The sequence below is a fragment of the Sminthopsis crassicaudata genome, chromosome 2 (genome assembly GCF_048593235.1).
Source record: "Sminthopsis crassicaudata isolate SCR6 chromosome 2, ASM4859323v1, whole genome shotgun sequence".
NCBI classification, from domain to species: domain Eukaryota; kingdom Metazoa; phylum Chordata; class Mammalia; order Dasyuromorphia; family Dasyuridae; genus Sminthopsis; species Sminthopsis crassicaudata.
This window is the reverse complement of record NC_133618.1, coordinates 79,356,475-79,417,422: the sequence shown is the minus strand read 5'-3', so window position 1 is coordinate 79,417,422 and position 60,948 is coordinate 79,356,475. Positions and strand designations below refer to the sequence as shown.

At 36.1% G+C, this 60,948-nt stretch overlaps 2 protein-coding genes across 10 annotated transcripts; one reads left to right on the top strand and one right to left on the bottom strand.

Moving 5' to 3' along the window:
* Positions 1-449: 449 nt before the first annotated feature.
* On the bottom strand, positions 450-43,030 carry GEMIN6 (gem nuclear organelle associated protein 6). 6 transcript variants are annotated; one of them, XM_074286634.1, is made up of 4 exons: positions 42,607-42,744; positions 36,930-37,014; positions 4,616-4,751; positions 450-2,378 (listed from the first exon to the last, which is right to left on the bottom strand). In XM_074286634.1, exons 3-4 carry the CDS (start codon positions 4,741-4,743, stop codon positions 2,003-2,005), a joined length of 504 nt encoding a protein of 167 aa, XP_074142735.1. In that variant the 5' UTR covers positions 4,744-4,751; positions 36,930-37,014; positions 42,607-42,744; the 3' UTR covers positions 450-2,002. The 6 variants fall into 6 exon arrangements, 5 of the variants coding, with proteins under 5 accessions (XP_074142735.1, XP_074142736.1, XP_074142734.1 ...); XM_074286633.1 differs by lacking the exons at positions 450-2,378; positions 4,616-4,751 and adding exons at positions 15,357-17,235; positions 37,282-37,321 and having other exon boundaries at positions 42,607-42,698; XM_074286635.1 differs by lacking the exons at positions 36,930-37,014; positions 42,607-42,744 and adding an exon at positions 6,686-6,913.
* Positions 43,031-43,070: 40 nt separating this feature from the next.
* Positions 43,071-51,092, top strand: SRSF7 (serine and arginine rich splicing factor 7). 4 transcript variants are annotated; one of them, XM_074286637.1, is made up of 8 exons: positions 43,071-43,254; positions 44,328-44,508; positions 44,618-44,794; positions 45,681-45,755; positions 45,844-45,942; positions 47,513-47,563; positions 48,128-48,163; positions 49,063-51,092. In XM_074286637.1, the coding sequence occupies exons 1-8, from the start codon at positions 43,071-43,073 to the stop codon at positions 49,115-49,117; spliced, it is 858 nt and encodes a 285-aa protein (XP_074142738.1). In that variant the 3' UTR covers positions 49,118-51,092. The 4 variants fall into 4 exon arrangements, with proteins under 4 accessions (XP_074142738.1, XP_074142737.1, XP_074142740.1 ...); XM_074286636.1 differs by having other exon boundaries at positions 45,844-45,951; XM_074286639.1 differs by lacking the exon at positions 49,063-51,092 and adding an exon at positions 48,505-49,052.
* Positions 51,093-60,948: the final 9,856 nt, after the last annotated feature.

The following is a 60,948-nucleotide window of genomic DNA, read 5'->3' as shown; positions in this document are numbered from 1 at the left end:
CTCCCTCTTGCAGCATCTTGTTTCCTTCAAACTTGGCAGAATCACTATTGTTTATATCAACAGTTTCCATTTAGTGGTTTGAGAATTCCTTGAGACTTCCCAAGTCCAAGGTAGTACCTTAAGGAATAAATGGCCAATTATCTCAAATATATTCTCAGTTCAAAACATGCACATTTTTAATATAATATAAATTTTAAATCGGAGCTTTGGAAGACAAAAGTTATCATTATGATTAGTATAAACACAATGAATAATTCTAAAATATTGTGATCAGCATACTAAATTATCTTGGAAGTTCTCCTTAAAAAGTTTTTTTTGTATTTTCATAGCATAATCATGGCTAATACACAGTAATAAATGCTTATTCATTAACTACCTAAGGATTAGGATATTATGTATGTCCTGGAATGAAGGGGAAGGGAGAATGAAAGAAGGGTGTAACAAAGTTGTCAAAATTTTAAAACAAAATATATTTTAATTCACTTTCATTTTTTAAAATACATGGCATTTTAGAAAAGGAACAACAGAAAATGCAAAACCTTGTCAAAACTTTTAAGTTGAAAATCACTGGTCTAAAGGAGCCACAGAAAGAATCACTGAGAAGGGATGGATATAGTAATAAATAAAGACTTTCTTCTTGTATGCATCATAAAAACTTTGACTTACAAGGCATTCTGCAGGTCATTCAACACTCTCACTATGTAAGAATATTCAAAGACAACCATGATACTGAGAAATGATTATTTATGTGGGAGCCACTCACTTTTTGTAAATAAGAGAAAAATAGGGGAAAAGGAAGATTCCAGGATCTTTCTGAAAATGAACAGTCAAGTGAGAATAATCCTAAAGAAATTATCTTCAGCATTGATCTGACTTCCATTCTCCAGTCAAGCAGCTTTCCAAGTAAAGTCAGTTCATTCATCCTGGGACCCTCAAATTTTATTTGCAAACAGATTATTTAAATCACTTAACTACTCAGTAGATGCTAGGAAATGATGTCTTCAATTTATTAATCTATAAACATAAAAAGTTACCAACCCCTCCCCACCCGCCAGGCATTAGTGACCCCTACCAGAAATTTTCACATAGGCCCCCAAAAAGTCTGATAATAAAGAAGATAATTTCCAAAGACTTTTTTTATACTCAAGTTCTTACTCTTCTTTGACAGTAATTTCCACTGTTGTTATTAACCAATGACTCTGTAGAGTTTAAAGGCACTAACAATTCTAGAATTATAAGAGTCAACACAGATTCTTCTAATGGCCAATCCAAGATGAGAAGTCTCAGTCTAAGAATATTTTCAGATCTTGTAACTAATTTGACAATTATACTAAGAATATAGATAATGAATAAAGACCAAAAAAATACTAATAATATTCAATGTGAATAAAGTTAAAGCAATATGATAAAAAATAGGCAACATGACCGTTGATGAAGAGCCAACCCTAGAATTTGGAAGACTTAGATTTAAGTCCTGCCTTTGACACATATTAAGCCAGTCATTATAGCCCCTCAGTCTGCAGGAAACTCTCAAGACTTGACAATGCAGAGTTACCTCTCTACATCATGGAGAAGTTCCATATACTTATGAAATCACAGATCTAGATGTTTCCCTCTCCCCATCCCCCCTAAGTGAATCTATAGCTTTGCTTTGTAGTGACAACTTCCTCTATAGGCTCAGATCGCATTTCCCCCTAGTACTTACTATTTTTTGGCTAACAAAGGAGGAGTATGGATCCAAATCACAAAAGGGGATCTACAAATAGAAGTTTCCCTGAGACTATGAGCCTCTCCCTCCCGTGGTTCTCCTACATCCAAAACAGAAAGCTTACCCACTGGAAGTGAATCTCTGGCTTTCCTTGTAACACCAAACAGGTTTTCAAAAGCACAGAATGTACCCAGAGACCTCCAGAAGATTAAGAGCTTAGTATTTAGTAACCTTTACCAAGGAAAAAAAAAAGTCATCTTTCTTTCTGTGAGCTGAGCAACAGGTTTTGGTGTGTTACTGGGGAGCTGTAAGATGTCCCCGGATAAGATCCTGAACTCTGGACAAAATAATTTCATTTGAACTGCTACAGTCCTCAGGTCCATAGGGTGGCTCTATGGTCAGGACCCCAGCCACGCAGAGGGTACTCTGTGACTCCCCCTGTTCAGTGATAGGGATGTGATTCTTCTCTAGCCAGGACTTGAGGCTGGTCTTCCTTTTTTCCAGGTCCTCAGGGTTATAAGTCTTAGTCTCCTCTGGCATGAACATATGCACCAATTTCTCTTTCACTTCCTGGTTGTCTTCATTCAAAGTCTCAACAGTCTGCACAGCATGTCCCATGACGCCAGTCACAGCCACAGACCCATCTTCAAGAAAATTTACAAGGACGATACTTGGGGAAGAGAGAAAACACAGCAGGGGGAATGAACAAAGACTTACAGACCACCTCCATTGGGGAGGGTGCAAGTTAACAACCCAGAATTAACCATCTGTGACACGCCGCCTGTTACCAGAACAAGCTGAAATGTCATCTTCAAGATGACCCTAACAATCATCAACTGGGAAGGGCTTAGCTCTTCTCAGAAATAGGACAGATAATTGCACAGGGCTAATGATGAAAAATGCTATCCACATCCAGGGAAAAAATTAATAGAATCCGACTGCAGACTGAAGCATGCTAGTTTTCATTTTTTGGTGTGTCTTGGGGTATGTATGTCTACTTTTATAACATGACTAATATAGAAATAACATTTTTCATGACTTCCCATGTATAATCTCTATCAAATTGCTTAACATCTCAGGGAGAGAGGCAATTTGTAACTCAAAATTTTAAAAAATGAATGTTAAAAGTTGCATTTACATATAATTGGGGAAAATTTTTTTTTAAAGACAGAAATTCATTTAACAAGCATTTATATAAAATGCTCCTTTTATATGGCAAGACTCTAATCAGAAATTCACATAATATGAAATCAAGGGTTTAAAAGATATAAGACAGATAGTTAGGAATTATGGTAGGCTTCATTTAAATCAATGGATGACCCTCGACAATTCTCATTTTAAAATTGAGAGTTAAACATTTATAAAGCAGTTCTGCAGTTAAGAATATAAATGTATAAATTCAACACAATTAAGGGCATGGGATTTGCTTGTTCTATACATGCTTACATGTCATTTTAAACTGAATGGCGAGACATATGCTGGTCTCCCTATTCTGGTGGCCTAGTTCTAGCTATTTCTGTCACCCTGGCTCTCTCAAGTTGGGAGAATTATGCCTAATTAATAAAGATCACTTATCTGCTATGAGAAAAATGCTTCTAATTTATGAGAGCCATCAACAAGCTAGATAGTTTGCAATAATTACTAGTACCTTGGCTGTTTGCTGATTAATCTTTCCTTTACTCAGCCATTACATATTTCCTTGACATGGTCCCCCACCATGATGAAGCACTAGTCTGCCTACAGAAGCCACAGATTCCTGAGTGAAAATCCAATGAAAAAGAAACAGAGGAAGAAAACTTGAGAATTACTTCCTTCAGCTTGCTGCCTAATTTTTACAGAATTTTAAGGGACTTGAACTCAGGTCCTCCTGCCACCAGGGCTAATGCTCTACTCACTGCACCATCTACTGCCCCCTGCTGCCTCATTTTTTAAAGGAACTATATGCATTATATTAGCATGTCTCACTTCACACAACACTTCATTTTAAACTCCAGTGCCTTATGATATAATATTGTCTTACCGGTATTTCATTTCTGACCTCTTCCAAAAGCTTCATGAGGACAGAAAACCAGAGCTTATCCGGCACAAGGCTGGTTATAATGTAGGGGCTTAATGTTTGCTCAATGAAAGAACAGAGGAAGCCCGTAATTCCACTAACCCACCAAAGTAGGAATAGTAGATGTGCTTCCTCCTCTTAGGAGCCCCTAGTTCTATCTGTCCATTGATAAAAAGGGGAAGGAGGAGAGAAGGGGAAGGCCTTAGTGCAAAGGACATTACAGGACTATCTTGTTTATATAGCAGATGTGTTTCTTTTAAAACAATTAAAACAAAACCAATCACTGTTCAGAAAAATCAGATTCACCCAAATATTCATTAGATCTGATATCTGATCACTTAGCTCATTCCTAGCTTGACCACAAAATAGAGAATTCTGAGGCCAAAGCAACTCTAAGTAACAGAACGGGGGCATCTGCTTTGGTGGCAAATATAAGCACCAACTCTCTGTCTTCCACCTTCCAAGGAAGTAGGAGCAATATTACAGTGTTAAGAGAGCCTTCCTGCGGCTCACTGTGGACACGTGGGCATGGGCTGCAAGGGCTGCACAAGTCACTTAACTCTCACTGCATCAGGCAATAAGAGCAGGGGCTTCTCTGCACGGCAGTCACCTTAAGGGGAGCTCCTCATATCAAAGAAATCCCCGAGCCAGGAAATGAACGCTCCCGGGATTCACCCCACAGCCATTTACAGAAAGATAATCATCACTCCCAGGCACCTGATTTCTAAGCTTGAATTTTAATATACAACCCGTATTGATCGTCCTTGTCATGAGAAAAAGAAGAAATTGGAGTAAAGCTACAGAATTTGGCACCTGGATTTCAGAGAGAAAACAAACAGCATTATACTCACTTGGCAGAGACAGGGTCTGTTGTTAAAACCCATCCTTTATATTCATTCTTCTCACTTGCTGTCACCCTAACTTCTTTATATACGTAGTCTTGCCATTCTAATGGGCTTTTCTTCATCCATTCAGTCATGTTGTCAGCTAGAACAATTGAAAAAACAACTAGTTCAGATTTTAGAGATGAAAGCATTGCAAGCTGACTCTGCCTGTTGTGCCCTCTCAAGGCCCCAAGAACATCGGTGATTCACCTCAAGTTCTTTTTTTTTTTTTGCTGAGGCAGTTGGGATTAAATGACTTGCCCAGGGTCACGCAGTTAAGACGAGTTACATGTCTGAGGTCACATTTGACCTCAGGTCCTCTTGACTTCAGGGCTACTGCTCCATGTACTGCACCACCAAGTTGCCCTCACCTCAAGTTCTAAAGCAATTTAAGAACCAAGGGGTTGAACTCCTGGCAGAAATGGATTAAAATGTAATTGGGAAACGTTTAACCAAAATAATTAAAAATACAACATAGATAATATTAATTTGTGATTTAAGTCAATATAAAGCCTGCTGGAATATTTTTCTATTTGAGTTTTACACAACTAGATAAGAAAGCTCTACAGTATCGTTCTAGAAGACATCTAGCCTTTGCTCTGAAACTGTAAATAATAAAAATTACATAAATGAGGAAACTGGAGAACAATTATAAAAGAGCATCATGAGCCAGCAAAACCAGATCCAAGAGAAGTGGGTTCTAGCATCAGCTCTCACCATCAGACTACTTCCTATATGACCTAAAGGATACCTAGTTTCCTTCAAATCTCAGATCAACTTTGAACTCCTATAAATGGAATTTATTTCCTGATGTACTGAGATACTATTGCTCCCTTCCCCAAATTACCCTGCATTTACTTTGTATATATTTATAATTGTAACTCTTTTATTAAAGAGGTAAGCTCCAGAGAAAAAGGGAAAAAAACATTAAAATAAAAAGTGTACAACAGAGAACCAAAGAAAATCTACAAGGTAGCAAAGATGGACAGGAATACATCTTCTAATAGTACATGTTTTTGTGAAATGGAAATTTGTTAAATATTCTGAATCCTCCCCAATGGAGGGAACATACTATTTTTTTTTTATTTTTAAATTTTGTATTTAAGTTTCAAATAATTTTTTTTAAGAGTATAAGCTCCTACAGGGCTGGGACATTCCATATTTTTTGTATGTGTATCTTCTGTGCTAGCACATGGCAGACATTTAAAAATGCCTGGGAGCAAAATGAAGTTGGATAGGATAATTGCTAGCTGTCCAGCTCCAACATCTTAGATATCAAGAACGCTATCAGTAATACGCCCTCACAAGCCCAAAAGTCAGAAAGAGCCAACTTAGACTGAATGTAAAGAGCAGCTTTGGCTGCTTTGGCCAGAAACCCTAGGGATCTTCCCCTCCCAGGTTTATTTATATTTCTTTGGATTAGGTAAAAAAAGGAGATACTTTGCTTCAATTGCTACCAAGCCTTAATCACTGAATGGGTGCAGCCTCAGTCAAACTGAGACCCGTTGTATCTCTTAGCTTATAAAAGCCGACATCTCCCGCAGCATCCAGGGCAGTCTCCAGTCATCGCGATCTAAGACTCCGGAGGACAAAAGTGCGCCGTGTAACTTTGCACAGCCCTCCCTCACTTCAAACCAGCTCACGTGCACGCCACGGCGTCCCCTCCCAGACGTCGCGCTCGCTCCTCGGAGAAGTTAGCACCAACAGCAGGTCCCGTCAATAGCTGGCCCGCCAGGTGGTGCACCGACCAGGAAGAGGCACAATGCGGAGACACGCCCCCCCAGTTCAACCCAGATCTCAGGCCCTCCTCCCACGCCGGGAAATCCTGCAGGAGTCTTTTAACAGGCACGTGCCTCAGTTCCCTCCTCCATAAAGAGGGGCTACTACTAGCTTGGGGGAGTGAGGATAAATGCCGCGTCCCTAAAGTGCTTTCCATGGAATCGCGTGCTACCTGTCTTCCCCTTCCTCACACTCTCCCACCTCTCCTCATCCCCTCCCCCCCCGCCCCCCCGATCACAAAAGCCCACGAGCGTCCACCTGTGGAGGGAGTAAGCGGCCGCTCCGCCCCCGGCGGCCCTGTTGTGCGCTGGCCCCGAGGCCTTCCTGAAGCCCCCGGCCGGGTTCCACGAGCTCGCTCCCCTCAGGTAAAGGGCCTTCCCGAATCCGACGAAGGAGCGCGAGCCGCTCCAGTGCCGGGCCACGTCTAGCCCCCGCCACTCAGTCTCAAGGGCTCCAAACCGGCGACCTACATGCTTCACTCTCTCTCGTCACTTCCTTTACCCAGAAGCCTCTGTTTTGTAGTTCTACGCCTGATGTGATGCGAAGACCTGAAGGTTCTGAAGTGGGGGCATCTTGAGTGCGCCCTTCCAGGAACCCTTAGGTTTCTGTTGTTCCTCGTTTCAGGAGAGAGTGAAGTGATTTGTGCAGAGTCACACTAGTGATACCGTCTGAAGCCGAATTTGAACTCAGGAAGACTCATCTTCCTGCCTCCAAAGACGAGAGCTATCCCCTGCAGCCGTGTAGCAGGCTTGCTTAATTCTGCAGGTGTTTTCAGAGTCGTAGCCTTAGGGCTGAGAGGATCTTTTGGAGTCAAATAGTTAAAGCTATTTTTTAAACTATTTTATTTATCCCTCTTTTTGCTGCCCTCATTTTATGGATGAGGAAACAGGATCAGAGAGGGTAATGGGGAGCAGCGGCCAGTTTTGACAGGGCCCATTCCTCCTGGGACCCCTGTGCCCTCCTCACAAACCATCCTTACTGCTAGCTAAAGCCCGCGGGCTGGGCTCAGGAGCACCCTGCGGATGTTTTTTTTTTTTTTTTTTTTTCCCCCCAGGTCTGACAAAAGTGTTTCGGAGAATTAGGAATAGTCCCGCCCGGATGTAAAGATTGCGTAAGGGGGGGGGCAGCTAGGTGGCGCAGTGGATAGAGCACCAGCCCTGAATTCAGGAGGACCCAAGTTCAAATTTGATCTCAGACACCACCTCCTAGCTGTGTGACCCTGGGCAAGTCACTTAACCCCAGCCTGGGGGGGGGGGGGAAGATTGCGTAAAGTGAATAGGATTGAAACCTCTACTCTAGGCCAGCGGAGCTTTCTTTTTCAAGAAAGCAGTAACTTCCTCCTCCCGTCTAGCCTTCCGAACTATAATGTTATACAGGTTTATCCTGCCATTTACCTGCTCCAGCTGGCCTCTGATATAAGTGCAACTTCTTAAGTCCTTACCTAAATTATGCTAGGTTTTTAGTATGGAGAAAAGGTGGAAAGCACAATCATTTCATGACATCTTTTTTTTCCCCTGAGGCTGGGATTAAGTGACTTGCCCAAGTGACTTGCCACACAGCAGGAAGTGTTAAGTGTCTGAGACCACATTTGAACCTGGTCCTCCTGAATTCAAAGCTGGTGCTCTATCCACTGCGCCATCTAGCTGCCCCCATTTCATGACATTTTGATGGACTAACAGTAAAAATCCTCTCAACCACCTGGTGACCCAATATTAGAAAGTGGAGAACACCAGTGATCTCATCCACTCTTGCTACTTCTCCTGGCAGTCTCTGGATAAGAAAATCTTCAGCTTTGTCTAAAAGGAATGCTTTTACATTTGTAAAACTGATAGCTATTTCTACACTCCAGCAAAGAACAGGGAATGTTTTCTTTTTCAGCCTTAAAGCCTGCCCTTGCATTATAAATATTCTTTTTCCCTCTATTTTTTCTCCTCTTTACTTTTCTACCCTAAATTGCCTTAGAATGTTGCTCTAATAGACTGTGTACTCTTAACCTGGCTTTATCTATACCCCAGTAATATGAATTTTCTGTCTTCTAAACCAGATTCCTTAGCATGCTAATAGATCTTTTTGCTTTCATTTTCTTCCTTCTGTCTTTGACCCACAGTCATCTGGCAATCCTTCCTCCCTGTCTGGTTTACTTCTCCCAACAGGTGGAGAAAATCCTTAGGATTTGACAAGTGTCACCCATAATAGCAAAAGTTTCTATCGTTTCAGTTTGTTTTCTAAAGAAAAAAAAAAAGGACCTTGACTTTTACTAAAATAATTAATCTTGCAATTTGGTTCCAAAATATAGTATCTATAACCAAAGGGCAATCAAACTGTGCATACTCTTTGATCCAGCAGTATCTATACTGGTCTGTATCACAAAGAGATCACAAAAAAGGGAAAAGGATTTACATGTGCAAAAATATTTGTAACAGTACTTTTTGTGCTGGCAAAGAATTAGAAAATGTGTAGGTGCCCATCAATTAGGAAATGACTGAATAAATTATAGTGTATGAATGTAATGGAGTATTATTGTTCTATAAGAAAGGATAAGCAGGCTTGTCAGAGACAAGTGGATTACCAAGAACTCTGAAGACTCACTGATGAACCCAGGAAAATATTTTTATTCATGATCTGGTAAGAACAGATGCCTAAAAGAATAGGCACATCTTAAAATCCCCAAATCATACTTTTAAACTCTGTCCCCAAAACTCAAGTTTCTCTCCTGATTCTCCATTGACTGGATACTATAAGGTTGATATAGATTATCCAGACCTAATTTCCAGGCAGGAGTGTGAGTCTCCACCCTTGATTACATCTAATCATGTTTCTTCTTCTAATTTATGGCTTTCCTCTAAAAATTTTGTTTCCTTTGTTCCCTGTCAGATTAACCTTTAGGTTTTATTTCTTAGGGTTTCAGTTTCATTTCTCTAATTTGTTTCATTTTTCTGCATTTCTCTAAGTTTGGTTACCTCTGTGGAAACTGAATCTTCATCCAATTCTCACAGGCCGATTTCAGAAAAGGCCTGAAAAGACTTTTATGAACCGATGTGGAGTAAAGTGAGAAGAACAAGAAGAACATTGTACACAGTAATAGCAAGGTCTATGTGATGATCAACTGTGACAGTCTTAGCTTTTCTCAGCAATACATGAATCCAAAACAATTCCAATAGATTTGGAATGGAAATGCCATCTGCATCTAGAGGAAGAACTATGGAGAGTTATTGAGGATGAAAGCATATTATTTTTATCTTTTTGTTGTTATTGTTGTTTTTCTTTTCTTCTGTTTTTTCCCTTTTAACTTTTTCACAGCATGACTAACATGCAAATATGTTTAAAATGATTGTACATGCATAACCTATTTCTGAAAAGCTTGTTATCTTGGGGAGAGTGAGAAGGAGGGAGGGAAAAGAGGAAGAAAAAAAATCTGCAACTAAAATCTTACAAAAACGAATATTGAAAATTATCTTTACATATAATTGGAAAAAATACTTCTGAAATTAAAAAAAAAAGATTGTTATGATTCAAAAAGTGAATGAACAGAACAGGGGAGGAAATCCCACCATAAGGAGCTATGATTACAGAGACCTTCAAGACACAAACTTAAAAAAAGAAAATGAGTTCAAAACATCTACAAGTAAAGCCTCAAAGAAAAAACATTGTTTCAATACAAGTTCAAAAGTTAAACTAGGATTCTTGGGAAGAGACATATCAACACTCGTAAAAAGAACTAAAAGTGATTTTATAAATAAAATGAGAATGATAGTGAAAAAAATTGGAAAAAATGAGAGCTGGGGGAAATTGAAAAAAGCTATAGAAGGAAGAAATGAAAGAGAATTAACAGTTTAGCACAATACAAAAACTTAACCAAACAACACTGCTTGAAAATTAGAATGGACCAAACAAAAAATTAATGATTCCATGAGGCAATAAGAAATTTTAAATCAAAGCACTGTGAAAATATTAAACATCTCATAATTTGATCAAGAAAAAAAATTTTTAAATTACTGGACTTCTTAAAACTTTGACCAAGTAGAAAGCCTATCAAGAAATCATAAAAACTGACTAGATTTCATAGAGCCACAAGGCAAAAATGAAAGATTAATTTTTACCAGTCACTTCCTGAAACACCAAAATACATGCATTATCTAGTTCTTTGTGTCTATGTTCCCAACATCTAACACAAGTGCTTCCAAATATGAATACTTCCTAATTACTGCCCCAAATTACTTTCCTACCTAATGACATATATATATAAAAACCAGCAGTCAGACAATAACTTGACCACAGACTGCAGAAAGCACCCTAAGGCTTTTCTCTTCATTATAAACTTAGAAAAAGGAATAATTTCTCCTTTTGTGAAAAGATTCACATTCATTTTTTTTAATTTTGAGTTTCAATTCTCTCCAAATCCCTCCCTTGCACATTTACAAGCAATATGAGATACCATTTGTCATATAAAACATATTTTCATATTAGCAATGTTACCCCCCAAAACAAGAAAAATAAAGTGAAAAAATGTTTCAATCTTTACTTAGAGTTTATCAAGTCTTCCTCTGAAAGTGCATAGCATTTTCATCATAAATCCTTTGGAATTGTCTTGGATCACTGTTTTGATCAGAGTAGCTAAGTTTTTCACAGTTTATATATATAATTATAATTTTGCTGTTAATGTGCACAATGTTCTGATTCTGTTCATTTCACTCTACATCATATAAGTATTCCCAGCTTTTTTTTAATCCATCCCCTTCATCATTTCTTATAGGACAATAGTATTCCATCATAATCATATACCATAATTTGTCCAGCCAATCCCCAATGATGGAAATCTCAGAAAAGATAAATTAAACATATTAAACTTAAACATTAAATAGTAGGAAAGTACCAAGGCACTGGATTCCAAGCCAAAAAATCTGGATCTGAATCCTTACTTTACTACTTATATGAACTTGGATAAGTAATTTCTTTGTGGAACACAATTTGCTTATCTATAGAAAGAGCGTTGGGCTAGGCAGTATCTGAGATTTTCCTGCTCTAAATTCTAGGATCCTATGAAATCATTGCAAATTAGTTGTCATGGAAAGACTCATGAAAGAGATGATCATAAACATATTGGTTATATATAAGTAGAAGGGAGACAACATTAACAAAGGCATAAAATTGGTAATGAGGTTATGTTTGAAGCCAGTGAGGACTATCTAGTTAGAACATGGAGAAGCTGCTGGAAAGTGGTTAGAATTAAGGTTAGCTGGATGAGATTTTGATTTTGGAAAATTATGAAGGTCACAATTTAAATTTCTTCAGGTAAGAAATAGGATACCATTGGAAATTTGTAAGAAGAGGAGTGACATCATCAAATCAATACTACAATAAATAACTTCATTGCTGTTAGTAGGATTCCCCTTTCACAGGGAAGAAATTGTTTATCAATTGAGCTTTTGGCATAATAGAGGCATATGATGAAATTGTGGTAATTAGAAAAAAAGAAAAGACAAATTTGAGACTTGTCTGAAAGCTTTTTGACATTGCATATAAAAATATTCCATTGTTATGAATTATATTATTTTAGCTTCTAGAAATGGTCAAAAGTAGCAAATTGTAAAACATCAAAGTCAGTGCTATTGACTAAACTTCTTGGATGTATTGAATATAACTTAAAGTTGAAGAAAACCATCCTTTCTGAATTCTCCATGTTTTAGAAAAGTTACTAAAACTTAATAATACATTTACTATTCATTCAAAGTGTTCTATAAAGAGTAAACAAAGAATACAGGCAGAATCCTTTCCTACCCTAAAGAACAATGGTTAGAGAGATGAAAAGATAAGGAATCACTCAAAGCTGGTGCTGACAAAGTGACAATGATCTACTTTTTCAAGGCTGTTAAGAGGATATCTTTCCTGAGTAGAGAGAGGTACATAAGCAGTTATTCACTAACAATTTCTTGATAATTTACCAAGGAAAATGTTCTGAAAATGCAAGAGGGGATAAACTGAAGGTCTTTCTCTGGTTTATGTTGGAAAATCATGTTATTTCTCCATTGGTATTATCTTGACATATTGATGCAGCAAAACAACTTCCCCATGTCTCATGGAGGTGGGCTCATCAACTCTGTCAGAAGAAATGGTGGGTCTCAATCAGAGGAGGCAATCCAGAAGATTCAGGCCTAGCCAAGGAGCAGTTACATGTTGCAGAGGTAAAGACAAAGTCTTGATTCTATATTTACTACCAAAGCAAGCAAGTCACTTTTCTAGGCCTCCATTTCTTCATTGGTAAAATGAAGGAATAAGATTAGACGATTTCTATGATCTCCTACATCTCTACATCCCATAAATGTGGTTTCTCTACTATGATAGTCTTCAATTCAGTTTGGTTCAGTAGAGGTAGAGAAGGCAGAGATGCATCCATGTTTAGAATGAAACTAGCTAGTCCTAATTGGGATTTGCTATATATAATGGAAAGGTCTTCTTGTATGCTTAACTAGATCCTCTTTTCCTTTTCTCTATGCTCTATTCATTTTTTCCTTTCTCTTTACTTATTGTCCCTTCCTTAAAAAAAGGAATGGGAAACTTCAACTATTCTGGTGTTTTGTAGAAAAACTGCAATCATATAAATGTGTCCTACAGTGAAAAGGATATTTTTCTATATACGTATATCAGTATGTCAATAAGAAATATTTGTGGAAAAGACTTTTAGATATGTGCATAAGGAAAAAAATGTTTTCAAAAGAAAAACTAGCAAAAACTATAACTTAGAACATCTTTTTTTTTTTTTTGAAAAATCTTGCTAAAACATTCCTTGATTTTTTTTTTTTCAATCAGTCTATCAATATGCATTATTAAGCTTTTCTCTAGTACTTGAAGCCTTTGCTCTTATTTCCCATCTGGGAATTGTAGATAGCATCCAGTTAAGATGTTGATAAAGGCATTTTAGGAATTTTATATAATTGGAAAACTACTAGCTTTTTGGAAGAACTAGGATATTTTATAAACTTTTTTGATCATTTATATTTCTGAGGAGAGTTGATCAGAGGACTTTGATTAAACTCCCTTGAAGTTAAAAAGATATCAGCATGGTGCAGTGGACACCTGGAGTCACTCTGCTCTGGAGTCAAAGAACTTGGTTGAAATCTCACCTCTCCGTATGTAATCTTGGCCAAGAGTCACAACTTCCCTGTATTTGTTTCCCAATCTACTCAAACATGGGATCTGGACTAGATGGCTTACCAGCTCTATGTCTATTACCCTGTGATTCAGGGCTTTGTGTGCATTTCCCCATGGAAGGCATAGACATGACCATTAACACTTCAGTGAGAGGAAGGATACACAGGGCCTGTGCCCTAACTGAAAACTGATACATTTATAACTTACGGTGGAGGAAGAAAATTGTTTTAAGTTTCTTCTGGCTCGGACTGTTTAGATATAGATTAGATTGTATGGATATAGATATGGATTAGATAGATAGATTAGAACTATCCCACTTATAATGTCCTTTACAAGAGCCAACAGACCTACTTGGAAGGAACTGAGAGACCTGAGAGACCTGAGACCTGAGAGAATACTTTGATCTCTGGGGTGTGATGTTTGTGGACTGACAGAGCCACAAAATCAGGTGCAAGGAGTTCTTTAGTATCCTTAAGTTCTGGTCCATTCTCTTCTGAGAGACTGGCCAAGAGCAAGGATATTCTTTCTAAGATGTGTTATCAAGCAACTCCCCTTCTCTTTTTAATAGTCTGGATCCCAGAACTCTAAATATTTTTCAAAAAGACTGATATTCTGGAACTCTCTTTAATCCTCCAAAACATAGGAATTTAGGAACTTAAAAAGGTCAAGGTCTCCCTTTGCATCCAAAGCCATATCGTTGTCTTGATCTGTATCTGGCAACTGGACCCAGATGGCACTGGATTTTAATCCTCTAAAACATAGGAATTTGGGAACTATTGCTACTAACCACACAATTCTCCAAGGTTGACTTCTGGGAATGGAAAGACCTTAAGGGGCTGAGCCAATCCATATGCTTCCTACCTCAAGGAGTAAAGTCTGTCTTTTTTCTCCCTTTTTCTCTCTCATTCTCTTCTCTTCTCTTCTCTTCTCTCTCTCTCTCTCTCTCTCTCTCTCTCTCTCTCTCTCTCTCTCTCTCTCTCTCTCATCTCTCTCTCTCTCTCTCATCTCTCTCTCTCTCTCTCATCTCTCTCTCTCTCTCTCATCTCTCTCTCTCTCTCTCTCTCTCTCTCTCTCTCTCTCTCTCTCTCTCTCTCTCTCTCTCTCTCTCTCTCTCTCTCTCTCTCTCTCTCTCTCTCTCTCTCTCTCTCTCCCCCCCCCCCCAGAGGATCTTCCTATTTCCTTTTATAGACCCTATATAAAGGATGTATTCTCATTTACAATAGCTTGAACCAATCAAATTATTTCCCAATGCTGAGACAAATAATCAATGAGGAAGAAACTAAGATCCTATGAGCCTGGCACCAGGTTGTTGTTATTGTTCAGTGGTTTTAGTCATTTCCAACTCTTCATGACCCTGTGGACTATATTGTCCTTGGAATTTTCTTAGCAAAGTTTCTCGAATGGTTTGCCATTTCCTTCTCCATTGGATTAAGACATTCAGGCTTAGTGACTTGCCCAGCATCACACAGCTAGATGGTGTCTAAGGCCGATGTTGAATGCAGGTCTTCCTGACTCTGCATTAAGCCATCTAGTTGCCTTTTTGGCAGCTAAGACCCGGAGATTATCATTTAAACAATGACCTTATCCCTTTAACCTCCCCACATCAATCTTCTGTGTTTTATTATTTAAGAATGTAAATTACTCTATTTGCTAAATTAAATCTTTGAAGCATTTGATAGCTATTGAAAAGAGGTTACTGTGATGATGCTAGATACCTTAACATATTGTTCAGATACTTCTAGCAACTACTTTTTCTTGGATTCCTTCCACACAGAACTGATTTTTTTTTGTTAATGGCATCTTGTTTATTTTAGATATTACATTTACGTTAAATAAAATCACCACTTATTTTTAAATCATTTCTTTTTAGTCATTTGCTGAAGGGCTAAATGAACCCTAAAGTGTAATCTGCTCTCCATGGAAAAGTCTTTAAAGTTTTTAATATACTTTAGGGTTCTTATTGCTGTACTCTTATTTCCTTGTTGATACTGAAGTAATCCCAGCTCATAGTATGCATATGGTACCAAATAGGTATCAAACTTGATCATTTTTTCATTTGTAATAACACGGTTAAAGTATAGCTCAGCTCTCCAGTATTTGCCCAGATATTTCAGGCATAGACCTTTTAGTAAATATACCAAACACTTGTCATCTATTTGATAATCTTCGTTTTGTTCTTCCGGTAAAATTTTCTCTTCTTTTTCAATCAGTACTAGCCAGAGTGAAAGGAGGTCTTGTCTTTTTCTAATAATTCGGAAGCCACTCCAGATATACATAAGCTCCAGAACAGGTTGTGCTGTATGCCAGGAGGTAATACCACTATAGCGTTGGGATTTCAAAGAAGCAAAGTTTTCCACTGGGAGAGAATGCCCTAAAATTTTGATTTTTAGGCTGTCTACTTTTAAAAACAAAGATGTTATATCCTCACCTACTGAGTTCACAAATTCAGCAGGAAGCATGGTCAAAATGATAGCTTTGTTGAATGTGTAGGAAGCTTTGGACCATTTGCTATGTTGACAGAGTAGGTCTGCATAGTGGTAAGCAGAACGCCATTCCTGCTGGAAAATGTAGCACCACATAAGTTCCCAGTAGCAGAAGTGATGAAGCTGCTGCCATTCATTTTGTAAAAAAATGCATTGTTGAAGTTTTAACTCTGCGTAGTCAAAATTCCCTTTTAGCATGTTTAAACGTCCATAACAAAAAACAAGGAAAACACAGTTTGGAAACTTCCTGAGGTAACTTAAAAGGAGAGCTTCTAAATTATGCTTCTTTTCCTTTCCAGTTCCAAGAGTTACAGAGATGTAACTATAATATAGGAACAAGGTTAACAAACATAGTATGTTGTTAATACTGGAAGATAATGCACCTTCATAGAGTGAAGTGAGACCTAATTCCAAATTGCCAGGATAGCCAACAAAATTCAATAGTGAAAGAACCTTAGGTGGTACCAGTGCTGTTATCAAATTGAATATTCCAATTCCAAATTTTATTCCTCCAGCCAAATGTTTCTGGGTTTTGCTTTGGTAGTTTGGTAAATGTAAAAATAGCTCTTGACAATCTTTATATATTTGATAACTTAGCCCAAAATTAATTCCAGTTTTGAGAAAATTAAACATACTTTCTTCTTGTAAAAGTATCAAAGATGCTTTCAAGGATAAACTTTGAGCATAGCAGAGTTCTGCATGAAATTCTTCTTCCTTAACTATGCTTATTCCTTTTTTATAAATTAGACGAGATAGTGAACTAATCATTGAAGTTTTTTTTCTGAAATTTTCACAAGTTTTCAAAACTTCATTCATTGTGGTGTTTGCCATTTTTATATCTTGTGGATTTAAAGTCAGGAAGGCCCTAAGAACTACAATAATGCCATAGATAAGGGCATGGTACATGCTTTTATTATATAATGGGCGAAGTGAATCCAAAGCTTCTGAGAATTTATTACTTAGAAATAAATACAATCCTATCGTACTTTCTTCTATGGATGAAGGAAGGTCAATTGATGTTGGTATTGGAATTTCTTCAAAAGCATCTTCAAAATGGTCTTCCTCCTCACTTTCCATTACAATTCTAGGAAATGCCATATTTATTTTCCACTCTGGAGAAGATATAGAATGTATACGGAGTGCAATGATGTAGTTGAAAACAATGCTTCTTCTTTCCTGAGCAATGAGAAAGTGACCAATGTTCAGTACAGGGTTCAGATCAATATTGAAATCTTCAAGTTGTTGCTGTTGCAATAAAAATAGAATTTTTAAAAACAAGAACTCAGATAGTTGGGTAATGCAATTTGATTGGCATTTTTACAAGAAAAGAGGGAAAAAAAAGGAAGTCACACAGATAGATAGTAAAATGGAACTAGAAACCACCAGCTACAGGGAAGAAGAGGCAAAAGACATGACACTGAAGCAGAGAGAATTGGGTCGAGTTTTAGTTCAGATAAATTGCTTTTGTCAGACCTTATTGTTCATGTGGGCTATGGTTTTCATAGTATTGTCTTCTATAATCATTGCTTTTTGGAAGCAAATTAGCCATTCTGTACAGAAATGTGTTGTAATTGTACATTAAGCCTGAACCTTGCAAAAAGAACTCCCCTTTTCTCTTTCTACATAATAACTGTTCTCCACATCTTGTATCCATTTTAACCTTTAATACTCAGTTTAAAATCAGTTTATTGCAATGAAATTGTATGTAAAACAGATACTATATTGAAATGTACTGTTATTTAAGTTGTGATAAAGTAGTATCATATGAAAAAAAAGAAAGGTAACTGTTCTTCAGTTATTCAATTACTCTGTGTTAAACAAAGGCTCAACTTTTAAAGACCAGATCACAAAATTCCAGTAGGGAGTTGGGGATGGAGAATAATTTTTTAGACTGCCTTAAAATGATTTTTATGTTGAGGGAAATCAAGCTGAGTACAAATTTTAACCCACAGACCCAAGATTCTCCACATCTATCTCAGAAGAGGGCTCCTTTAGACATTTCTAGCAATTTCAAATGCAAGTTAGGAAGGATTGATGGGTTTTGTGATTGCTTCATCACTACCAGGTCCCATCTGATCTTAAGACAATGGCATACTGATATTCTTCGTAAAGAATTTAATGTACATATCATTTTAAATTTTTATAGTTACTATTTCATAATAGATGCAAGCTAATGTTTTTGGGGCCTTGGTATATGCAATATTATACAGCTCCTTCAATTTTTAAAAAAAGTTGTGAGCAGACACCTGCTTATAAGAGCATTAGACATAGCAGTTTAGTGTAAAAATTAAGTAAAACTTAAGATAAAGTTAATTTGACTAATGATATAGTCATGGATCCTACTAGACATATATGGCAAATAAATTGTGTAAATGATTATAAAAATAGTCACACTAAACAGTTCTGTGGCAATGGACCATCTTAGAGCTTCTTAATCCAAACTATACCAAAGACTAGTAAGATATCTAAATTTGCTACTGCCAACTGTTCTGTCCTTTGTAGATTCAGCACGCTAGTTTTACTCAATTGGCGGAATAGGATGAAGAGAGGAAGAATCAGTTGTTTAAGAATATAGCCAGTATTGAAACCTGTAACCTCAAACACATTTGACAAATATTTCTATGCCATTCACAGTAGAATGTTCTGGCATTAAATATCTGCTCATATATAACGTATTAGTAATAATTATTTCGTCTCTTTGTATGCTACATTCTAGGGTTGCCTAGCTTCTCTCCCTAGTTTTAGCTATGCCAGGGATTCCTTTTGGTAACTGGGGGATTCAGGATCTACTAAATGATGGACAGTGTAATCTCCAAGTATTTAGATCTGGGAAAGTATTGGCAATTTTTAATTCTTATTTTATGGAAAAAGACAGAAAGGGAAAGTGTAATGTATCCATGGAGGTTAAAACAAACTGATGAATGACTTAAATGACTGATCCACTGAAGTGTTAATGGGGAAATTTCTTCTGGAAGTTAAGATTAGGACTTTTAATTAAATCCTAAATGTGTATTAGCTTAATTAAGATGCCCCAGTTTCATTCAAAGGATTAGAACGGGGTGTAGGAAAAGAGTGAAAGGACATTTTGAAAACATGGGGCACTTCATGGGAGGACAGGGCTGGATTTGAGCAGGCAGAAAATAGGATTAGACAGCAAGTGCCTAGGGCATAAACAAAACCGGGAGACAGATGCAAGAGAAGTTTGAAAAAAGAAAGAAGAGTAGTTTTAGGATAAATAAGAGAAGAAAAAATACCAAGAAAATAAAGAGTGGTCAACAGAGTTACATGCTGTTGCAAAGACCATTGAATGATGACTAAGGGGTAAAAAATGGCTTTAGTGACTGGAAGGTTATGGATGTCTTTAAAGTAAGGATGATATATATTCAGAAGATAAGTGGAAACAAAAAGCAATTTACAAGGGCTTGAATGAGTGGTAAGAAATTAATTAATATTTGAATTAATTATAAGACTATTTTTAGAAGAATTATGTCAAACAAACATTTATTAAGTGCCAATTATACACACTATGGTAGATATTGGGGAAACAAAGAAGTAGGGGTAGGAAAACTTCCTGTTTATGACCATCAAACTGAAGCTACATTGTAAGATAGAGCAGAAAAGATGTTCTGAATATAAATTCCATAACAAAGCCAACAAGAAATGCCATGACTTCAGCTGTCCATACACCAAGAGGTCTAAAACATTTTTGTACTTTAACCCCGTGGGTTGTCTAATGAAACCTATAAAACCCTTCTCAATTTTTTTTTTTTTAATTCACATTTGAAGTTAATGTTGTTTCAATTAGAGTAGGGTTTCTTAAACTTTTCCACTTGGAAAAATTCAATTTTTCCTGGAAAAATTTTTATGTGACCTCAGTATATAGGTTTGTAAAATAGGTATTGTTACACCCAAACATTTACTGATAATAAATTATATTTTCACAATCCCTATATTCAGTTACCCACAATTTAAGGAGATTTTAGTTAATAGATAGTGAAAATCCAAGTTCACAGACCTCTTGAAATCTATCCGCAGACCCCTTGGGGTTAAAAATCCATTCATTATACACAAATGCAGAAAATATGGATGAAAATCAGAGGGATGTATAGAACCTATGACAAATAAAGAAATTTGAAATAGATATCAAGGGGATTAGGTCCATGTTTGGAATATGATTCCACACAGCATGATTTTTTAAAAAATAAGATAGGTAAAGATGTTATGTGAAGATGGGGATGTCACATTATTATATAAAATATATTTATATGAGGAAATTCAAGAATTTCTTCACGAAGCATGGTGGAAAGCATTTGGATAAAAACCAATAGAAGCAGAAATAGTAGTTGGATATAATCTAAGTATACCATAGATTGTCTGAAAAGAAAGAGGAAATAGAGAAGTTTGGTATACAGATCATACAAGCTAAGCAGGAAAAATGATTTAATACTGAAAGAATATTTCTTTTTTTAATTTTTTAATTTAATAATTTCTTTAATTTCTTTTTTTAGATTTTATTTTCAAAATACATGCAAAGATAGTTTTCAACATTCACTCTAGTAAAACCGTGTGTTCCAAATTTTTCTCCCTCCCCTCTCCCCAATCTCCTCCTCTAGACAGTAAATAATCCAATATATGTTAAATATGTGCAATTTTTCTACAAATATTTCCATATTATCATGCTGCATAAGAAAAATCATATAAAAAAATAAGGAAAAAAAAACCCAAACAAGAATAACAAAAAAGGTGAAAATAATATGTTGTGACTCTCATTCAGTCCCCAAATGACCCCAAAGTCATTTTTCTGGATGCAGATGGCTCTCTCCAAAAAGAAAATTTCAATTATTTTAGGCATCTGCCAAAGCTCTGCTTGCCCAAAAGCAAAGAAGCTAATAATTTATTGACTTGCTTTAATTGGCTTACCTTAAAAAGGTAAAGGAACCAATAAGGGGCTCTTTAGAGTTTTTATAAGGCTAGAAAAATCTGATTTCTTGATCTATCTTTGATTTGTCTTTAAAAACTGCCAGACTATAACCATCATCTCTCTTTCCCTGCTACATTCTAAAGGTGAAGATCATAGTTCACTTACCAAATGGGAGACATGAACTCAACCTGAGTAAGATATACCTTCCTTCTTTTATCTCAGCTCTGAAAAATGACTTGGGGTTTCTGTTCTGTCTTATTTGTGTTTCTCAGTTCTGGGTGCCATGGTGATCCTCCAAAACCTCTATATTCAAGATATGGCAATCTTGGAGCTAGGATTACATATAAACAGGATGATATAGCTAGCTATTCTGGCAGGAAAATCCAGTGAAGTCAAGTACCTGGGATTTGAGCATAAAAAGTTGGGGGGAGGGATTGGAATTGGAAATGGGGTTATTGTGCTATATAGAAACGGAGCTAAACTATAACCTTCATTCCCTACTCCTGCCCAGAGATTGGGGCAGAGGTAAGGAGAGGGAGGAATTATGCCATATGTGTTAGGGAATAAGTTTATCATTATAACTTTGAAATATTTCTTTCTAAAAGCTAATTCTATTGTTAGTGTAACTGGGGAGCAGAAGACCCATCCCTATAGTTGAAGGAATCCAGTTGGTAAAGACTAGAGCCATTTGCAGAAAGCCTCGATACTCCAATCTCTTTTAAGGTACTGGAGAACCTTAGGGTGAAATGTAACATTATCCCACCTTAAGGATGTAAGTGCCAGGGTGGTTAAGTATTACATATTATTTTTCTGGTCTGGCTTATTTTACTCTGGATCAGTCCACATTAGTCTTCTCAGTCTTCTCTGAGCTTTTAATATTTGTTATTTATCATTTAACATTTCAGCAATATTTATACTGAGTACCAGAGTATGTTCAGCCATTCCCCAACAGATGAGTATTTTGATTTCAGTTCTTTGCTGCCACAAAGAATGCTGTTATGAATATTTTGGTACTTCTTTTTGTCTTTAAATTCCTTGAGGTATTTGTCTTAGCAGTGGAATATCTAGACCAAAGAGCACAGCATTTTAATTTTTTTTTAAATCACAATTTCAAATTACAATTCACAGCTCCATTAATAGTTACTTTGACTTCTCTGAAGTCAAACTATTTGAAATCAACTATTTCTATTGGCTATTATTTTTGCCAATTTGTTGAGTATAAGGTAAAACTCAAGAGTTGTGATTTGCACTTTTCTTATTAATAATTTGGTGCAAACTTTTATATAGTTGTTTACAATTTTTCTTTTGAGAATTATTCATATACTTTTACCTTCTCTGTGATTCTTGTCTGTGTCCTCCCATGAATTTCTTTCAGGAGAACAATCATAATTCTGAAAGTCTCTAAATATTTTAATATTCTGAGGGCATTACATGCAACACAACTTTCCCACTATTGTTCCTCCTTCATCATGATGGAATCTCAGAATTAGAAGAGACTCTAATCACCTTTTATTCTAAACAATACCTAAACAAGAATCACCTCTACAATATAGTCAGTAATCTACCTGGTCACCTTCATTACCTAACTGGCTTATTTCCTTAACATACATTTCATGAATGTTATATTTTATGCCATTTCTTCTATGCAAGTCATAAAATATATGATGCATGCCACTTATATTCACCTGTCTATCTGCACTGGTCTTTGGAATTTGACTGGCAATTTGGAGATTGTGGTGTTACCTGATTTACAGGTATTTCCTATTACTGTAAAATATTAAAATATTCAGATGGATCTGACCTCTTTTCATTATAGATATGTTCACCAATGATGATCACAATTCATCCATATCTATATTATGTGCCATTCATAAACATGACTCTCACCATGTAAAAAGCCAATCTTCTTTAATGTTCATATATTTCTCTTATATATTTTGAATTCTACTTCATAATTCCTTGTTTGTACTATGTTATGGTCTAATAAAACTCACTATTAATTTTTCCAGTATTTCTTTTCCATTCAATTCATTGTAGTGGTCCACAAGCAGGTTAACATTAATTTTTTTTTTTTTTAAAGATGGGGTTTTATGAGAGAGCACAAATTGAAAGCAACTGAAAGCATAGTCTTCCAAGGATCCAGTTTGCTGTCCAATATTCTAGATCCAGTTCGTGGTTAATCTGTAAAGTCTATGAGAAATAGTTGTCTAATCATGTCAAAGTCTGTATGAAAAGTATTGTTCATCTATTTGGTTTTTCCTGTATAGATTTATTAAACCAATCTCTTTTAAGCCCTCTCATTGAGCATGTCCTATAGTATTCAGGGTTTGCTGCAATCAGCACAATGTCATCAGCAAATAGGAGCATTTGTAAGGAATTACTTCCATTTGGGTTCTAATTTTAACACCCTTCATTATAGTAGCAAACACTTTTGGTAAATTTACATCCTCCTGTTTTATGACATGTTTAACAGTCATAATCAGAAAAACATTAAATAATTACCTCTGAAACTTTTTATTCAATTCTCTGAAGTGTTTTTATAGGGATGCATAGCTATATAAGAATAGGTTCTATAACATAACCAATGCAGAATCATCTGACCACTTCTGATTGTAAAAAAAAAATCAACATTCATGGGCAGATACCAATTTGGACGAAAACTTTTAAGGTGCATTTTATTCAAGTGTCAATTTCTTTTTATAATCAGTGATAACTGCTGAATCTTGTATTTTCTGTAGCTTTTCTATTGGTTATGTTACTTTGAAGATATGGATTGCTACAAAAAATTTTTGCCAAAGTCTCTCTTCCTATCTCCTATTATCTAAGATTGTCTTGATAGGTGTGTAGAACATTCCCAGATTTCATTTTAAAAAAAGACTACAAATATATTAGCTGGTAGTTTTTGACATACTTTTGATTGCCAATTTTTGGTAATTTCTGATGTTTTCAATTGTGTCCAACTCCGAGTGATCCTGTTTGGGATTTTCTTGGAAGATATTGGAATGGTTTGCCATTTCCTTTTCTTTTTTTTACAAGTGACTTGCCCAGTGTCACAAGCTTAGTGTTTTAGGATACAGTTGTACTCAGGAAGTCTTTTCTAACTCTACACCAGACACACTATCCATGGTGCCACTTAGCTAATTTCCTAATGGTTTTGAGTCTTTTGTTCTTTCAGATATCTTTAAAATTAACTCATTCATGCTTTCAAAATTGTGAAATTTCCTATGAAAATTTTTCAGGTATTTTGTTTGATCCAGCTGCTTGACCAGACTTCATTTTCTTATAATATCATTTTCTTCATATAAAGAACTGAAGTACTTATGTCCACATATGTAACATATGGTACTCTGTCACAGAATAATAGAATCTCATAGTTGGAAAGAATCACAAATGCCATTTAGTACAACTAATAACCACAGATCAACATAGTGAATAAATTTATCCACTCAACAATATCAGAACTTTGCTTGGAAACTTTCTCTTGAGTTGGCCTATTATACTTTTAGCTAATCATTAGGTTGTTTTCTCTTATATCAAGTTTAAATCTGCATCTCTGCAACTTCTATCCCTGATCCTAGTCCTACTATCTGGGGATGCACAAAGCAAATTTAATTCTTCCACAACAGTTCTTCAAATACCTGAACACAAATATCTTATTCCCCTTTCTTTATGTCTTCTCACTTCCTTCAATCAATCATCAAATGGCAGGATTTCAAATTCCTTCACCATCCTTGTTTCTCTCCTAACCTGCAGTACCTAGAACAAGATGTAGCTTGATCAAGGTCAAATACATTGGTTTTGTTACCTCTTGAGCTCAAGGCACACTAATACAACCTAAAGCATGCTGTCTAAAATGACATTAGCTTTTCTGTTGTCATATTACACTGTTGACTCATGCTGGGCTTTTATTATGCTAAATGCTTAGATTATAGGATCAAGAACCTTTTTTTTTAAGAGTTAACAGGAATCTTTGAATTTATCTAACTCAAATCCCCCATTTTACAGAGGGGAAAACTGTGGAATAAAAGAGGTGAAATAACCTGACCATAGTCACAAAGGTCATAGAAAACCCAAGCAGGCTTTGGACCTGGTTCCTTTCACTTTTAGCCCAGTGTACTACATCCATAGTTGACTTTTTGACTTTTGGTGTAGACCCTTGATTTCATTTGTGGAAGGAATTTTTTACTTAAAAAATTTTTTTAAATTAAAGTTTTTATTTTTAAAATATATATGGACAATTTTCAACATTAGCCCTTATAAAACCTTGTGTTCTAATTTTTTTCCCTCCTTTCCCCCACCCCCTCCCTTAGATGGCAAGTGATCCAATATATATATGTTAAACATGTGCAACATATATGGAAGAAATTTTTTAGTGAAGAACACATTCTTTTTCTGCTAGGATGACAAGGTGATAACTCAGGTTGTCTAAACAATTCTCTAGCTCAGAATTCACACCTTTGGTTCAGGCCTTTGAAAGGAGTTTGCACCTTTGGACTTCTGAGGGGGAGTTTACGTGTTTAAAGGAGTTTGTACCTTTAAAAGGAGCAAGTTCATTGGTTGAAGTATTTCCCGAAGGCCCCTGAGTTCTCACTAAAAACAAAACTCAAACAAAATTTTGTCTTGTTATACTTTCCCATTGTGTACTCATGAGCTTATTAAATTTAATCTTATTAGATTTGACCTAATATTATAGCCTAACAGGTTATTTTTGGATCCTGTCATCAAATGGGCTGATTATCACTTTTCATTTTTTGTTTGAAAATTTGATATGTAAGTCATTTATGCATTTTCCAAATTACTGATAAAATTGTTAAAATTTCTTTTGTTCCATTAAAGATTTCCTTCCAAGTTGACAATGAACCATTAGTAATTACTGTTTTGTTTTGACCATTCAAGCAGTTCTGAGTCAATCTAACTGTACAATTGTCTAGCCTGCATCTCTCAGCTCTATTCATAAAAAATGACTTTATTAAATGCTTTACTAAAATGCAAATTTTATCTATAGTATTTACCAGCCTAGTAAACTCTAAAAAGGGAATGAGATTAGTTTGGCAGACTTGTTTTTAATGAGGTAATGTTAATCATGCATTATTATTCAGAATTTTGTCATGAATCAAAGTCAAGAACACTGGCTTATAATTTGTAGACTCCATTGTTTTCCTTTTTTTTTCCCCCCAAAATTGAGATATTTATCCTTTTCCAGTTTTGAGATATCTCTTGTACATTTACAATTGTCCAAAGATCCCTAATTGTAACTCACTAATCATATCTACCCGTTATCCAAGGGTATATACCCAATATCCATTCATTATCCAAGGATATAGTCCACTCCCTATTTATCTTTGATTTGACTCCTTGACCATTTTTGTTCTGCCCTTTCTAGTTCAAAGATCCTCCTTTTTGAAAGAGAAAACAGAACTTACAATGTTAGTATTGTCTCATCTATCTTCTTCAATTTTCTTTCTCCCTACATAGTATTTTAAAAAATTCTTTGTTGTCCTTTGCTTTCTTTAACAAGATCAAATTATTCTGATCTTTAAGCTGCTGATAGCATTGTTTTATTTTGCATTTTCCTTTTTATTATGAATTTGACAAAATACTAACATATGTGAAGATTTCCTTATACAAAAAACAGAAAAAGAGGACTTTATATGAAATTATATGTACTATATATGGATTAATTTTTTTTGCAAGTTTCTAATCTAATAAGGTAGTTTTTAACAATGTTCTATTGGCTGATTATTTTTTTTTAGTGAAATCTTTCCTTTCTTCTCCCCCCTTTTAAAATTACCACTCTACTCCTTTACTCCTCCTCATTTTTTCTCCCCAAAGAAAATAAAAGCCTTCCCTTAACAGAAAAGCATATTCACATAAAACAATTCTGAAAATATTTCATTCTGTACCTTCATTCCATTGCCTCTCTTTCAAGAGATAGGAAGCATGAAGGAATCTTTTGGAGATGTCATTGGTCTTTGTATACATTATGGCTCTTAATTCTTTCAGAGTTGTTTTATAATATAGTTTTGATTTAAATTGTTCTATTCACTTTACTTTGCACTAATTTATACAAATATAAGGCATTTGTTTCCCATGCAGGTTATATGTATGTTAGGTTCTTACTAAGTGCTAATGAGATGAGATAATGAGATATTAGGTTCTTACTAAGTGCTAAATTGGTACTTGACAATTCTCTAGTTCCGGCCTTTACTGGGAGTTTTGCTTGTGAATTCCTGGGGAAGAGCTTGCATGCTTAGGAGGAGCAAGTTCATTGGTTGAAGTAATTCTTCTCAGAAGCCCTTGCATTATCCCACGCCCATTTTCTGGGAGGATAAAAGAGGGCAGCTCTGGAGGAAAAGAGAGTTTTTGTCTAATATCTCATTATCTCATTAGCACTTAGTAAGAACCTAACATATGTATCCACGTGGGTATGAATAGATATGGCCCACAGGGAACAATGAACTCCTCAGACTTCATTGAATAGAAAATTTTCCCAAGTTCCCTTCTCAGTGTGATAAGCTGGGGAAAAGGATATACTTCTTCATAGTCTTCCTTTTTCTTCCAAGATCTTCCCTTAAAGAGAGACTGGTGCTACAGAAGCTGGAAACCAGAAGAAGGTAAACTCTCTCCTAACCTAAGCTCTCATCAACTCTGTCCCTTATGCAGGCATGTCAAGTAATAATTCTCTTATCTTTAGGAGAGTCTTAAGCAAATATGCTTAAGCTCCAGATTATACAAGTCTTCCTGACTTTCTCTGAATAAGTATTTTTCATCATTTTTTAGAGCAGAATGAAGTTCCATTAATTTCTTATGCTATAATTTGTTCTGTCACTTGTCAATTGATAAATACCTGTTTTATTTCCAATTCTTTGCTATAAGAAAAAGTGCTATGATGAATATTTTTGTTCCTAAGAGTTCATTTTCTCTCTTTTTGATCCCTCTGTGGCATAACATCACTGGGTCAAAGAGTATGTAGAATTTAGTGACTTTTGGAGATAGTTCCAATTTTTTTTGAATGGTTGAACCACTTCACAACACATCCAATAGCATTAGTGCCTCTTTCCTGATACTATTCTTATATACCTGCTAAGCCTTTATAGTTTTCCTTGTTTATTCCCTTTGATTCTAGCTTTTGTACATTTCTTTTAAAAAACATAAGCCAATTGATGAGTTTCCTGGGTATCTATAGCTTTCTCTGTAAACCAGGGCTTCTTAAACTTGTTCTATTTGAGATCCCTTTTTGCCCAAGAAATGTTTATGCCACCCTGAGTATATATAGGTATATAAAATAGGAATACAAATCAAACATTACTGATATTAGATCATAATTTTGCAATCCCCACATTGCTACATGATCCTGCGAGCCATAGTTTAAGAAACTTTGTTATAGATAATTCTTTTTGCTTCTAATAAGTTTCTTTGTTTTCAGAATTTCATTCTTGTGAACTATCTCTCCCTGAGATGATTTGCCCTAAAGAATTTTAGTCCATGGAATCCTATCATTTCTCTCTGACCCCTTTGAAATCTGGTCTCCAAAATCTAGGGTGAATGTTTTCTTCTCCTCTAATTACAAATTTTATAAGTTCCTCCATGTTGATAAGAACCAGATTTCCCCTTATTGCTAACTTTTCAAAGGATGAATTATCAGTAATATGATTATGACAAGTTTTAATAGAAATGCTGGCAGATCTCTTCCATTTTAATTGTGCTGTCTTTCCAACTTTATTCATGTATGCTCTTGATATGATCTTTAGTTTAGTTTCATGCAAAACCTTCTATACATATTTCTATCTTGCATCTTTTTTCCTTCACTTCTCTTTGCTGTCTCATGAACTACTCATAATGTTCTACCATCAACTTCTTCTATGTTTCACATGTGAATTTATATTCTAAACTAAAATTGTCCAAGGATGCCATTTTTGTCTGCTTGACAAGGATATCAAGAAAGGTTTAAAGACTGGAAGTTTCAGGGATCTTTTGGACTCCTCCTTATTGCATAGCACCTCCTCTTAAAGGCAGTCAGATAGAATCCCATGAAGACTTATCTTCCTGAGTTCAAATCCAGCCTTAGACTCTGATTTTAGTCATGTGATCCTGGACAAGTCATTTAACCTTATTTGCCACAGTTTCTTCATCCATAAAATTAGCTAGACAAGGAAATGACAAACCCATTCCAATGTCCTTGTCAAGAAAATCCAAATGGGGTCAGGAGGAGTTGGACACTTTTGAAAAATGACTGAATAACCACCACCTTCTCTTAGACTATCCCAATTTTCATTTACATGCTGTTATATCTACTAAAGGACAATTACTTCAGTTTCAAGGGATGGTATGGATCCACATTACTTGTAAATTCACTAAGTACCCTCATACAAATTCACTTTGATAACCAGTCAATAATTAACTCAAAAGTAAAAGCATTTATTGAAAGAATATTAACATGATAACAAAAACATTCCCTGCATAAACTTGAGCTATACAGCAAATACACACACAGCCTTAATGAGAAGTGTACAGACAAACCTTTTATTAGAAGCAAAAGGAAGAATTATCTTTAGTAAAGCTTCTTTAACTGTGGCTCACAACCCTACATAGGGTCCCGTAACTGAATGTGGGGGTTGAAAAATGATAAATTTATACATATATGGACTATAGTGGCAGAAGCATACACATAAGAAACGCATGTGGTGAAGTTAATTCACATCTACAGCACTGTGGAGCCCTTGTGTTTTTTCTCTTTTTGTGGTATCCTTATGCTGTTCCTTGTAGGCACAGCATCACTCTTAGGCATGTTGCTCTTGTGGGCTCCCTGGGCTTGCTTTGTAGCTCAACTGCATTCCATATCTCAATTCTCAGACCTTATTCTCTTCTGCTGTACTTTGCCTTTGTTGATGGAGGAATCTGAGAGAGAAATTTTCTCCTGTCAGTTAAAATGTGGAAAAACTAAGGAAAAGGTAAGAATGACTTTCCCTCAAGAACTGAATTTTTCATCTATAGTTGACTCTCTTCTTGATAGCCATGGATGATTGACTCCTTGGAACTTTTTAAGATGACAAGTGGGATGGTTGATTCTTTAGCCATTTAATGATTAGCCCTCCTATAAATCCACCAGATTACATAAGAAATTTCTTCATACATTCTCAAGAATCCCTTAATCAAACCTTTCCATAGCATCCCCTCCCCAATATTTGCAATTGCTTTTTATTGGTATATTTTTCCTGGAAATGCTGATAATCAGATTTACTGTCCTTTCCCTATTTTAGTGCTAATAGGTTGTTTGCATAAGTCAAGTTGGTATTATTGTGATTTTATGCAGTGTTCTCTCATCTTTATTCTTTTTTCTAATGTAGTATTAATTCTGACTTTGCTAGTTAATGTTAATGACAATATGAGGATGTCTGATTCTGATATAATTCACACTTCAAAAAACATTCAAATTAATATAACTCAAAGATTTGCAAGGTACTTTCCTCAAAATAATTCTGTGAGGTAGGAAGTGAAAGTATTATTCTTCCCATTTTACAAATGAAGAAACTAAAGACCAGAGAAGTTAAGCAATGATCACATTGCTATTAAATGTCTAAGGTAAGATCTGAACTCAGGCGCCTTAAAAACACATGCAGCACTCTATCCATTGTACAATACTACCTCTAAATCAGTAACTAAACATTTTTAAATTTTCTTATGTAGTTTACTGCCTGCAATGTTCAGTGCCTTCTTCAGTGCCTAATTTCTGAAAAAGTAGTTCTGACATATAGCAATAATACTTCTAAATAGGTCTACAACTTTTGGTTTCTTCTATTTAATTTTCACTAGCTTATTGATTAACTGAATCATGGTTTTCAACATTTTTCACGATACTCATTTGCATATAGTTGTTTTGAAACTGCTGAGTGCTGAGTATATGTTGACTTGGTTTGGAAGATCTTGTCAAATACTTAAGAGTATCTCTTATCTCTTCATCCTTTGCAATAGATGTTGACTTTTTTGCAGTTTTTCCCTTAAATTTATCATAAGCATAAGAGAAGATGCCCAAATATTTCATGACATTTCTTATTGTCTTATATATGTTGTATAGAAAACCAATTCTTTATTTGCTTCTCTAAAAAGAACTCATGAGCAATTCTTTCATCTAACATCAACTTCATTATGTATTCTGGTTTCATTTATGTCAAAATATCAACATATAACTTCATGGCCTAGGTCCCTTCTCTAAGATCCTGTGTTACAAAGACTGGGTCTAATCTAAGGGATCTCAAAAAAGGGCAACTCTTCTTTGGTCTGTTATGCCCTTATGAGTTTATTCTGAGAAATTTCCAAATATAGTTTGTCTAAATTGCCACAAATATGTATAAAAAAAGAGTGCCCAGGATCCAAAAATGAATTCAAGGTAATAAAAGCATATTAAATTTAGGATAGAGTTTATTATTCTACAGAAAATGAAAATGCAAAAGGCTCATAAGAACCCATAAACAAATACAGAAAATATTATAAAGACTTAAGTAGGCTACAGATTAAAGAAAACCACACATAAAGAACTGATAAAAATTCACCTTAGGAGAAATTAAAGTAAAGAGCTCTTTGTGGGATAGTCATCTAACATTCCAGTGATTCCCTAGATTTCTCACAGCATCCATACAGACCCTCCCAGATTCATAACATTCTTCATACTTTGACCACCCAATTGGAAGGCAAATATACTTACAAACTTCTATGCCCCTTTTCCAGCAGACCATTATAATTGCATAATATAGCAGATGAATTTAGAGTCAGAGGTCCTATAGTAAAATCTTAGGACTACTTAAAACCTGCATGACTTCTGACAATTTGCTTAATATTCCTGGGTCTCAATTCTTTCTATAATAAGAGGGCAGGACTAGATGCCTTTAAGACACCTTATAGCTTGAAATTTATGATTCTATGACCCTGTGAACTCATTATAATAGCTGGGGTGATAGGTCCCATATCTTGCCTTACATTAGTCATGGCTTCAAGTCCCTTACTCTTTTCCAGTTGCCCACATCACAAAGATAATCCTCTTTTTCCAAGATAGACAGTTCATTCTTTATTCTCTTTGTTTTCTAGAAGCTCCAATCCATGAATTTTCAAATTTGTGGCTACTGTTGAGGCAGCCTCCAGGGCTAGTGCTGCCCAAACTTTCTCTTTTCTGCTTGAAGGGTAAAAGCTGAAATCATCCTGCCTAGAAAATTATTTTCTTTTATAAGTGGGGGGGGGTTTTAGGAATATTGTCTTTGAATCCCCTTCTTGGGATGTGTGAGCAAAACACATATAATGTTATCATCACTGGATCAAGAATAATTTCTTAAGTACCCACTCTATGCCAACAGTAATTGATGCACTAATGGCATAGAGTTCTTTAGAAGCACATGGCTATTTCATCTTTGTCTTTTTACACTCAGTACCTAGCACAGTGCCTTAATAAGCCAATTTGCTGAACATTGGGTAAAGATTTTACATTTAGGATTATCAAATTAAGTTAATGTCTGGCATAAAAGATGGTATAAAAATTATGCTTCTTTGTATTCTTAACTGTCATTTCCATCATTCTGCTACCATTCCTGCAGAATCAATAAGATTAAGGGCCATTCTGTATCTTTCTTTGTTTTATGGGTTACCATAATCAACAATCCATCATACAATGACGCCTCACTCTATTTAGCCAGGTTGGTTATTGGAATACATTAGAACTATACTCAAAGGCTTTACAACTAGTAAAAACTGCCTATGGTCTTTTGGAAACAATATTGTAGGTAGACTGTAGAGGGAAAGGTACAGTTAGGAGAATATTATAATGGCACGAGAGAAGTTAACAAGACCCTGAACTGAGATGGTGGCAGTGAGCAGAAAGGTGGGATTCATTATGAGTCAGTGTGAAAGTACAATTGCTAGGTTTTGGCAACTGATTAATTTGTACAGTATCTTACAAAAAGTAGTCACTTTGTGAAGTTGTTTTGTTGAATTTAAGTTCAAATTGACCATAGGGATTTGGGAGAGGGACGAGTCAAAGAAAAATAAAATATTTTAAACCTGGGTGAGGGACAACAATGGAGCTAAAAATAGGGAATTTAAGCAGCATAGGTTTTAGTGGGTAGGTAAAATGAATTTTGGACCAGTTGAGTTTGAAATGATAGCACATTCAGCTATAAAATGTTCAGTGGATAATTGGAAAAAAGATTGGATCTCAGGAGACATGTCAAGATATAGTATAGATTTTTAGGAGTCATTAGAGATGATAATGGAAAATTATTCACCAGAATTTTAAAAATTCTGCTTCTATGCCTTTTTAAAATTGTATTCCCTGTCAAAGGATATGAACAGACAATTTTCAGATGATGAAATTAAAACTATTTCCACTCATATGAAAGAGTGTTCCAAATCACTATTGATCAGAGAAATGCAAATTAAGACAACTCTGAGGTATCATTACACACCTGTCAGATTGGCTAAGATGACAGGACCAAATAACGATGAATGTTGGAGGGGCTGTGGGAAAACTGGGACACTGATGCATTGTTGGTGGAGTTGTGAAAGAATCCAACCATTCTGGAGAGCAATCTGGAATTATGCCCAAAAAGTTATCAAAATGTGCATACCCTTTGACCCAGCCATACTACTACTGGGCTTATACCCCAAGGAACTACTAAAGAAGGGAAAGGGACCTGTATGTGCCAAAATGTTTGTGGCAGCCCTTTTCATAGTGGCTAGAAGCTGGAAGATGAATGGATGTCCATCAATTGGAGAATGGTTGGGTAAACTATGGTATATGAATGTTATGGAATATTATTGTTCTATAAGAAATGACCAACAGGAGAAATACAGAGAGGCTTGGAGAGACTTACATCAACTGATGCTGAGTGAAATGAGCAGAACCAGAAGATCATTATACACTTCAACAATGATACTGTACGAGGATGTATGCTGATGGAAGTGGATTTTTTCAACATAAAGAAGAGCTAATCCAATTCCAATTGATTAATGATGGACAGAACCAGCTACATCCAGAAAAGGAACACTGGGAAATGAATGTAAACTGTTATTTTTACCTTCTGAATCCAATTCTTCCTGTGCAACAAAAAATTCGGTTCTACACACATATATTGTATCTAGAATATACTGTAATATATTTAACATATATAAGACTGCTTGCCATCTGGGGGAGGGGGTTGGGGGAGGAAGGGAAAAAATCTGAATAGAAGTAAGTGCAAGGAATAATGTTGTAAAAAATTACCCATGCATATGTACTGTCAAAAAAATGCTATAATTATAAAATAAAATAAAAATTAAAAAAAAATTGTATTCCCTGGACATTATTGCTTCTATGCCTGTTGGAATGCATTTCTTCTACATCTTATATTATTTAGATTTTTAAAAATTAAATAATAATAGCTTTTTATTTTCAAGATATATGCAGATAATTTTCAACTTTCACCCTTGCAAAACCTTGTGTTCTAAATTTTCCTCCCTCCCTTCTCACCTCCTTTCCTAGATAGAAAGCAATCCAATTTATGTTAAATATGTGCAATTCTCTTCTACATCTTAAGATGTAGAAATGTTGAAATCTTCCCATTTTACTAGGCCTTAGTTAAAAAGTTTTCCTTAATCCATTCAATTAAAGTGATTTCTCCTTCCAATTCTCCTTGTTGCTTTCTTATTTTGCTTGACTATGCATATTTGTTACTAAAGTTGGTTTTGTGGAATTTTTCCCCCTTGAGGGAAAAGGAAGGGAAAGAAGGTGAATTATTATTTATTGAAAAAGTGGAATTAAGGTTTTGTTTTGTTTTTAAAGGCTAGGTTTAGAAAGGGTGAAGCATAGGAAGAGGGGGAATGATAGGTTATGGGTCAAATAGAGCAATGTCAGGATTTCTACTTAAATAAGTGGAAGACTCTAGTTTGTGACCTAAGTATGGCTGAGATGGAATAAAGGATTAGGTCATAAAATTTAAGGAGGCTGAGGTTTGGAGATGGTGTTTAAGGAAGCATCTATGGAGATATCAAAGTCTTCTAGTATAAAGGAAAAAGTTGAGGAGAAGATGGTGAACCAGATACTGAACTTGTTGAGAAAGGAGAGAGAATGACTTGGGGAATAGAATATATTACCAAAGTCATCATAATTGGTATTCTTTGGAAAATTTTGATTGAAAGGACTTGATGAAAGGAGGTAAAAAAGACAACTCAGAAGAGTCATGGTAAAGCAAATAGTATTTTGACAGCACAAATTGAAAACTTTCTGATCAGGGAGATAAAGTAAGTCTTCACAAAAGAGGTATCTATATTGACCCTAATGGAAGATGATTTATACAGGTCAATAAAAGAAGGATGTAAATGGTGTACAGAAAGTTAAAATAGATTGAGTTCAAGAACAATTAAGAGTCCAATTTGGTGGTAATGTAAAATAGAAAAAGGGGAGTAATTTGAAACCAACATGGAAAATCAGAGAAGAGCCAGATGGTGGATCACCTTAAATTTCGCAATATAAAGTCTGTATTTCATGATAGAGGTTAGGATGTCACTAAAGGTTCTTCAGCAGAGAAATGATAAGAGATACCTCATTAAGAAAACTATTTTGTTAACTATAGGAAGAATGGCTTGGATAGAGTTGAATACAAATCAAGAGACTATTATAATGGTTTAGATAAGAGATGAGGAAGATGATCTCAGTTAAGATGCCAGCATTTTAAAGAAAAAGATGAATAAGTATAAGTGGAAACAATCAAACCTGGTTGAAAAATAGTGGTACACATGAACAAAATAGCTAAACTGAGAGAAGGAAGAAGTTGATTTATCTTCCTTATGATCACAGGATCACAGGCTTAGAATTGAAAAGGGCACTGAAGATCATCTAAGTCCAACTCTATTAATAATTCTTTGTATGAAAGATTAGTGGAAGGATTTGGGAAGCAGTTTCTTCCTTAAATCTCTGGGGTGATAATATAACTGAGAAGTATAGAGCACAAGTACAAACTCTGAGAAGCTCTTTTCCCATTGGGCAAGGTAAAGAGAGAGCAAATGGCAATAATTGGGATAAGATTTCTGGGAGAGGAGAAGATGAGTACTTATAATCAGACTAAAAAGAAAAGCCACATCCTCACTCATCATTGAAGTGTTAGATATTTAGGGTACAAGTTCCTCTTTTGTGGTTTCTTTTTCCATCTGTGGCCGAACTCTTGTTATTCATTTTTAGCCTGACTAAACTTATTTTTAAAATGGCAGGGGCAGGGGTGGGGAAATCTACAATTCCATTTTCTCTAAGCAACACTTTAGAGTTGTTTTTTTGCCTGCCTTTATACATTCTGACCTTGATCCCTGGAGTACACCTGCTTCCCTTTTACCTTGGTAATCCCTCTCTTCCTGGGAGGATCTCAGCTGTGAAATCTTGTCTTGATCTTCCCAGCTCTTATTCCTCAAATTATTTTCTATTTATTAGCTGTTTACATGGTATATTCCTCAGGAGAATGTAAACTCCTTGGAGTAGAAAGTGTTTTTTGTTTTTGTATCACCAGTCTCTATCCTCGATTAAGGGCCTACAACGGAGTAGGTCTTTAATAAACCCTTTGTTAAATGAGCTTAATTGCTCTGGGAATCATAAAAAAATAAAAACAAAACAAAAACAAAAAACGACAACAAAAAAAACAAGCATCCTCTTGGCTTTGGATATGTACCAGAAGGGGAGTAGTTTTGTAGGCAAAATCTGACTGCATTTTAGCAGAGGAAGCTAATTCCTTTTTAGCCTCCTTCTCTCCCTTAAAGAAATCTGCCAAAGCATAGGGCAAGGTACAATGATTTGTCCTAAATTAAGGAAAGGTATGCTTCCTAGTGTCAGCAATTGCCACAACCACATAAGTGTTTTTAAATATCAAAATTGATATGAGAAAAGTTGGTCTTTTTCTGAGTATGGAAAAAAAATTTAATAGGCATATAAGAGGTATATTACCTTGTGTATATTTTACTTCAGCCTCCAGTGATGAAAGGTTAATTATGAACAGTTCTTCATTTCTACATTTTCTGCACTTTCCACACTGTAAGATAAGATTTAATGTACACACAAAATTTTGATATGTGAATTGTCAATTGTAATATTTAATTTACTTAAAGACTAAATGTAATCATAATCTAGGTCACTGATCTAAGATACCTCAATACAATAAAATTGTATTTGCTGATGCTTGAATTACTTCTAAAATAATAAAGCTTTCTATTAGAAGAGCAAAGAAATTAGATAACAATATTTTTAGAAGGCTATGCTATTTAAAAGGCTTTCATTACCAGAGTGAAATATTTCATACCTTCTGAATAGTTTCATCGATGTATTATTAATCAAAGCACCTAAGAATAGTATAAATTGAAGATAGTCTCTGTTAACAAAGACATATCAATTAATCAAAAAATTAAGAATTACAGAATTTTAGAGTTGAAAGGAACTCTGGGGATTAACATAAAATATCTATTTTTATCTATACATAGTGTGAGACGCAAAAGACCCCTACTCAAAATTGACTACTCATTCACTCAAAGTAGAAAGCAGAAAAGGTTTATTATAGCATTCATGAGTGTGAGCAGTCCTCCTTAGAGAACAAAAGGGAAGGTGAAAATTCTCACAGCAGGAGGGGTAAAGAGTTAGTACAGACATGCCATTTTGTAGGTTTTGTTATCAGACATTGCACCATAAATTAAAAAACATTAAGAAGCATGTGGTCTCCTAATGGATTATCACTGTCAAAAAAAATTGGGAATAGAATATTTCAGTTTCCTTGAAATTAAGCCTTGTAAGAAACCTTAAATCAGCAGATAACTGAGTTGACAGTGTTTAAACGAATAGGTTAAACAATGTCAGTCATTGATGAATGACACCAATTTAGGTTAAGTAAATGTGTCTGCAACTGGTCCCAAATTTAAGTAGAGGATAGGTCATAAGGAGATACAGAAATAATGAAAATAAAGAAAAAGCATTCACACATTCCTGTAAATTCTTCATCTCATCTTTCCATTCCACACAATAGTATAATCAGATTGCTAATTCAAATCCTAGTCTGAATCCTAGAAATTTTTTTTTTCTTTAGACAAGCTAGAAAAACCTTAACTATAAAGATCTGTTTTGATTTGAATTGATACTAACCAAAAGAAAGGTGTTTCCAATATGATTTTTTTCCCCTGGGGGGAATGTGTAGATCTTCTTTTAACTAGAAGACTCTCCTTGTAAACTGCTTCACAGTATGTGCTTAATGAGTTGTCACCACACAGTTCTTTCCGATTTTATTCGTATCTATCTGACCATTCCCCCTTAGCAGCTTCAGAAGCGTTATGTCCCCAGGTACAATAGTGCATCAGGAATCAGCCCTATCTTTCACCCTCTATCTCAGTGAATTTTCCCTAAGCCCACTCATGTATCCTCTGACTTTTCCTATTTCTGAGAGTCTACTAGCATCCCAATTACCCAGATCCGAAATCTAAAAATTATCCTTGACCCAGTACAAAGTTTAGAGTTGTTGGTGGAGTTGTGAAAGAATTCAGCCATTCTGGAGAGCAATTTGCAACTATGCCCAAAAAGTTATCAAACTGTGGATACCCTTTGATCCAGCAGTGATACTAATGGGCTTATATCCCAAAGAAATACTAAAGAAGGGAAAGGGACCTGTTTGTGGCAGCTCTTTTCGTAGTGGCTAGAAACTGGAAAATGAATGGATGCCCATCAATTGTAGAATGGTTGGGTAAATTATGGTATATTAATGTTATTGAATATTATTGCTCTGTAAGAAATGACCAGCAGGATGAATACAGAGAGGCTTGGAGAGACTTAAATGAACTTATGCTGAGTGAAATGAGCAGAACCAGGAGATCATTATACACTTCAACAACAATACTGTATGAGGATGTATTCTGATGGAAGTGGATATCTTCAGCATAGAGAAGATCTAATTCACTTCCAGTTGATCAATGATGGACAGAAACAGCTATACCCAGAGAAGGAACACTGGGAATTGAATGTAAACTGTTTGCATTATTGTCTTTCTACCCAGGTTACTTATAGCTTCAGAATCCAATTCTTACTGAGCAACAAGAAATTTGGTTTTATACACATATATTGTATCTAGGTTATACTGTAACACATGTAATATGTATGGGATTGCCTATCATCTAGGGGAGGGAGTAGAGGGAAGGAGGGGAAAATTTGGAAAAATACAAGGGATAATGTTGTAAAAAAAAAAAATTACTCATGCATATGTACTGTCAAAAAAATAATTATAAAATTAATAAAAAAACAACAACAGAGTTTAGAGTCCTGTGGGTTTTACACTGGAAAGGACTTTTGAGGTCATCTAGTCTAAACCCCACAATTTTACAGATGAGGAAACTGAAGCCCAAAGAGATTAAATAATTTGCCAAAAGTCCTATAGAAAGTTAAATAGCCCAATCAAAGTTTGAATCTATACTTTCTGACCCCAGATCTGGTGTTTTTTCCACTAAAATATAGTAGGCATTTCATAACTAGTGTGTGAATTGAACTGAAATGGAACAAAAGCAACACACATTACAGTAAGACAAAAATGGTGGGAGAAAATATTTGTGAATTCTGGAGTCCAAATGAATAATGGTTAACTCTGTAGGTTATACCCATTCTTAACTAAGATTTCAAATCTCTTTCTCTTTCCCCCTTCCCCCTATAAGGATCACTCATTATACTAAGTCACCCATACTCTTAACTCAATTCATTTAAAAAAAAAATTTTTTTAAGCCTTTATGGAGATTTGGTGTAGGTTAATGGTAATGAACAATTTTTCTCTGATGGAACCTAATTGGTCCATAAATTATGACTCAATTCATTAACACTGCCTTTTACTTAGCTTAGAATGTATCCTAATGGATATTTTGAATTTTGGGGTATTTGTACTTTAAATTAATCCTAAAAAATGTAATTGTGGTCAAAAGCATATAACCATAATGCCAAGTGTGAAACTAGCTTTATTGCTATTGCAAATCAAAGGAATGGTAAAATGGCTAAGAAAACATAGTATGAAAGTGACAGGCAAAAATAGTAACACACTATATATGAACCAGAAACCTGAACTTAGAATATTTTTGGTTGTGTGTTGAGAATCATTTTGCGTAAGTCAGGAATTTCTGAATCATACAGAACTGAGTATGTTTTAAATATTAGTAGCATTAATTGGAAAATGTCAGTATATTATTAAATTGAGCTAAAATATTAGATGAGCTCATAAGCAAAAATGTAAAAGTCTGTCATTAGTTTCAAAATAGTAAAAAGATTTAATTCCAGAACTAAAAGTGGCAATTTTCCCATCTCACAGAACATCAACTACTTCCTTCCTATTTTATGGATATTCTGTATTTGGACATAACAACTGGGGAAATAATGGATTTTTTGAAAACTTCTGGATTTATAGGATTTTTTGGTTTTAATTACTATCCTTATCCTTATGATGTTTTTCTTAGGTGCATTTTATTACATGTTGGATTTTTTAAAAATTTCTTTTTGTAAATTTAGCCAAGTTCTTATGGAGAAAAGTTCTTGCAAATAATTTAGCTGTATGTAGTACAAGTCCCAGGTTCTAGTCATTTTACAATTAAAGAAAATTATCTGAGAGATAAAGTAAGACCTTAGGATTCCTACTATTAATATCACAGATGAGATCGGAAACTAGATTCTCTGTCTAAATTTAGTGGTTTCCACCACTCCACACATTCCACATTTAAAATTATTAAAGTGCTACTAATGGAAACTAAATCTGTTTAGTCAAGGAACAAAGTATGACTTTCCCATCAACCCAAACTCTCTCTAAACTTTTTAACACAACTTTTTGGGTAACTGTAGGTTAATCAAATATATCTTCTAATTGAATACCCCAAGCTGAAAACATTCACTTCTAGCCTTTGAACCTGAAAATAAGATTCTGCTATAGATCTTGAATACATAATCTACATACATTATACAGAAACATATATATTGCTGTATTCCACTTCCTCCTTTTATTTAAAAAATATTTGTCTAAATTTTCTATTTGACTTTTGTTTCAATGTTTTCCCTTTTACAATGAAACCTTGACTCAAAAGTGAAAAATGAAGAAAAATATCCCTTTCTACCTTACAATATTTTTTAGTAATCTTTCTTTTCAAAGTGGTATTAAAAAGGACGTTGATCATCTAATTCTTACTTTGTCCAAATTAATAAGGTTTTATTATTGTATATCTTTCCTAGAGAATATAAAATTCTACAAATATTCATCATCTTTACCCAAATTTTGTTAACTAGGAAAATTTTTTTAAAAGTGTCTTTCTCTATGAAAATACTCTGTTCCCAATTGTACCAAGAGGCTCAGATTTTCAGACTTCTCGACAATTTTTGAATTAAACAAGTGATCCTTTAAACTAGCTAAAAGTTTAGTCTTTCTGTATTCTAAATCCTATTGCCATCCATACTGAGAGGTCATACGGGACAAATATGGTAACTCACTCAAGAAATGTTTTATTCCTTCTTGTGGAACAATTAATTGCAGGTCATAAGGCTTTTTTTTAATAGGGAAGACTGGAGTTGGACATCCAGGAATGTCAGGTATCTTGCTTGCTTTATGTAGCTGGTAAAGAGGAATCAAATCTGGATTTTTAATTGCTTTGTTAAGGTGTTCCTTAGTGATTGTTCATATGTATTTATGTGATCAGTCTTTATAGAGGGAAGGATTATTAGTATCAGGAAGCAAGTTTTATAATGTTTGTGTATACTCCTTTCTTCCCAAAGTTGGGTTCGTTATTCTACATATCGTAGAGTCCTTATAATGTAATGTTATATATGTACTTGATTCTGTGCATCACATTTTAAAAATCTATAGTGATTCTCCCCGCCTCCTCTGCAAGTTATCTAGGGATCAAGCCACATGAGAAACAGTTCCAAGACCTAGGGAGAGTTGAGTCTGGTAAAGAAAAGCCTTGGATCGCTTCAGGAGGCTGTGAATTTGGGAGGGGAAATTCCGTCTTTATTTCTACATAGTCCGTTTCCTTTGTAACTCTATGTATTTTATTTAACACATTATTCTGAGAAGGGGTCCACAGAGTTCATCAGCCTAAAGGGTCCGGGGCACAAGGGAAGGGAACGTGACCGCGGGCTCAGAGATTAGAAAGGTTCAGCTGGGTCCCCGAGGGCAGAAATACGCGCAAAGGGTGGAGAGCAATTGCAAATAGGCACATTTGGAGGGAAGAAACGAGCAATGGGAGGAGGATGCAGACACGCTAATTAGGAGGGAAGAAGGTATGTGTTGCCACCCGTGGGTGAAGGAGTCGCCGTAAGGCCATCCAAAAATAGGAACGCAAAATTTGAAAAGTGGGAGGGACCGGACCGAACATCCACAGGGCTGCCTCCGGAGGTGAAGGGTGTTCCAGTCCTCGCAGCAGGGCTGGGGGAAGGGAGGTTCTGGTTCAAGTTCAGGTTCAGGCTCAAGACCCTTGGTCGGCCCCCCCTTCCCCAACCCCCGCTCCGACATTCGGCCTGGCCTCCCCTCCCCGAAGAAGGAAGGGACGGGGGGGGGTGTCATTTCTTCCCCTCTTCGGGGCTGCGGGGATCCAAACGGGCGGGAGGCGGGCAGGGACAGTCTCCTCCTCACCCTGGGTCAGGCTCCCGACTCATCGATGGGTCGATGACCTCCGGAGGCCGCATCGGCGCGATCCTAGCACGGCGGCGGACGGAGGAAGTGTCAATAGCTGCGTTTTCACTGCTTTGTGGTGGGGAGCTCCAGCAGCACAGGAGACATGCCCACTACCCAAGGAGCCTAACTTGGGGGAAGATGGGGAAGGGGGAAGGGGAAAGGGGGAAAGGGGAAGGGGAAAGGGAAGGGGAAAGGGAAGGGGAGGGGAGGGAAGGGGAGGGAAGGAGAAAGGTTGGGCTGGAAAGGACGAGAAAAGCTCAAGCTGGAGGCGGGGCGAGAGATGGTAATCCCAGTGTTCCCATGACAACGAATCCCTCCGCCGCCTGGGATCCCAGCTTTCACGGCGGTCGGCCTCCTTCCGTATCGCTTCGCGACCGTTTCCGCCCCGCGCCTTTGTGCTGCGCGTGATGACGAAATGACGCATGCGTACGACCAGGGAGGAGGAGGAGCCCGGGTATATAAATTCAACTCGGAGCACTCTCTACCCGGGAGTTGCTCGAACCGCCGAGTGGAGGTTGGCGACACCTCGACCCAGGCTAGATTATTGCGGAGTGCCGCGAGCACGAAGGCCGGACACCATGTCGCGTTATGGGCGGTACGGAGGAGGTAAGAGACCGCGGAGGGAGACGAGGGATGGAGATGGGACAGATCGTGGACCCGGCGGTGGGACCCGAGGCGGACTAAGGCTGGCGGCTGTTGGGAGACGGTTGTTCCTCGTGCGTAATGGCGGACCTCGTCTTGGCGCCACACGGAGCCATAGTGGGGGGTGGGGGAAGGGGCTCAGGGGAGGGGAACCGGCGAAGCAGAGCACTACAGCGCAGGTCTCTACTTGTGGGAAGAGGTTCGAGCGGCCCCCGTGTTTCCCAATAACGGGATAGGCCGGCGGCTGCAGAGCTTCCTGGCCCTTTTCTGAAACTTCTTCCTTCCTTTCGCGCCGTTGCCGCGGGAGAAGGTGGCTGCCATTTTGCGCACGTTGCCCCTCGCCGTGGCGCAGGTCCTGGCGCCTTAACCTCTCCCCTCCCCCCAAACTGCCGAGCTTGCAGTTCCCCCTTCCCCCCCGCACTCCGGACCGGTTTAGTGCCGGTGGGGAGCCGGGAGTCTCGGTGCACAGTGGCCTCGGAGCCGCTGCCGCTGCCAGAATCTTCGGTGTAGGAGTTAGGGAAGTCCCCGGCGATCCCGCCCCGGAGGTACCCTCTTCCCCCAAGCTTGTTTGGGTCATCTGTGGCCTAGTCGGGGAATCGGCCCCCGGGCTGAGATGGCTCTGACTCCGAGGTCGGGGCCTCACCACCTGCAGCCCCAACCTGCCCTGGCCCTTGCCTCCCGAGGGTGGGTTAGAGCTTCCACTCAGTTCTTTGGGGCTGAAGGTGGGTGGAGCTCTGGGAGCTGGGGGCTCCTCCCTACCTTTGTGCCGGAGCTGGGCGATTGTGGTTCCGGGGAAAGAAATCGCGCTCATAATTGAATAGTCAGAAAGGACAAAAGAAATGGTGACACATTAGAACCGGTAATTTTTTTTTTTTTATGTTTAAATTCTTTAAAGCAAATTTAAAATCTGTTTGGTTATTCCGAATCATTCTTTGATCAGCTTTTGCCATCGTGATGAGGCTTACCTTTAAATTGTTTTGGGGTCTTCTAAAGTGGAATGTTATTTTATTTTATTTTATTTTCTTGTTCTCTAACAGAGACCAAAGTATATGTTGGCAACCTGGGAACCGGTGCCGGCAAAGGAGAATTAGAAAGAGCTTTTAGTTATTACGGTCCCTTAAGAACAGTATGGATTGCCAGAAACCCTCCAGGATTTGCTTTTGTGGAATTCGAAGATCCAAGAGATGCAGAGGATGCAGTTCGAGGACTTGATGGAAAGTATGTAAAAAGTTTGATGTCTCAGTTTCACCTTTGTTAGTCTAGACAACAAATATGTTCAGGTGTATTTGTATATTTTTAATACAACATTCATTTATCAATTTTGCAGAGTGATTTGTGGTTCTCGGGTAAGAGTTGAATTGTCAACAGGAATGCCCAGAAGATCTAGATATGATAGGCCACCTGCACGACGACCATTTGATCCTAATGATAGATGTTATGAGTGTGGGGAGAAAGGTCATTATGCTTATGATTGTCATCGCTACAGTCGCCGAAGGAGAAGCAGGTATTTATTTGGAAAAAAAGAACGGTTGGTATATAACGGTTAATCATGTAATTCTTTTGTTAGCAAAGAAGAAAATACTATTTTTTTCTATAAACTTTTTATGTGTTAATTGTCAGGTGTATTTTACAGTTTGTGTTTAATTTTAAAAATGTTAATATATTAATAATCAACCTGGTCAAAACCTTTCAGGTTTCTTCGTTTGAGTCAGTCGCCTTGATTCAGAATGTCACGAGCCTTAAGATATCATGCTGAGGCGCCTTGCAAATCCGACAATTAAGATCCTCCTAGACCTTGAGGTGATCAGCATAAGAGGCCAGATCCCCTCGAGCCATCTACACCTAGCTTCACTTTATTCTTTAAAGGGCAGAAAATTTGAGACGGTGATCGCCGTAACAGTAAATTTGGCTTTCAATTGGGGCCCCCCTCCGGTTTAGAAAGAGGAACACCAGATTGACCACATTCCCACCTAGAAAAATCTTCTTGCGTCAATCAAGCCTCACCTGGCTCATTTGGCTGTCAGTTTGATCGTCGTTAGATTGAAGAAAACTTCTAGATGCAGCGATCGGCTATAGATACTTCTAGATCGTCTAGATCTGCTAGACCTTGGGCCAAAGAGGGTCGACCTGCAAACTTGCAAGGTTTATTTTAAATACACATTATAGTGTTTTATATTATGTAATTCTAAAATGTAATTCAGCTTTTAACAAATCTTTTCTAGGTAGTAAAAAAAAAATACTCGACAATTAATAGGCCCTGAGTTTATTTCCATCTGACAGACACTGTTTTAAATAGTTGTCTGAAATTTGATTTCAGCAGAGGTACACAAACATTAGTAAATAAGTGGAATTTTTAAATCTAACACTGGTTTTCTCTAACTTGAAAATAGGTCACGGTCTCGATCTCATTCAAGGTCCAGAGGAAGGAGATACTCTCGCTCACGAAGCAGGAGTCGTGGTAGGAGGTAGGTTCTTGTTTCTGTTTTTCAAAAAAATGTTTATTATGAAGACATTATTTCCTGTAGTAGTTGACTTAAAATTCTTCTTTTTCAGGTCAAGATCTGCATCTCCTCGAAGGTCAAGATCTGCATCTCTTCGTAGATCTAGGTCTGCTTCAATCCGATCTCGATCTGGTTCTTTAAAAAGATCGAGGTATTTCCAGTATGTTGAATTTTCTTATGTTTAACTAGATTAAAAATTGTGTCCTTTTGGGACCATCTTGCTTGAATGGGATTTTAAAAAATAGAGGGAGAATTAGTTGTAGCAGCATAGATTTAGAATTGGAACTTCAGATCTTAAAGGATCATCCAAACTCCGCAAGCAGAGGGCCAAGATTTGAATTCTAGGTTCTCATTTCTCTAAATCCAGTATTCTTTCAGAGTATTCTATACCACTTTGCCTCAGTTCACTTGATGAACTTAAAATTCTTATGGGGAAATTTGATTTCTTCCTCCCTTCCCCCCCAACTAAACTGAAAGTTTTAAAGGGGGAGGGGTGTAGAACTGTATTTGTGATTTTATTGGCACAGAATTTGCAAGTAGTAAAATTCTGCCAAACCAGGTTAATCTGTCCCTCAGCATCACTTCTATGAAGCCTTGAGAGTTCAAGATTAATTTAGGCCATTTCTCTGAACCCAGGTCTTATGGAGTTTCATGGGTGTTCTGTGTAATACTTTTCTGTGCCTTCATACTTTGTTTCAAATTTTTCCCTTCCCATGGATACTACTTAGTTGAAAAGGTCATTGGTATCATGCTCTCAGCAAAGATGTATACCATATACTTTTCTGCTTCTGGGTCACTTTGGCTTAGCTGTTTACATTTCACTTGAAAACCAACAGAGAAAATTTGTTTAGCAGATTATCTGAAGGCAGTATGAACAGAATGTTGGGGTGTTGGGTTTTTAGAGTCAGGTGACAGGTTTAAATCTTATCACCTAATTATCACTATAAAATTGCCTACTCTTTAAAGTTCTGTTTTAACTTTAAATTTTTGTTGGAAAGACAAAAATGTTTTGTCAAAAAAAACATAAGGGAAACAAATGTTGTTTCCCTTAGTTGCTGATTTTAGCATAGCAGAAGTGGGGTCTTTTTTTGGGGTAATTTTTAGCATAATAGAATTTTTTTATTATTATTAATAGGCATAGAACAAAAAAGGAAACTAGAAATATAGATAGAGATATAGGTATGGTAATATCTGAAGGTTGATAACGATATGGCTGTCTAATTATTTTTTAAAGTTCCTTGGTTTTTAATAGGCCAATTTATTCATGCATGAGTCTTGATAGTTTTTATTTTGAAAATTTGAATGATTGTACAAAATGAAGGCTTCTGGTTTCAGCAGGAGTTCTTAATCTGTATGCCAAACTTTTAAAAGCATTCTGATAATTGTTTGTTCAATAGTATATAAACTGGCGGTTTAGCTGAGTGTGAAATAAATGGTTTTTCCTATTCACGCCCCCCCCTATTGCTTAGGTATTCTGGTCATAATCAAATCTTGTGTCTTGGTTGGGGAAATCTGCCTTGTAGATTTGTGTTAAGACTTACTGTCTACCCTGTTACTTGAAAATCTCAACTTTTTTTGTTTGTTTTGGTGGTCATCTTCAAATTAGATTAAGTTTTATGATTTTACAAAATGAAAATTATGCATTGATGCCAGTGTTACTTAGGCTTGTTTTTAGTATTGTTAATCTTATATTTCATTTTTTTTTCTTCCTCTCCATTAAGATCATCCCGCTCAAGGTCCAGATCCAGGTCTCTTTCAAGGCCAAGAAGCAGGTAGGATAAATAACCTCCAAACTCAAAAGTGAAATTCCTGAAACTTAAAATACTTGGGAAGATCAAGATTCATGAGTTAAAAGGAAAATCTGAAGTTTGCAATATTCTAAAATGCTTGAAAAAAATACTCCAAATTTGAAGAATATTGACAGTAATGTATATATCACCAGTTCAAAAGATTTTGTGCTTTTTCTTGGGTCTGCATCATTTTCTGATTAATTTGAATTCTGTATTCTAAATCTTTTCATATCATGTTAAGAAAATACTAATGCTCTGGATTGGTTATGAAAATGAACTGAAAATGCTATAGCTGACAAATCTTAAAATATCATTTGTAATGATTAGTTTTTTGATGTAGAATTTCATATCCTGTTTATAGCCACAGATTAGCTTGAGTATATATCTGAGCCCTGATTTATTCTTGATCTCATTCATGGCCTTCAATTTCTTGAGTATTCTATACACAGTGATGGATAACATTTGGTGTTCATTTCATGATGTGCTATTAGAAAAGAACTTAGTAAGTATTCATTTTTCTTAATAAAATTTCTCATGTTTTGACAGCCGATCAAAATCTAGATCACCATCTCCAAAGAGAAGGTAAGTTGGATTTTATAATTTCAGTAGCTGATACTGTTTGCCATATGTGTTTTTTTAAAATATAATCTCCAGTCTTCAAGTTATTTGGAGAATTGATGCTATATGTAGTGTATATATACCTACATGTGGTCCTAAATACAGTACAAATATTGATGTAAAACTCAATATCTTTGAAATAATTTATAGCTAAGTGCAAATAGTGAAAGCCCCTTAAATGATCCCATTATTTGAATTCACTTTGCATATTTCCATAATGAACGTATTTTATGTATAATTTCAGATAGTACAGATTTGATTGAATGCATGAGACCACATCAGGGTATTCATTACTTGTATTACAGGCAAGTTTTGAATACAGCACATAAGTAATTTTGATGGAATGGAGTGTGGACATTTAGTCTTCTGAGTTAAGTCTAATAATCTGTCCTTTTTAGTATGTGGGTAAGTAGTCAGAAACTAATAACTATATAAAAAGAAAAATTTATTAGGGAAGAAAAAATTTCAGTTAATAGACAAAGTAGTATAGTTGCTTTGGCTAATTTAAATCTACAAAAATCGGGCAAGAGTTACATGCATAAACAGGATTGGCCACTTGGTTGCTAATAGAATTTATGTAAGTCTTTCATGAGCTTGGGATAATCTAGAAACCAATACAGTAATTTGGCAAGATATAAGTACTAAGTTGTTATTAATCTTTGTGATTAGTATTTTTTTAAGTTTATATTAACATTTCTCAATTTTCATTTTTTAACCATATATGTTGCTTTTGAACATAACACAGAAGGTAATAAGACTTACTGGACTAATATTTTTGACTTGAAAGAAAAGTCAGGGGATGGGTTTTTTTTTTTTTTTAATGTTTTGCTAAGCTCAATAATTTATCTTTTCCTTTATTTTAGCCGGTCACCTTCTGGAAGTCCTCGTAGGAGTGCAAGTCCTGAAAGAATGGACTGAAATGAAAAAAAAAAAATTAACCTTTTAGGAAGAAAGTTATTTTGTTTACATTATTATAAGGGATTTTGTGATGTTTGTTCAATGTAAGTGTAACCTAGAAGGCTCTTTGAACCATCTAATAATCAGAAAGGGTCTGGATATTTTAAGAGCTCTGTAAATTTACATCAGTAGAGTAGTGTAAATTTTTTTTTTTTTTTTTTTTGGTTGTATGTATTAACATCTTATGGTCTGAAAATGGGAATTTTTTATTGGCACATTTAAGAATAAAAATGTGTTTCTAACTAGTCTTCTGATTTGTGGTCACTACTGTTAATATTTAGCTTGGGCAAGTCTCAAGCCTAGAGAGCTTGTTAGGCCTTTTCAGGGTCAGTATCTGGATGTGGTTAGAAGGTGATAAAAATGGTCAAGTTGAATGCACTCATGAAATCTTTCATACATTTGGATAGTTTCTTAACTGTCATTTGGGGCATTGAAAACCTGTCTTTTCATAGTAGATAAATTTGGAGTAGTTATGTTTTAGAGAGTTTAAAAGAATCTTAATTTTTCTTTTTCATAACTGCCAGTTGTCTGTGGCAGACTCAAGTTAAATGCCCTATGAAATAATCACCACCAAGGGACCATAATTTCATTACATGAAATTGGCGTAGCAATTAGAGAGCTTAATAGAAATTTTGGGCAGTGCTTGAAGGGTCCATGACAAATAATATATAATAGCACAAATTTTACTTTTGGGAGACAACTCTATTGTGTGGAAATTAAAATTAATGCAATAAGCATTATAGGCAACTTGTCATCAGATAAGTACTAATGAATGTTGATAAAGTCAGCATTTGGGAATATATTGCTCACTACTGTGCAATTGTTTTTTTAGTAATATATACATTTTAGTATTAAGTTAAATTGTTTGAAGATGCCAAAAATGAGTGCATGTTGTTTTTTTCTTTAAGAATTGCTTGGATTGAGGACAAAGACAAATGTAAACCAGCTTTGCAAAATTGTCATTTTCCCAGCCAAAGCACTTTTTCCATCTTCTGAGTCTTTAAAATTCTGCTCCAACCTTCATCCCACCTAATCCCCCAAAGATGGGGCAGTTTTTGCCAGGCTGGTGCAAAGTTTTAAAATTTGTTGATTATAAAACAAACTAAAATGTTGTTTGTACGCCAACAGTACATTTACATTGTTAGGTTTTGGTTTGCCTCATATCACTTGATGAACTTAAAATTTTTAATAAAGACTAATAACGTTCCCCGTACCTTAAAATAGTATTAGAATATCATTTCACCAAAAGGCATAAATATCTTTTTGAAGATTATTTGTTTGCTGCCAGTCATCCTAGCTTTGGTACAAAAAAGCTTAACTTTCAAGGGCCATGTTTTTCCAGTGCATCTGGTACTGATTTCTGCCATAAGTTTAAACTATATCAGGTAGTAATAGTAATTTGGCCACAAATGAGTTTGATAATTTTTGAATGCTTTGACATACCTAAGAGCCATTTTTTTTTTATATGCTAAGATTATTTGAAGAAACCTTTTTGTTAAGGGATTTGAATATTGAATGAGCAGTATGATTTATTTGGTATAGAAACCACCTCACAGTGTACAGGTTTATCTGTTGCATTTTATTAGCTTTAACTGTTCTGTACTATATTAAGGCAAATTTACTCTACAATAAATCTGCAGAGATTACAAAAAGCAAACTAGTACTGTGTTCTTTATGAATTTTTAATGATGGGGTTTATTTGGAAACCCAACTATGAAAAATAATCCATGAGACTTTATACTAACTTTTTAGGTAATATTTTTCTGATGTGAGAATAAAAGGCTTAGTTGGCTACTGCTGTTTCCAAATAGATATGACCACAGAATTGGAGACTGGGAGTTGGTAAAAGTTAGTATTTATTGTATCATTGTATTATAGATTTAACTGTACATACTGCTATGCTTTAAGCTTTCCAATTAAACTTTATTTTCTAAATTAATGTCTTGAATGATCACATTTTTAGCAGTTTGGGGGAGGGAGAAGTGGGTTGTTGGTGGTGAAGTGTTAGGATTACAAGGTGAGAATTCAGGTTGTCTAAACAATTCTCTAGCTCAGAATTCACACCTTTGGTTCAGGCCTTTAAAGGGAGTTTACACCTTTGGAATTCTGAGGTAGAGTTTACATGTCCATGGATGTTCTCATTGAGAACTCAATGGGGCTTGGGAGAAACACTTCAACCAATGAACTTGCTCCCTCTAAAGGTGCAAACTCCTTTAAACATGTAAACTCTACCTCAGAATTCCAAAGGTGTAAACTCCCTTTAAAGGCCTGAACCAAAGGTGTGAACTCTGAGCTAGAGAATTGTTTAGACAACCTGAGTTCTCACCTTGTAATCCTAACAGTGAAGGAACCAAATTTTTTGAGATAATTTCATGTGCCAGCTTATGTGTGTGTCAGACACTGCTATACACTTAAAAATAACTCATTTCACAAATGAGACTGAGGCAAACTAGTAAATGCTACTAGTAATTTTCAAGACAGGATTTGAACCTTGGTGCTTTCTGACCCTTAGGTTCAACTCTGCACTCTGCTGTCAAATATTTATTGTCCTGCAGCAGTTCAAATTATTGATGTTGGCTAAATCAAAAATTTGAACCAGAGTACTCAATCCCATTTGATCCTCTATCCATATCTGATGCTGATTTTTTTTCTCATGAGTAAATTAAACCCTCTTCCCTTTTTAAAAAACCCTTGGAATTTTTTTTTTAAATGAAGTAATCAAATTCACAAAGAACAGTCACTTAAAATATCTTTAAAAAGCAAACACTAAGTAGGAGTGACAATTGGGGAAACACCTATTTCAGGCGGTAGAAAATGATTTGGTACCCAATTGGGTAAGGAGGAATGAAGGAAGGGGAAGAGTTGAAACTAGATAACAATGGTACTACTGACTGAGGGAAGCTGAAACGAGTTTTGGGATGAAGATGAATTCTGTTTTTGTGAGGAAATGGGAAAAAAGACCTGTTTGGGAAGGGAAGAGTTCAGTAGGGGAGATAGTTTCTCAATTCAAATGATCTTAATTTGAAGCCATGGAAGTGAATCAGATCATGAAAGGAGTGAAAAGGGGAAGAGCAAATTTGAAGAGAAAATAAACATTCATAGGGGTAAGAGAGAATCAGGCTTCAATGAGAAATTTGAAAAGAACAGTTGGGAGTTCACTTTTTGATACTGAAAAATGAAAATCTAGGAAGGAGAGATGTCAAGGAGGGAATGATCAATTTTCAAATGTTGCAGAAAGGGCCATTGATTTGACTTAAGAGAATTTGACAAATTAGGAGAAGTAGGATTGCCAAGGGCAGTGAAGAGTATTAATACATTTTTTCAGAAGTTTTTTGTAGTAAAGGAACAGGAAAAAGGACAGCTTGAGTAAATGTGAGGGGCAAGGAAATTTGGGGGGGTATGTAAAAGGGGGTGCATAGTATAAGAGACATCTCATGTAGAAGAGGTGACCAATTGGCAATCCCAGTCTATCATAAAATAGAAGACCAGTGACCTCCAAAGTACGTGCTGCTAATGAACCGGACCTTAAGGTGTTTCATATGACCCAAGAAGGGATAATCAAGAGTGTAAAGATTATATCCACTGGATATAGCCAACTCAAAGACTTAACTCCAGACTATTGTACTTTACCCATTATTAGTCAGCACTCCCATCTCTTCCAACTCTTCAATTCCAGGCCTGATGAGCCTTTCAGAGTGCTTATAAGCTAATTGCAACCAGGCCATGAAATTCTTGCCACTGGTATATTCCTTCACATCTTGCCACCAGATCACCTTTTGGCTATGACCTGGTTGTGCAATTAGGCAAAGTAGCTTGTTAAGCTTTATACCTAAAGAGAATTATTTTTCCACCAATCTTTCAAATTTTCCTATTTCTGAAGAGCACACCATCTATTTGGTCACTTTTGGTTCACAACTTCAATATTATCCTAAATCTCTCATCCTATCCCATATGTCCCAATTGGCAAATTTCGTGTGTTCTACATTTCTCAAATTCGTCCCTTAACTCATCAACATCAACTTACTGGGAAGACAATTTCAAGCCTGCTTGACTTGAATCTCCCCTTACTAATCTATCCCTCACACAGCTGTCAAATTGATATATATAATTTTTTTTTTCTTTTTCCTGAGGCTGGGGTTAAGTGACTTGGCCAGGATCACACAGCTAGGAAATGTTAAGTGTCTTGAGATCAGATTTGAACTTGGGTCCTCCTGAATTCAAGGCTGGTGCTCTATCCACTGCGCCACCTAGTTGCCCCCAAATTGATATTGTTAAAGTTTAGATCGGATCATCAAATGATGAGCATCAGGACCTCTCAACTTTTAGGATCAAATATTTTTTCATCTTTGAATTTTTGTATTTTGTAATATGCATTTTAGTTATGTATATGTACATAATATGTAAATAAGTATTCACCTATCATACTCAAAATTTTTTCATTGATGGGATGTGTGATCAAAGAGTGGGAAAATATAGATGATTTATGGAAAGATATAATGGAAAATTTTGCAGAATGAGAAGACAAGATTGTGATTCATACAAAAATCTGCAATAATGAGATGACAGATCTGTTGCAGTATCTGTAATGAGGAAGGAGGAGGTAATGGGTAGAAAAGGGGCTTTCTAAATATAGACATGGTTTATCTGATCCATCTTTGTACAGAGTTGGAGGAAGGACTTTCTCTAGCAGCCTTTGGGGATAGGTGCAGGCAGGATCCAAGATTGCCAAGGAGGGTATTGCAACAAGAGAAATTGGGCTAGAAATCATCATTAGTTGTATATGTTATACACACACACACACACAAAATTTAGATACATATATCTATCCTTACAACAGCCCTGGGAAGTAGGTACTATTATCCCCATTTTACAACTGAGGAAACAGGCAAACAGGTTAAGAAGCTGAGCTACTAGTAACAGCTCAGTCTGAGGTCAAATTTGCACTCTGCTCTTAACCTCAGGCTCAGAACTCTTAACCGCTGGTCCAACTTACCTTCCTGGTACTCTATTGACTAGCTAAAAGATTAGCTAAAAGATATCTCAGGCAAGGAATCTTCACTAGAAGATGATTTCAGCTTGGTGTATAATTAATGCCTCTCCTTGTGGAATATCCTTCTGCTATGGCTAAGCATCTCCTTGTATTGATTGTTGGATGTCTGTGAGTGTCTCATTTTTCAATATTGAACATAAAACTCCCAGATGAGAGCTAAGTCAGGCATGTCACCCTAAGTATATTTGTTGAAGGAGAGGAAGATGGAAAGATGAATGAGGAAGGGAAAGAATGAATGAAGACATGAAGTAGAAAGCATGATCAAGGTCCTGGAAAATGGAATTGAGCTTGGATGGGATAGTGGAGAAGACCTAAAGAGATCCTGAAATCTGAATGAGAGCAGTAGAAGGAGCAGGCCCTGACAAAAGATCTCAAATTTTCAATACCAATATTCAGCTAGGGCTGCTAGGTCATGGAATTCCTTTCCACTGTACAAACATCAAAACCGACTATTATGGAGAAGGATAATGGAGAAGCTAGGTGGTGTGTGACCTAGCTGAAGCACTGACCCTAGAGTCAAAAGGATGTACTGCAGACATTTACTGACTTGAGCAGGTCATTTAACCCTAATTGCCCTCCCCTCAAAAAGAAGGGGGGGGGGCTACCATAAGTTCCTAGGAAATCAAGGAAAAAACACAAAAGTTTTTTTTCTGGCTTTGAGAACCTTCCCCATTGCAGTTTTGGCATATGGAGGTCAGCCTAAGAACTTAAATGGGAATTTTGGGGGTATTTTGTGGAAGCTACACAAAAGCTAAAAGATAACATAGAAAAACTTTAGCAACTCAGAAATGCATAAAATGTTTAGTACATATATCAACTCAAATTTTGCAATAAGTTAAAAAAATTCAGTCTTTTCTAGTATGAAGGGAGAGCCAAAAAAATTCACACAGATTTTCAAGAACACAGGAGTGCAACTTACATGATATGAAAGAGATAAACTGTATTTTTTCATTGGAAATTTTTCATTGTTTATTATTACCAGGAGGGGGCACTCTTCTCAAAGAAATCAAGAGTCAACCCCCTAAAAATATGTAGAATGTCATTTTTTTCCCCCTGAAATTTTAAAAGTAGGCTTTCCCATTATTCCATGCTGCCTTGTAATCTCAGGTTTTGCTAAAGACTTCAATTTGTCAAATGTGTGATCAGGCAATCAAAGAAACTAATGTAATCTTAACATCAAGAGAAATTGAGAAGCCAGTTGACATGCTAAGACTAACAGATGAAGTTAGACATATGCTAGATGGAGCCCTGGTAATAGAATATATATTGTAACTCCAACATGTGATGTTATATAGTACTGAATATTTGTGATTATTCATTTCTATAGAATTTTATCTTTCACGCAGCCTCTATATTGAATCTAGTAATGACATATGATGATCATTATATGATGCCTTAAAACTTTATGCTGTCATTTGAGTCCATGCAACTCTACTCTATTGGAATTAATAGATGATTGATATAGATAATTAATGTAGAGTTTTACTGCTACAGTAACTGTAACATAGGGCAAAATGTTATTAGTTCTGCCATGCCATTGTAGTGGAGGACTTTCTTAAGGTTAATTGAAGCATTAATATACACACACATATGTATGCACATATATGCAGTGTGTATTATACATACATGTGTATTTCAATTAGTAATCATCTATTCTCTTTCCTGGCTCCTCTTCCACCTGAAAAAAAGCAAAAACAAAAACTAAATATAAATATTTAAATAATAAATATGCACAATCAAGCACAACTAATCTCCATATTGACCATATCCATAAGTGTGCTGCTCATTCTGCATAATTTGGTCCATCAGTTCATAGGAGATAGGCAGCATTCTAAATAAAACAGTCATCCGGAATTGATTGGTCAGAATTCTTAAGCCTTTCAAAAGTGTTTGATTTTTAATGTGGTGGTTACATATTATTCTCCTGATTCTGCTCACTTCCCTTGGTCTCACTTCAAGTGAGATTCATAGTGAGGGTTTAGTAAATGCTTGTTGATTTCAAGAATTGATAGCTGCCCCCATCCCTTCCTCTTTGTCTCCCCATCTATTTTTTCACTCTATTGAGTGAGAGTGCATTTATAAAGAATCTATGTGTCAGGTGGACAGCAAAGTGGTGCAATGGATAGAGCTCTGGGCTTGGAATCAAGTACATTCATTTTACTGAGTTCAAATCTAGCTGTGTGACCCTGGACAAGTCAAACTGTTGCCTCGATTTCCTCGTCTGTAAAATGAGTTGGAGAAGGAAATGGCAAATTACAATTATCACAAAAAGACACTAGTAAACCGACACTGTGCTGGGCACTGAGCTAAGAGTTAGGAATACAAAAAATAAAAAAAAAGAAAATCCCAGACTAATAGGGGAGATAACATGCAACAACTATGTATAAATAAGATATAAACAGGATAAATTGGAGATAACATAAAAAGACACTAAGTTTCTTGCAGAAAGGAGGATTCTTTTGAATATTAATTTTTTATTGAAACTTTTTATTTTTGAAACATATGCAAAGATAATTTTTCAACACTGATCCTTGCAAAACCTTGTGTTCTAATCCCCTCCCCACTTCTTCCTACCCCATCCCCTAGGTGGCAAGTAAACCAATATAAAATATATGTAAATCAAATATAGGCATACATATTTACACAATTGTTGCACAAGAAAAATTTGATCAAAAGGGGAAAAAATGAGAAAAAATAAAATTCAAGCAAACAACAAAAAGAGTGAAAATGCTGTGTTGTGAGCCACACTCAGTTCCCACAGTCCTCCCTCTGGGTGTAGATGGCTCTCATCATCACAAGATCATTGGAACTGGCCTTAATCAACTCATTGTTGAGAGAGCCATGTCCATCAGAATTGATCATTGTATAATCTTGCTGTTGACATGTACAATGATCTCCTGATTTTGCTCATTTCACTTAGCATCAATTCCTGTCAGTCTTTCCAGGTCTCTCTGAAATCATCCTGCTGATCTATTTAGAAGATGGGACTTCAGCTGAGACTTGTAAAAAGCCAAGACATAAGGATAGGAAAAGAGTTCTAGTCCTAAAGGATAGCCAATGAAAAATCTTGTTTAGAGGCATTGCATAATGTGCAAGGACCAACAAGAAGATCAGTATCCATATAATTTAATTCCTTCCTGACCTCTACTGATTTCACTCTTCTTAAGTATGTTTTTATCATTCTCTTCTCCATTGGAATGCAGAAACTTCATCCTTATGAAGTTTCCCCCCCCAATGGTTTATTTGTATTTATCTTTTTATAAAATTTCTCCCTTTTTTTTTAGCCTTAGAAAATTTTATTTTTATTTTTTTTCAGGCATTCATGCATGTATGTAAAAGATTTTTAACATGAGCAGGATTGAGAAGACAGAAATCATACTGAGATCTTGAAAAATATTATCGAGGGCAAACATTGGTTTCAAAAAGCATTGAACACAGTTCCAGCCAATCAAATGCACCTCTACCCTGTGTTACCTTCTAATATTCTGAATAAAGAAAAGAAATCACTTCTTAGGAAGGAGTAAATAGAGGTGGGAAATTATTAGATGATCAATGCAAAACCTTATCTTTTCACCTTTGAGTTCCAAGTGGGTAGTTGTAATTGGGAAGAAAAGAATGTGATGGATAGAGGAAAAAAAAGCGCCAACATATATATATAATAGATGAATAATGATGAATGTTTTTTATCCTTTCCATTATTATGGTTTCTCTTTACTCTTTTTGCTTTGTATTTCAAAATTTCTATTAAGCTTTTTTTCAATAGACATGCCTAGTTCATTAAAAGACTCCCCCCCTTTTTTTTGCTCTTATAAGTTTATATTCAGTTTTTCTAGGTAAATTTTTTTGTAAGCTTATATCTTTGACTTTGGGAATACCATATTCCAAAATCTCTACTTTTTTGATATGGTGTTAGGTAATAAATTTTGTATGGTGTTGACTGGCTCTTTAGAGGTTGAGCTGTTTCTTTTTTGAATGTTTCAGTATGTTGGAAGTTCTGGGTTTTAGTTATGATGTTAGTAAGAGTTTTAATTTTGGGATTTCTTTGAGAAATGACTGGTGGGTTCTTTCTGTATTATTTTATTTTCTGATTCTAAGACTTTAATTTTGCATGAATTCTTGAAGTACACCACCTAGGCCCATTTTTTGGGCAGGGCTTTTAGGTTGTCTAGTGATTCTGATGTTTTGTCCCCTTGATCTATTTTCCTGGCTAGTTTTAAAAAAATAATACACCTTCTATTTTCTATCTTGACTTTGCTTTGATTTTTCTTTTTGTCTTATAACTTTTGTGTGGTATATTTGAATTTTCAAGGTGTTGGTTACCTGAATAAGATTTTATACCAAGCTGTTAATTTTCTTTACAAGTTTATCCTTTGTAATTCTTATTTCTTTTTCAAGACTCTTCATTTTTGTCATTTATAATACCATTTAAGCTCATTTTAATGCAAATTATATGTTAAAACAATTTTAAAATATTTATTTTTTAAATTTTTGCATCATTTCTCTTAAGAATTCTAATTCATTGTTGTAGGGGATGTGGGAAAACTGGGACACTGATACATTGTTGGTGGAGTTGTGAAAGAATCCAGCCATTCTGGAGAGCAATCTGGAATTATGCCCCAAAAGTTGTCAAACTGTGCATACCCTTTGACCCAGCATTGCTGTTATTGGGATTATATCCCAAAGAAATACTAAAGAGTGGAAAGGGACCTGTATGTGCCAAAATGTTTGTGGCAGCTCTTTTTGTTGTAGCTAGAAACTGGAAGATGAATGGATGTCCATCAGTTGGAGAATGGTTGGGTAAATTGTGTATATGAAGGTTATGGAATATTATTGCTCTGTAAGAAATGACCAACAGGAGGAATACAGAGAGGCCTGGAGAGACTTACATGAACTGTTGCTGAGTGAAATGAGCAGAACCAGAAGATCACTATACACTTCAACAACAATACTGTATGAGGATGTATTCTGATAGAAGTGGAAATCTTCAAAATAAAGAAGATCCAACTCACTTCCAGTTGATCAATGATGGACAGAAATAACTACACCCAGAGAAGGAACACTGGGAAGCGAATGTAAATTGTTAGCACTACTGTCTATCTACCCAGGTTACTTATACTCGGAATCTAATACTTAATGTGCAACAAGGAAATGGTATTTACACACATATATTGTATCTAGGTTATATTGTAACACATGTAAAATGTATGGGATTACCTGCCATGGGGGGGGGGGGGGAGGGAGTGGAGGGAGAGAGGGGATAATTTGGAAAAATGAATAAAAAAAAAAAAGAATTCTAATTCATCTCGTGGAAAAAGCTGTGTTTTTCTTTGAGACTTTGCTTATAGGTGTTTTAGAGTTACACTTTGCTGAGTTTGTGTCTTGGACATTCCTCATCTTGTAATAACTTTTTATCTTTTTGTATTGTCATTCTTCCAGTGACTTGCTCTGGCTTAACATGATCTTGCTGGCCTAACTGAGAGCTGTTGGAGCTGGGCCTCTAATACCATCCTTTCTTTTTCTTTTCTTTCTTTCTTTTTTTTTTGATAATTTATTAATTTTATAATTATAATTTTTTTGACAGTAGATATGCATGGGTAATTTTTTTTACAACATTATCCCTTGTATTCACTTTTCCAAATTTTCCCCTCCCTCCCTCTACTCCCTCCCCTAGATGACAGGCAATCCCATATATATCAAATGTGTTATAGTATATCATAGATACAATATATGTGTGTAAAACCAAATTTCTTGTTGCTCAGTAAGAATTGGATTCTGAAGTTATAAGTTACCTGGGTAGAAAGGCAATAGTGCAAATATTTTACACTCCTTTCCTGTGTTCCTGGGTGTAGCTGTTTCTGTCCATCATTGATCTACTGGAACTGAATTGGATCTTCTCTATGTTGAAGATATCCACTTCAATTAGAATATATCTTCATACAATATTGTTGTTGAAGTGTATAATGATCTCCTGGTTCTGCTCTTTTCACTTAGCATCAGATCATGTAAGTCTCTCCAAGCCTCTCTGTATTCATCCTGTTGGATACCATTCATTCTTGAAGACATGCTTTCTTTCCTTTGATTTCCTGGATGGGCAACTGAGTCCAGGATCTGCTCTGAATTACCTGTCCTGAGCCCATGCTGCAGGGCCTGGACTAGGCAGAGGGCTGAGTCTGAGATTAGCTGTGTATGTCCCACTACTGCTGGCCTACCCAGGAGTGATGAGCACGGGATTCTTGCTCCTAGATTTGAGCTGCTGACCTATTTGCACGGTTCACTCTGGTTGTACCTATGCTGCTGATGGGGCTTGGAGTGTGTGATCTTGGTCTATTCCTTTTCCTAGTGTCTGCCCTGGTAATTTGCCTATTTTTTTTTATTTTAGGCTACTATAATTTTTCGATTTTCTAATCTCTACCTGGCCGAGCATTCTTAGACTATTGTTCCTGTGTTTTTTGGAGGAGCAGAGCTATATTTCTTCCTCCTCCATCTCTTATTGTTCAGTCCAGTTAAAACTAAAGGTTATTGGAATGATTTTGGTAGCAGTTTTTAGGGTCATGCATGGAGGTGAAAAGAATCTATTCACTTAAACCTATCAGGAAGACTTGGAAGATCTCTAGGTAAGTAAATAATAGTTTCAGCCTGAGAAAAAGCCTTTTTTCTTCCTCCTCCATCTCTTGTTGTTTAGTTTAGTTAAAATTAAAGGTAAGTGGAATGATTTTGGTAGCAGTTTTCAGCATCATACCTG

What these genes read in the sequence shown, in the direction of transcription:
- SRSF7 (XM_074286636.1), top strand. Translation starts at nt 43,071, where the DNA reads ATGCGTACGACCAGGGAGGAGGAGGAGCCCGGGTATATAAATTCAACT. An exon ending in GTTCGAGGACTTGATGGAAA is followed by an intron (nt 44,509 to 44,617) that starts GTATGTAAAAAG and finishes TCAATTTTGCAG; the next exon opens with AGTGATTTGTGGTTCTCGGG. An exon ending in TCACCATCTCCAAAGAGAAG is followed by an intron (nt 48,164 to 49,062) that starts GTAAGTTGGATT and finishes CCTTTATTTTAG; the next exon opens with CCGGTCACCTTCTGGAAGTC.
- GEMIN6 (XM_074286632.1), bottom strand. Translation starts at nt 17,157, where the DNA reads ATGGCATTTCCTAGAATTGTAATGGAAAGTGAGGAGGAAGACCATTTT.